The 54,570-nt window shown below is 39.9% G+C and overlaps 1 protein-coding gene across 1 annotated transcript; it reads left to right on the forward strand.

Moving 5' to 3' along the window:
* The first annotated feature begins 38,856 nt into the window (after window positions 1-38,856).
* On the forward strand, window positions 38,857-40,152 carry GCNT1 (glucosaminyl (N-acetyl) transferase 1). The gene has a single exon (XM_007939648.1). The coding sequence runs from the start codon at window positions 38,857-38,859 to the stop codon at window positions 40,150-40,152; it is 1,296 nt and encodes a 431-aa protein (XP_007937839.1).
* The last annotated feature ends 14,418 nt before the right edge of the window (window positions 40,153-54,570 follow it).

Below are 54,570 nucleotides of genomic sequence, written 5' to 3' on the forward strand. Positions count from 1 at the left end.
ATGAGTCGGGGCCGACTCGACGGCACATAACAACAACAACCTTTCTGGAATGGAAGAAGCTTTTGCTCACAGCTCCTTTTGTTTTTTCAGAGCTTTCGATCGATGCAAAGTAAAACTTAGGCACTTTTGCCTGCTACACACCTCTCCCCATCTTCCACGGTGGTTGAGATCGCCTGCGGATCCGAGCTGGGCGTTAAGGGCAGCCTGGGCGGAGGTAAGTTCTGTAGTCCCCGACGTCCTATATAGAGAGTTATAAACGTTGCCCTGCATGCTCTCTGCCTCATGATTGCTTTCTAGAAGAGAGCTATGTTTTTACAAATAGTGGAAGAGGCGAATTAGCAGATATATCGTGTTAAAAGAAAGCAGTGATGCTTTGAGCTGAGAACATGGCTATCTTAGGTGCACCGGGCCTGAATGTGGTCGGCAGGTGAGAGGGACAAGAAGGAATTTGGTGTCTTCCCTCTTCCTCCGGCTTTCTGGTTGCCTCTTAGAGCTGTTCTGAAAGGCAGGTTTGTTTTATAGAGGAGAGAAGGAAGGGCTAATGGTTATTAAAGATCAGTATAAATTACCGGCTAGGCACGAGGCAGTTCCACACAAGCCCCTTTGCATGCGGATTTGATAACAGATTTCACTTCTGGCTGAAAACTCACACTCTTTGGATATCTGCTTTTGCTTAATGTTTTCTTTTCTTTTTTTTGGCAGGGCTTCAAAATGGTAGTTTTGGAAAACTTTGAATTCTTAGAAATAACTGTGTAACTCCTGTTTTTAAAAACAATACATCATACTGTGAATTTACTTTTTTCTTAAATGTTTTATTTCTTAAATGATGAAAGAAGGTGATTTTTTTTTTTTTTTTCCCATTTCATGGTGAGGGTTGGAAGTTGTCTGCTGACTTTTGCACTTCAACCTGGTCTTGTAAAAACTCATTAAAATTCATTGCTGTGGAGCTGAGAATGGCTTATAGTGATCATATAATAAGATAGAGTGCAGCTGCCCCTTAGGGTTTCCATGGCTATAAATCTTTCCAGGAGAAGATTGCCACATTTTTCTCCTGTGCGATGCCTGGTGGACTTTTTGATTAGCAGCTAGACCCTTAACTGCTGCTCTACCAGGAAGGAACACTTTAGTGTCAGCTCTACCTTTGTACCGAATTTCACCCATCCTTCATTAATGATAAGGAGTTCTGCTGACATCATGGTAAAGCATTGGCTGCTAACCAAAAGGTCAGGAGTTGGAACTCCTGAAAGCAGTTGGAAAGATGAGGCAGTCTGCTTCTGTAAAGATTGACAACCTTGGAATTCCTATTGAGGGTCGCTATAAGTCAGAATTGACTCAGTGGCAATGGGTTATTGGTTTCATTAATGATAGGACTATTTTTGACTCACCAGTTGCTTCTTTTCCATTTAGTCTCTTAATAACAACTAATAATGGTTTCCTCTAGAACTGGGATCAACCACTTAAAGGCACCAAATAGATAATCGACATGAGCTATGTGGGTCTTGGTTGGGCCCAGGTGATCTGCAGAGGGCTTGCTAACTCTCCTTCGGTATTGGCCACTCCTGCCCAATGTGGCCAGTTGGTGTAGTTTGTCATCCTCCCCCCATGCCAAGAGTAACTGAAAAATCCTTGTTTCTTCAAAATAATGTAAAACTTGTTTTTAAGTATTGGCTATATTTTCTTTTTAAGAAGCACAAAGCATCTTATCAAATTTGATTCACATCCTAAGTTTGCCAAGCTCTAACTTTGAAACTACTATAAATGATTACATTCTCAGGTGAGTGGAAATTTCTGATCTATGAAGCAGATACTGTACATTTATATTGAATGAGGTGATCAGAAACACATTAATACTATTGGAAATGATCTCTTCTGATTCTCAGATTTTCTTTTTTATGAAGTGTATAGTATTTCTGCTGCAGTGAGTAAAATAGTTTTCTGTGGGCCAGCCAAGGAATCTTGTCACTGTTTTTAATATTTCTTTTAATGAAAAATATACTCCTGGTTCTAGCTCAGGATGCCAGATCCCTAACTCTGCTTTGAGAACAGAATTCCTGGATGACTGCTCATATCACTCAGGTGTGTTTCTGTTGGGATAAGTTCAAAGAAACAGTAGTAAAATGAAAACCAATCTAAAGTCTAGTTTCTTAACCTTGGTTGGTAGTTTTGACATTTGGGTCCAGGTAATTCTTTGTTGTGGGAGACTGTGCTGTGCATTTTAGGAGAGTTAGCAGCATTTGTGTCACTGGGTGGTACAGACAGTTAAGTGCTCAGCTGCTCACTGAAAGCTTGGAGGTTGGAGTCTACCAGAGGTTTCTTGGAAGAAAGGCCTGGCAATCTACTTCTGAAAAATCAGCCATTGAAAACCATGTGGAGCCCAGTTCTACTCTGACACACACGGGCTTGCCGGGAGTCTGAATCGACTCTGTGACTAGAGAGGCTATTTGTAAAGGTTAGATATCTGACATTTTAAAACATTTTTATGATAAAGATTACTAAACAGGTGCTGTTTGTAAACACCCAATGTGTCCTGCCAGGTTTTGTTTCCAAAGACATTTCAAATGTTCAATGTATTTGTTAAATCTCATAAAGTTTAAAATGTTGTAAACTAAAAAGAAATTCTACAGTAATTTTCATTTCTCCTTTTAGTATATTCAATGCCTTTCTTTAAAGTAATGGAGTTATCATCAACCATGTTTGTTGACTGGGGTGGGGAAATCAGCACAATCTCTAGATAATAGTACCCCAAATAAAAAATTCTAAAATTTTAATAAAGACTTAGGTTGATTAAATCATGTTCAGAATAGAATATCATTTTAGGAAAAACTAAAAACTTTTTAGCTAAAAGTAACTACAACCTACTGCCATTGAGTTGATTCTGACTACAGCGACCTTATAGAACTACCCCATAGGGTTTCTAAGGCTATAAATCTTTACAGACAGAAGCAGACTACCCCATCTTTCTTCCACAGAGTAGCTGGTGGGTTCTAACTGCTGACCTTTTAGTTAACAGCCGTATGCTTTAACCTCTTTCCCACCACAGCTCCTTAGCAGTAACTAAGGCTGCCATGTATTTCTGTAGTCTGAAAATATCTGAATTTTATGAACATGAGCTCTGTATGATAAATGGTGTCATTCACATCACAAGGAAAAAAATGTTCTGGGAACTTGGCCCTTGTTTTACTCCTAAAATGAGCTCGGGGAGATTGAAAACACAACTCAGGTTACAAGAGATGCATCCTTACTTAGGGATTGGATATCCATTGGCCCCTTCCAGAATTTAAACTGATCTGTAAAAGTTAGGACTGGCTACATAATTTATGGGACACCTTGTTAAAGAATTAAGAATTTCAAGATGGTTTCAAACACCAGAACTTTAAGCCCAGTGTGAAGGAGCTGGGTAACTGCACAGGTCACATGTCCATGAAACTGGCCCCGGTCAGCCTCTTTGTCCTTAGCCAAAAATAGGGTTGCAGTCACAAATGCAAACTCAAAAATGGAAATACTTCTGCCACTAAGCACCCAGAGATGCTGATCTATTGATTACATTTCTATTTCTAGTCTAGAGTCTGCATATATTTGGCAATCAATGTGATAAAATTACTAGGAAATGCTTTCATGATTAATTTTTCTTTGGCTAAGGGGTTATCAGATTGGCAGGGCCCTGGGTTCCTTGAGCAACAATTCACTCAGACCTACATTGAACCACTGTTTAGTGAACCTTTTATATGCTGAGTGTTAGTCCCTGGGGATGTAGCTATGAGCAAGTTGGAGGGTCACTACCTTTATGAGGCCTCCAGGCTAGTGGCTAGTTCTTGGATGGCACAAATCGTTAAATGCTTGGCTTTAACTGAAAGGTTGTTGGTTCAAATCCACCAAGAGACACCTTGGAAAGAAGGCCTGGTGATCTGCTTCTGAAAAGTCACAGCCATTGAAAACCCATTACGTAATTCTACTCTGAAACACATGGGTTTGCCATGAGTTGGAATTGAATTGATGGCTTTTTTTTTTTTTTCAAAGGTTAGTGGCTAAGTTTTGTGTATTTCACTGCACATAAGTTATATTTCAGTCAAATGTATTTAAATAAAAAAAAGGTTGTTGTTATGTGCCATCGAGTTGGACCCGACTCATAGTGACCCTTCCTTGGGTTTCCGAGGCAGTATCACTGTGGAAGTAGATTGCCCCATCTTCCTTCTGAGGAGTGGCTGGTGGGTTTGAACCGCCAGCCTTCTGGTTAGCAGTCAAGTGCCTTAGCCACTGTGCTACCAGAACTCCCCCAAAAAAGGTTAGTGGCTAGCAAACGAGGTGCCCATATGGTGCAGTGGTTAAGTGCTTGGCTGTGAACGGAAAGATCAGCCAGCTGTTCAGACTCACCAGCTGCTCTACGGGGGAAAGATGTGGCAGTCTGCTTCTGTAAAGATTTCCAGCTTTGGAAACCCTACTGGGCAGTTCTACTCTGTCCTGTAGTGTTGCTATGCATTGGAATCAACTAAAGAGCAACAGATTGAGGTTACTTTTGTTAAAAATTAGTAAGAAAATAATGATTTTTTGGGGGTATGGTCAATGAGAGGGGAGGTATCAAGGATGATTCAAAAGTTTCTGGTATAAATAGCTGAGTGGGATGGGATGGTGAAAGCAGTTTGGTTCTCTAGAACACTGGAGGAGTTGCAGGTTGGAAGGAGGTGGGGGAGGGATGATAATTCCATTTTGGACATGTTTTCTTTGTGACACATCCAAGAGGAGATGAGGCATAGACAATGGAAGCACATGAAAGAGATCAGTAGAAGTACATGTGTGGGAACTGTTGAATATAAATAATGATGGGGAGTTAAAAGGATCATCTAACAAGAGATACAGAATGAAAGGAAAGGGGTGGCCCTGAAGGGTTTGATCACTGTGTTTGGTAGAGGAGGAGAAGCTGGCTACAGCTCTGAGAAACTAAATAGACATGAAGGATAGGGATGAAATGTAGGGTCAAGTGGTTTTCTTTTTTTTTTCCTGTTCTTTTAATTTGTATTTCTTTTTATTTGTGTTCCTGTTTTATTTCTGTTTTCAAATTGATTGAGAGAGACTTGAACTTGTTCTAATGCTGCTGGAAAGTTTCTAGTACAGAAGGAGACTGAAGATGTGGGAGAGAGAAATAAATGCTAGGACCAGGTTTCAGAGAAGGTGAGGGCATAGATTCCATAACTCAGGTGGAGGAGTTGATTTTTAGAAGGAAGGATGGAGGAAGTGAGAGGATGGATAGAGATGCCTTACATTTGTTGTTGTTAAGTGCCATTGAGTTGTTTCCAACTCATAGCGACCCTACGCACAGCAGAACAAAACACTGCCTGGTCTTGTGACAGACTTACAATTCTTGCTATACCTGAGTCCATCATTGCAGACACTGTGTCAGTCCATCTCAATGAGGGCCTTCCCTTTTCATTGACTCTCCACTTTACCAAGTATGATATCCTTCTCCAGGGAATGGTTCCTCCTGACAACATGACCAAAGTACGTGAGATGAAGTCTGGCCATTTCTTGCTTCGAAGGAGCATTCTGGCTGCACTTCTTCCAGGACAGATCTGTTAGTCCTTTTAGCAGTCCATGGTACTCTTAGCATTCTTCTCCAACACCACAACTCAAAAGCATCAACTCTTCTTTGGTCTTCCTTATTCATCATCTAGCTCTCACATGCATAAAAGGCAATTGAAAATACCATGGCTTGGATTAGGTGCACATTAATCTTCAAGGAGACATCTTTGCTCTTCATCAGTTGAAAGAGTTAGATTTGGGGACTAATAATTTTGAGGGCTTCTTTTTTCTCTGAAGAAAGCAAAGCTATGTATTGAATTTGGTGTGTTTGCATGAGAATTCAGATATTTCCTCAACAAATAGTATCTTTTAGTGCCAAGCTTTGTGGTAGGCACCTTGGAAAGTATTATGACTGATATTGATTACAACTAAGCTTTCAAACCCACCAGCCACTCCTCGGAAGGAAGATGGGGCAATCTACTTCCGAAGTGATACTGCCTCGGAAACCCAAGGAGGGGTCGCTATGAGTCGGGTCTGACTCGACGGCACATAACAACAACAACAACATACACCTGAAATGTTAGACAGTGTTTCACTACTATTCATAAGGTTTTCAGTGGTTAATTTTTTCAGGAGTGGATAGCCCTGTCTTTTCTTCCTAGTCTATCTCAGTCTTGAAGCTCTGCTGAAATCTGTCAACCGTAGGTGACTCTGCTGGTATTTGAAATACTGGTGGCATAGCTTCCAGCCTCACAACCACATACAAGCCACCAAAAGAGACAGACAGACTAGTAGTAGACAATGAATATGGAAGATGGAAGAAGAATTGTTGCCTTTGAATTGTGGTGTTAGTGAAGAATTGAGAAGACGATGGACTGCCAGAAAAACAAACATGTTTGTCTTGGAAGAGGTGCAGCTGTAATGCTCCTTGGAAGTGAGACTGGCCAGACTTCATCTCACTTCCTTTGGTCATCTTATCAGAAAGGACCAGTCCTTGGAGAAGGATATCATGCTTGGTAAAGTAGAAGGTCAGTGAAAGAGGGAAAAACCCTCAATGAAATGGTTTGACACAGTGGCTGCAATGATGGGTTCAAGCATAGCAAGGATTGTGAAGATGGTCTAAGACCAGGCAATGTTTTCTCTGTTGTACATGGTATTGCTGTGAGTCGGAGCTGACTCAATGGCACCTAACAACAAGAACTACCTTTTCTATAGATTGCTTCCCACCTTTGACCTGGACTAAAGGCAGTAATGCTCAGCTGAGGGCATACCCTTCTAATGGACATCAAAACCATGAGGTAGCGGAGGGGAAGGGCCTTTTCAAGCTTTCTCTTCACCATGTAGATACGTATCCAGAGTGACTGTGGCAGTTCAGTTTGTGTGTCATCTTGGCTGGGCCTGGTTGAATGGCTGGGCAGCTGGATGTAGTACTCCTCATGATGAGACTGGTAATCAACTCCATGGTGGAATCTACTGTGAGTAGCTGAGTAGCTGCCGTAGGGAATGTGGTCTGCTTCCTGTATATAACCAGAAGCCTTTGGGAATGGTCTCTAGCATATGGCATGCTTGGACCCTGCATGTAGCTGTGTCATTGTTCAGCAGCCTGACATGCTCTGCTGACCTTGGGACTTACAATGAACTTGAATTAATGGCCTTCTGTGTGGTTTGGTAACATCGGGACTGTCCCTTTTTACTTGTCAATCTCTCAGCTTCAGCAGCCAGCAGCTGTCTTAAGTGAAGAAACGCCTCTTGCTCCAGTGGACCGGGAGCAGGAGGCAGAGCTGGACTTCCAGGTTGAGGGGCTTTCACCCAGCCCCTGGAGCCTGGTCCTTTGAACTTGGACTTAAAGACTCCAAACTGTAAGAGAATAAACTCCTGTTTGTTAAGGCCATCCCATTTGTGGTATATTCCTGTCAGAGCGGCACGAAGTAACCCAATTAGTGACGGTTCTCAATGTTGGCTGTACATTAGGAACACCCCATAGAGCTTTTACACTTAGGCCAAACACCACACTAATCCTATCGAATCTTTTTGGGTATTGGTATTTTTTGAAAGCCTCTCAGTGGTTCCAATATGCAGCCAAAGTGGTGAGCCACCTAGTTCGGTGTGACTGAGTCCTGTTAAAGCCGCTCTGGCATTTGGGCTCCAGCTCCTTTAACCAGAGCTTACCGTATCTGTCAATTGTATAAGACAGAAAATGAGGTTGAGATCATTGTGAGCCCAAATACATTGATACCCAAAGCAGAATGGGAACGACAGTCATTTGAGGTATTGAAGGAAAGTTAAGCACTTCCACTTAAAATTTTATAAACACTTAAGGGAGAAATTAAACTGTGTTAACTCCTTCAGTCTTGTGTCCCGTTTGGTGGGTGTGGTTTGCTAAGGTGGAGAGGGTGGTTTTTCGTCCAGGCGGGGCCTTGCTCATCTATGGGCTATAGGATATCATTGCCTTGTTTGATTTTAAAGGCTTGAGGGATCAAAGCATCTCTCAACCAGTATATCTGAACTTATTCCTGAGTGGGTTACAGGTGTACTAAGATTCTCTGTTGGCCAGAAGATGTTTGATTAAAACTTACCAAAAATGATGAAACATATTTAATACATTGCTTTCATTGCAAATATATTTGTAGTGGGCAAAGCATTTTTTTTCTATGAAAAATTAAGCAAATAAGGTTTTACTTCTTCATTTCCCCATCTTTGTATTTCATAATTGCACTAAATTGGGTAAGGTGGATAGATCCTATTTTATTACTAACTGCATGATAAGGATTTTCTTTGCCTCGAAATGGATTCAGTCTTCACCTTTCTACATCTCTATCTTCATTGCTAGCCACTCCAAGCTGTACTATAACTCATCCCTGGCTTCTGGGGACCAGATTCTCTCATCCATGGCCATGTAGGGCCAGATCACAGCACAGAAGGTAAAAGGCCCCTGTCATTCATATCAACTGCCTATATAGCCCTTCTCTGAATTAGCAACCCTGAGTTAAGTCAGACTTCTCAAGTTTGGACTCAGTCCTTTTAACTACCTGGCCAGCCCTTGCTGACTCTCAGTGACCCCTGTAGGTTTGTTAATTCTCTACAGTGGCTCACAGAATTCAGAGACTACCTATTCCTATAGCTACTCATTTATTATTACTGAATGAGAACCTTCCATTGTCCTCAAGAACCCACCGCTCTCCCCTGGATTGGCGAGAATATCTGCTCTGGGGAGGTATGTCCCTGAGGACTTGTAGCCAATTTATTTACTTCATAGCATAATCATGATTAGAGCCTCATTGCATAGCCAGGATTAATCGAATCATTGACTATGCATAATTGAGTCATGCCCAGCTCCCTTCCTGAGGTTAGCCGACCAGGTAGTCTGTGGAACTCCCACTCAACTTGCACACATTTAAGTATTGCCTGGCTGCTCTAGAGGAGCTCTAGTTGTGCAGTGGTTAAGGAATTTGACTGCTAACCAAAAAGGTCAGCGGTTTGAACCTGCCAGGTGCTTTGTGGAAGAAAGATGAGGCAGGCTTCTTCCATAAAGATGTATAGCCTTGGAAATCCTGTGGGAGTCGCTGTGAGTCAGAATTAACCGATGACAGTGAGTTTGGTTTGGTTGCTTTAGAAGACAAAGACAGTTCAATTGCTGAGGAGCTCCAAGTGTTGTCTTTCTGGAAAAGAGCCCTGGTAGCACAGTGGTTAAGTGTCCTTGCAACACTGAGGGAGAAAAGACCTGATGTTCAGCTCTGGTAAAAAGATTACCTGGGAAACCCAGTGGGGCAGTTCTGCCCTGTCGTACAGGTTCACTGTATCAGAATTGACTTGAGAGTGCACAACAACACATCTTTCAGGAACCAAAGACAAAAACAAAGTGAAGTTCTTTCTCTTTGCATCCCCATAATGTAAATGATTTATTAGTACAGTAATACATACCTGTAATTTTTAAACAAAGAGACATATTCAAGTCACCTAAAGCTTTTATTTTTAGGATTTGTACTAAAAATCATTTGCAACTTTATCAATAAAAACTTTGGAGTAAGTGACCCAATATATGTATATTTATTTATAAATAAGACAATGTGAGTACTTGCCTTCCTTGAAAACTTTAATCTAAAATGGCCTGCCTTATGATATACATTCAGTGAAAAATAAAATTGGAACTAGAGTAAAAATAAGTGCTAAAACTCTGAAAAGCCATGAATATAATGTGTGTGTGTGTATTTTGTATCTTATTTCTCTTAAAATACATACAGTAAGCTTCCTTCAAGCATGCCACCTTGAATTTAGGAGCTTCCGGAAATCTTGGGCTCAGTGTCCCTGCTCCCAAGCGAGTAAAGGCTGTAATTCATCTAAGCATAGGTGAGATAATGGTTTCTCCTTCTTTCAGCCATAAGCCATCTCAGTGCTTTTGTCCTCAAAACCAGGTTGGGTTATTTTTTTTGTACACAAGTAGAGATTGGTGAGGGCTACATTTCTGCCCCTTTAACAGCTGTACTAGCAGGTGAAGATAAAGCAAGTCTTAGGGCATATCAGACCTTTATAGGGGCACTGACTGTGCCTTCCCTGAAAGACTAACTTAAGCCACATGTTATCAACATTCTAGCAGCAGGATTCAGCGGACCATGTAGTTGGAATCAGATGAGCAAAAATTTTCTGGAATCAGCAGGTGGACACAGGAATGAGCCTGGGCACCATCTGGAAGGGCCAGGCTACATGATGTGCCAGGTTTATTTGTACAGTACATGTGAGCACAGAAGTACTTCTGAAATATCCTATAGACATTCACAAAGATGGTACACCCTAGATCTCATGATTGTTAACCCGTTTCTCATGTGTGTTATTCTGACCAACAACGTCATCAAATTTACTGAAGAAAATATATTTCATCGTTTACGCTGATTAACAAAGCTTCTAGTTTGCAATTAAAATGACCAAAGCACTTATAGCCAGCTGATTCTGGAGTGTGGCTATTCCCAGAATGGAGTGTGTTCCAATTAGGTTCATTAATCTCCTCTATTCCCCAGGATAGGAGCTCTGGTGGTATAGTGCCTAAGGCATTTGACTGCTAACCAGAAGGCTGGTGGTTCAAACCCACTAGTCACTCTTTGGAAAGAAGGTTGGGGAATCTGCTTCCAAGGTGATACCGCCTCGGAAACCCAAGGAGGGGTCTCTATGAGTCAGACCCAACTCGACAGTAGTCAGTATCCCCCAGGATACAGTTGAAAACCAATCCATTTATTTCTTAGAGGCTATGCAGAAATATTTTAAAAGTAAATTATAGACAACTTAACAATGTAATGTTGATTACCTTTTATCAGAGAAGTTAATGAGTTACCAAAAAATATGACACTTGAATATAAAAAAAAAAAAAGTACAATACATGTAAATGACTGCCTTTTAAAGTGCATACCTTGTTTGATATACACAGACATTTCTGACAATTGTGAGGATTGTTGTATGCTAAATTGGACCAATTAAGAAATGACCAGTGTGAATATAAAAAAGAAATTGGACTAGATTTCTTGTTTGACTCATGGAGATATTTGTTTTTTGGGGTTGGGAGGTTACAGAATTTGATCTGTATTCTAAGGGAGAATGAAAAAAGAAGCAATTCTTGATTGACATTGTCATTGTCCTCAAAGCAGTGCCAGGTTTCCTATCTAAGATTCTATGGGTGGCCCTGCCCCAACCCCCCAAGAAAAAAATCCTCCCCTATCCCAAGACCTACCAACAATACCCAGAACTGGTGATTCTAGTAGGTCTAGATGATCTCTAAAGTTCCTTTCAGATCTACAGGGGATTATTATTATTGTTCCAAAAATCATTTTTAGCTATATTGAACAAGCCTATAATTTCCCTAAGAAGGCTCAGCAAATAACCATTGTGTGAATTCCTTACAGAGCAGGGAGTGTGCGTTATTTATGTTTCTGTTTCTCTCAAGAACCTAGGAAGCTACTTTATATAATACATGCTTGGTGTGGAATTAAATTGAGTGTATTCCAGTATTTGTCCATAAACTTAAAATATGGCTTCTCATTTTTGTGCTCTGAAAAAGTTACCTTTAGATGTGAATCAAAGATTTTAACAAGAACTTTATAAATGATAGTAGGAATGGGATTGCTAGTGTTTTATTAAGGGTTTAATATGTGTCAAATTAGGTCCCTGGGTGGTCCAATGGGTTTGTGCTTGACAACTAACCTAAAGGTTGGCAGTTCAAACTCAGCCAAGGCTGGCACTATGCATCCATAAAGATTGTGGTTAAGAAAACCTTAGGGAACAGTTTCACTCTGTAACACACAGGGTCACCATAAGTCAGAATGGACTCAATGATTTTTCATTTGTTTGTTTTTTGATGTGACAAATACAGGAAGCATTTTGCAGGTTGGCTCACTTATTCTTTCTAAAATTATAAGGTATACAGAGGAGTCCCAGGGTAGCATAAATGGTTGAGCACTTGTGGTCACTGGTCCAGAGCACCCAGTCATACTGAGAAGACAGGCCTGGCTGTCTGCTTCTGAAATATCACAGCCTCGAAAACCCTATGGAACAGTTCTTTTCTGCACATGTGGAATCATCGTGAGTTGGAATCAACTCAGGAACCAACAGCAACAAATGTGCATGATCGTTATGCCAATTAAACTGTTTAAAATTACTTTTTTTTTTTTTTTTAAACGAATGAAAGAAGCTAATGCTCAGAAAGGTTAAAAACCAAAACCAAATTCACTGCCATCAAGTTGATTCAACTCATAGTGACCCCTCCTTGGGTTTCCGAGAAGGTATCTCTACAGAAATAGATTGCCCAATCTTCCTTCCAAGGAGTGGCTGGTGGGTTTGAACCGCCAACCTTCTGGTTAGCAGTCAAATGCCTTAGGCACTACACCCCCAGAGCTCCCCTTCAGAGAGGTTAAGGGCTACTAAGTCTGAGTTGCCGATTGGTAGTGCAGGTTTCCAGGTTTCTGGCCTAGTCTGGCTGGCTGGCTCCAGAAACTAAAAACAACGTTGCCACAGTTTTCTGTTTTCTCACATGTAAATAAACTCAAGAGAGAATGGCCAATAGTAGAGAAATAAAAACTAAAACTAAAACTTCAGTGCTGTTTCATTTTACAGTTGCAATATTGACAAAAATAATATAGTGTATGAGTGTGTATTTTGTAACCATCATTATACAGTAAATACAAAAAAAAAAATGGTATTACTCATGGCAGTATAAATAAGTCCCTTTGGAAGGCAATCAAAAACCATAAATTAGGCTTTGGCCCAAGAATTCCACTTGTGGGAATTCCAAGGAAATCCTTTGAAAGGCAAAAGAAAACAAAGGTACATGTATACAAAGATATTCATAGCTCATGTTTATAGCAATATAATTTGGAAATACCCTGAGGTACAACCAAGATGCACAAATGAATTTTGGCAAAGAATGAGGAACAGTGAAGATATTTAGAGGTCGAATAAGTGGGGAGGGAGAGGAGTAGATTAGAACACTGAACCTTAGCTACAGTTATATCTGAGTAGAAATGTGAGTCTGTAGTGTTCATGGACAACCACGAGGGAACATGGGAAGTGAACCTGGATGATGTGTCAATGGCTTTTTGTCTTTGGGTATTATCTTTACTGTAACCCATTATTGTCAAGTTGATTCCTACTCGTAGCAACCCTCGAGGACAAAGTAGAACTGCCCTATGGGTTTTTAGGGTTGTGGTCTTTATGGAAGCATGCTGCCATATTTCTTCCACGGAGTGACTAGCGAGTTGGACTATTAGGTTTGAACCACTGACCTTTTTGTTAGCAGCTAAACGTTTAACCATTGCACCACCAGGGCTCCTTATTTTCACTGTAATGCTTTGCAGATACATTTACTGTAGTTTATATTGAAGGATTGGGGCCATTTTATCTCAGTTTGCAGTTTTTAAAAATTACTGAAAAGTCAAAAGAAAATCTGAACGTTATTTAAGTATATGATTAAATGAACTCTGCTTCCCCAAAATGTTTGGAGTGTGTATTTCTCAATTGTTTTTTTTCCTGTGCACAATTAAAATATATTCGGAAGCTTGTTTTTAATGCGCTTATCTGTTAAGTGAAAATAAAAGTAATTTAATTGCTTTAAGAATTAAATATGAAAATGTATGTAAAGTACTTGGCAAACTTACTTGCTAACTATTAACAGTTTCCTCAATTCTGAGATACTTTGGTTGGAAAAGCACCGTCAATTTTATATTAACTTTTGAGGACATAAGAAACACACAGAAATGAAAGCGTATGTGTCAGTGTATCAAATGTGTATGAATTTTAAAAGATGCAAATGTGAAGGTGTGAAAATGGCGTGATGGGGGCATCTCACCTCCTCAAAGTCCACAAGAGGGAAAGATAATCACGATCAGCAGTACAAAGGTGATTCCTGTGAAGTGAAGGGCAGACATACGTCTTCTTTCCAAACTTTTTACCAATTCTGACACCAGCCATCCCTCCCATGGCACTCTCTACTCCTCTGCTGGGTTTGATAGTTCATTGCAGTGGTCACACAGAATTCACAGACCATACTTACAGTTAGGAGGTTTATTAGGGAAGTAACAGGTTACAATTAAGTATCAGGCATGATTCAGGATATAGTTCTTCCATCAGGACAGCTTCTTGGTTATTGCCTGCAGGCAGGCCTCTTTCTAGCCCTTGGTTTCTTGGCTTCTGCCCTGCTCAGGTAAGTGTTCCAAAGGTCTTTAGCTCTGTCTGTAAGTGCCCAGAGCATTTCACAGTGCTAGCAAGCCTTCTGTCCAAAGGTGCTGATCTGTCTTGCTCCATGAGTCTGAGAGGCTCTGCGAAGGACCCTGAGGCATCTCACTTTGCCAGCAAGGTTCTTGTGTGAAGGTGCTTGGCTTTCTCACCATGAGATGGGAAGCCCTTTGCGCCATCTCCCGCAGCTCTATTGGTTCTCTATTGCTGCTTCTCACCTTCTTGTGCTGTCTTTGGTATCACAGCTCTCGGTTAATGGGTTTAGGAGGTTCTCAGCACAGAGATCCTGGGTCCAAAGGACATGCTCAGGTCCCTGTTCTTTTTCCTTGTTAGGTCCCTCCTGTGCTCTGGGATTGGGTCTCTTTAAAACCTGGCAGGGTGGCAAAAGAGACCAATCCCCTCAGTAGTATTCTATAAACCTTATTTGCTTGATCCCACTCCCACAGGGCTCCATGTACCTTATTTGCATTATTAGCAAACTGCCCAACCCCCTTGGTGGGCCACAAGTACCTTCTTTGCATAGCCCCTCCCAATCATTTGGTGGGCAGCTAGAAAGGCCATATAAAAGAAATCCATCACACCACAGAGGGGAAAATAATATTCTCAGAATTGTGTAAATACAGTATGTTGTAAGTTGACTTGTTCCCCAAAAGTGTTTCCCAAAAGGATATGTTGAAGTCCTAACTCCTGTACCTGTGAATATGACTTTGTTTGGGAAAATTGGAGATGCTGTCAGTTAAGTTGACATCTCTTAATTTATGGTGGGTACTAATCCTAATCCCTTTTGAGTGGCAGTTTATAAAAGAGGACAGTCAAGAAAAGAGAACCACACTCAGAGGGAAGACAGCATGTGAGGGTCCATCTACAAGCCAAGGAAATAGGGAAGGATCTTCCCCTAAAGCCAACAGGGAGAGAAAAAGCATAACCCTGCTGATACCCTGATTCAGACTTCTTGCCTCCAGAAGTGTGAGAAAATAAATTCTATTCTTTAAAGCCACCCACTTTGTAGTATTTGTTATGGCAGCCCAGAAGGACTAAGACACAGTATTAATATTTTGCCTTTTGTAGGGTTTCCCTGTCATCCTTCATTTTCATGACACATGGCCCAGTCAGACACCAGCCTCCCTCCACTCCCTCCATCACTCATCTTCTGAGGAGCACCAGACCACTTTAACATTTAGGAGTTGGGGATCCCTAATCAAAGCCAGCCTCTCCTTTGCACAGGTGTGGAGGCCAAAGTCCAGAAAGATTAAGGTCAGTCTCAAAGACAGAGAGTACCACCCAGGGTGAGGCCAGTTGGTTCATGTTTCTTTGTGGTTTACTCTTCCTGTAAGACCCAGCACTGAGTGCTTTGAATTCATGTTACACTCCCTGACACACTATAATTTGGAACATTTAAGTACTGTACTGTATTTTCCTTATCTAGAGAAGACTATGAACTACAAGACACATTTAACAAAAACATCCAGGATGTTGCCCTCTGTTTCTAGGGGGAAGGAGGTGGATGTTGAAATATTTGGACTTACCAACTAAGTAAGTCTGTGCTATGCCCAGGGAGCAGTGTGAGTAAAGAGGTTGGTGTGTAGAGGAGCAGAGGCCAAGACGAGACCCAGACCATTAGGAACTCCTCAAGGCACATGTATATCATATATGTCAAGTTCACATTGACAGAATTATGTGGGATTAAGTACTAAAATGAGAGATGATGATAATAACTCCTGTTCATTGAACATTTACTGTGTACCAACCACTATGCTAAGTGCTTTATAGATTATTTAAGCATCATTCAACCCAACGAGAAGGATGTTAAGATCTCCATTTTGTACATGAAGAGGTTGAGGCTCAGAAAGGTTAAGTAACTTGCTAAGTCACACGTCAGAATGTGGCATGTTGTTGTTCTTAGTTGCCATCAAATGGTGTCCAGCTCATGGTGACCCCACGTACAAGAGAACGAAATATTGCCCAATCCTGCATCATTTTCATGATTGTTGGTGTGGTGGAGTCCAGTGTTACAGCTGTTGTGTAGTGTCCTCCAACCTAAGGGACTCGTCTTCTAGCACTGTAGTGGAGAATGTTCTGTTGTAATCCAATAGGATTTTCATGGATTAGTTTTCAGAAGTAGATTGTCAGGCCTTTCTTCCTAATCTGTCTTAGTCTGAAAGCTCTACCGAAACCAGTCCATCATTGTTGACCCAGCTGGCATTTGAAATGCCAGCAGCATAGCCTCCAGCATCACAGCAATGTATAAACCAAAGCAAACCAAGCCCATTGCCATTGCGTCAATTCTGACTCATAGTGACCCTACTGGAAGAATAGAACTGCCCTGTAACAGCACTTTCAAGGTTGTAAATCTTTACAGAAGCAGAATGTCATATCTTTCTCCTGAGGGGTGGCCAGTAGGTTCAAACCACTGACCTTTCAGTTAGCTATCACAATACAGTAAACTGACATATGGGTGGTGGAGGACGTGGCATTGTTAATATTTACACTCAATTCTGTTCAACTTCATATTTTTTGTTTTGGTTTGTGGCCTCCAGTCTTAAATGTTGCTGAGTTTCAAAGAAAGGAGAAGAATCATTGTATTTCCAGAAAGTGACCATGGGGAAGTTACCTGGATTTTGATCAGGTTTAAGGAAACCAGGTGAAGAGGGGACTTCTCATTCTTGCTAATGATTACCTTTATACTGAGTAGTTTGGAATGAGGATGTTTCTACTTGTCAAAACCTAAATGCCCAGAGAAACACCAAAAATCAGTGCAATGGAATATATTTCTTGTGAATAGGTAAGATTCAAACCAGGTAATGTTAGCTGTAACATATAGGGAAGGTGCTCCAAGAGGGGGATAGTGAAAATGGGGTATATATGTCATTGCCATGTTAATTTTTCAGAATATGTGCAGAGTTCCAGGGTCTGTTGATTGTAAAAAACAGAGTCACTAAGGACATGCCATGCATTTTCCAGTCCTATCCTGGAGTTCCTGCTTCTTGAGACTGGCTGCATATAGATTATTCTCTAAAAGAGCCCAATGCTTGAGGCAAAACAATCTCAGCTATGCTGTTTACTAGGCTGTTGTTAGATTTCACACCTACACCTACACACACACACACACACACATACTACCTACTGACGTCAAGTCCATTATGACTCATAGCAACCCCCATTGGGTTTCCAACGTGGTAAATCTTTATGGAAGTAGAATGCCCCATCTTCCTTCTGCAGAGAGGCTGGTTGGTTTAAACCACCAGTTTTCTTTAGTTAGCAGTCAAATGCATTAGATACTGCATCACCAGAGCTCCATATATGTGTGTGTGTGTGTACATTGAATAATTTATACAGCTTGTTCCATGACATCATTTACTGTCCCCTGCAATGTGTCAGCACTCTCCCCACTTCCACTCTGCATACCCTGTTCCCATGCCTCCAGTTTCTCTGCTCCTCCTTGCCTTCTCATCTTTGCTTTGGGGCAAATGTTACCCTTTTGGTTTCACATAGCTGATTGTTCTTAGGCACTTATTTCTTGGTGTTATTGTTTATTTTATAGGCCAATCTATTATTTGGCTGACAGGTGCCCAAGAGTAGCTTCAGTTCCAGGTTGAAAAGATGTGTCTTAGGGTGATATAGTCTTAAGGGTTCCTCCAGTCTCTTATTAGTCCAGTGAATTTGGTCTCTTTTTTTTTTTTTTTTTTTTTTTTTGTGAATTTGAGTTTTGTTCCACATTTTTCTCTCCTTCTAACTACAACCTTCTCTTATTTTTCTTATACTCTTCCAATAAATTTAGGAAGCCAAAAATTCAGATGCATGTGGTATGACCCAGACCTTGGGGCTAACTGTAAATGAGAGAATTTAGTCATTTAGAAATAGAACTTCTGGGAGCTTGGAAGAGTTTAGGAGGCTAGAGTGCTTGAAATTGAGATTGCTTGGAACACCCAGAACCTGGGGCCTGTGTGACATGCAGAGTGGTTTGTGATTGCATCTAGCTTGATGGCTTTCGAGCATAAACCAAGGCCACCATAAGATGTCTCTGCTAAAGAATTGTTCTTGGTATGTTTTGTTTTGGCCTAAGCAACAATTAACCTGAGGCCTAGTTTTCTCATCTTTAAAATTAACACTGGCAAACTGAACTTTTAAGTATCTTTCAAATCTAAAATTTTGATTCCATAACACTGAGGTATACAGTTCAATCCTATAAACTACCTAGTTTGAAGTAAAGAAAAAGAAGTTCATTACTCTTCATTCTGGAATGTGAAAGTGGACAATAACGTCTTTTATACTCTTTTGGCCTGCAGTGGTAATGAGTTTCAAAATTCCTTAGAAAAATACTACCCGTTTGTTGTTGTTGTTGTTGTTGTTGGCTCAGATAGGTTTCTGTTGTCAGAGCCTCTCACGGTCAGTTTCTGAAATGAACTCTGCTTACTGCCTCAGAGGACAGGTTTTTCCCTTTTAAAAGTCAGACTAGCCATTACTCATACTTTAAGGAAACTGTGGGGACACGCTGTAGCCGTGTAGGCAGTAGGAAATATACTGGCCTTTGAGCAGGCATCAGACAGATGATCTTTGTTCTCTACCTCCAAATTTTAACTCTTAAACTTTTTTTTTTTTCCTTTTCAGACAGTTTGGGGTCAAACCTATATACACACTTATAGTGTATTTCCTTCAATGTCTATCTTCTTGAATTCAAGGTCTTTTCTAAGTAACATCTTTGTCTCTTCTCACCTTATCTGTAAGTGTCTGATCAAATTGTAAGCCAGCAGCATCTTTTATTATTATCATTATTAATCATAACAGTGAGATTAAAAAAACAACTCTCAAAGTTAAAACTGTGTCATTGATGGAATCAGGAAAATTATTTGCTTTTCCTAACTACCAATAAAAAATCTCTATTCTGCTAGTTAAGTACAGTAATAGGCATTCCTTTGGCTTTCAAGGGAATGTATGAAACATACAGGAGTAAATCTAGATATATTTTGCCAAAGGGGCAGGGAGGCCGCACCTTCTGACCTCCTCTAACCCCCCAAGAGGAAGATAGAATCACCATCAGCAGCCCAAAGCCTATTCCTGTGAGGCCAGACATGCTGCCTCCCTCCAGCCCTTTCACCAACCCTGACACCAACCATTCCTTGTGCAACACCTACTACCTCTCTGCTGGGTTCAGTGATTTGCTACAGTGGCCACACAGAACTCAGATTATGGGGTTTATTAGGGAAGCAACAGGCTACAGTTCAAGTTCAGGAACACACTCAGTCTCTAATCCTGCTGTCTCTCAGCCAACAGTCTCTCTCAGTCTGTCTCCCAGGAATGCATGTCTCTAGGTGTCTCTCTTTCAGCAATGTGTGTCTCTCAGGAGTGCGTTTCTCTCAGCAGCACATCTTTCTCTGTCAGCAGCTGGAGAGACTCCATCTGCCTCTAGAAGGGCTCCTTTTTGAGCCTGGCAGAATGACCAAACGAACCAATCCTAACATCAGAATTCTATAACCCTGAAAGAGAGCAAACTTCCCAGACAATTACTTGGTGCTACGTGCAACAGAAATACCCCAGGTAGATAAAATTTAATAATCAGTAGCTACTCAGTTGCTCATGGCAAATTCCACCACAGAGTTTACAAAGACTTATGGCTAGATAAGCCACACCATATATTTTTAGCTCTCAATTTTAAATTTAAAAAGAAATTGGGTAAAGGATATTGAGAATGCACTGGTACTAACAGTGGAGTCCTGTTTGAACTGAGCAGCTCTGTCCCTACCTATCCTTGTTTCCACTTTTGCCTTGGTCCTGAACTGGGGTCAGAGTCTTTGAGCCCTGTTGCTTCAGCCATTGCCCTACTCTGATGGCCAATAGATACTGGCAACTTGACCTGGAAAAGAGTTGCCCCTAGGAATGAGAGACCCTTGGCAAGATCTTATTTGGCCCTGCTGTTGCCTTCATCTTGTCCTCTGCCCTCCTTTTCATTTTTGACTCCATTAATGTATGTCTTCAGGTTCTTGGGGAAAAGACTAACTCAGGCCAGTTAATTGGGTCTGCTTTCATCCTTTCAAGCTAACATTGGGTGTTTAAAAAGACCCAGATGAAGAGGACTAACCTTAAGACTCAAATATTCAGTGTGTGTGTGGAGGGTTGGGGGCAAGGAAAGGAAGATGTTCTGAGAACAGAACAAATCAAGTCTAGTCTATAGTCCCTCTGTACTTACTGTTTGCCCTGTATTTGCAAAGGAAATTTCCAGACTAGTGTCCTGGTTTTTTTTTTCTCAGTTTCTTTCTTTTTGGGGGAAGGTTTGAATGTTTCCATAATTACTAGGCAAACCTCATTTTATAGATGACTAGCCATCCCAGGGTGGGGAGCAGAGCTGGCCCTGGAATGTGGCAACTCCTGCTGCTTCTGCACAGAATGTTTCTGTAGGCTCTCAGGGTGCATCTCAGATGGGCTGTGTTCTGGTTACCTCTGTGCTGCTCTAACAGAAAATACCACAAATAGGATGGTTTTAACAAACAGGAGTTTATTCTTACAATTTGGAGACTTTAAGTTCAAGTTCAAAGTGCCAGGCTCTAGGGGCTGGGTGAAAGCCCCTCAGCCTTGGGCTTCAGCTCTGTCTCCTGTTCCCACCCACTGAAGCTGGAGTGGCCTGCTGCTGATTTCTGAGACTGACAAGCCCAAGGTTGACAAGTGAAAAGGCACAGTCCCGCTGTTACCAAACCACACGCAGGCCATTAGTTCAAGTCCATTCAAAGTCCCAAGGTTGGCAGAGCATGGCAGGCTGCTGAACAACAACACAGCTCCATGCAGGGTTCAAGCGTGCCATAAGCTAGGGACCAACTCCCAAAGTTGCTGCTTATATACCAGAAGCAGACTTCAGCTCTAAAACAGCTACTCAGATGCTTGTGGTAGCTCCCACCATGGAGCTGATTGCCAGTATCATCATGGGGAATAACTACCACCAGCTGTCCAACCAGGCTCAGCCAAGTTGACACACAACTTTAATTACCACAGGCTCTTTATTATGAATGATCATTGTCATCGTCTATCTGTCTGTGTGTCTGAAAGTAAGCCCTGTTTATCCTTACTCCTTTGATTTCTTTACCAAAATTTTAGCCTTCTTTCATAGACATGCTTCATAATCTGTTCGTTTTTGTGGTTCACCATATTGGGAAACGGATGTAGTGCCATTATTTGAGTGGGGCAGGAGGTTTTTAAGGTTAGGGAACGTGAGTGGCAAATAGCTACTGTATCTTACTCACCTTCTGATTTATACAACTTTTTTATAGCTTTTTATTGTCTATTCTTCCTTCCAGACAGACTTCCTTTACTTTCAGCTTATACTTCCTAAGCAATAAAAAGTGGGGATTGCTTTTCTCTCCTATCTTCTAGTATCTGAATCCTACCCATCTTTCAAGATTCAGGTCGGTTGTATTTGAGGCAGCCTTCTTGGATCCCTGCAAATGGAACATTCTCTTGTTTGGTTTCTTAGCTCCTTTCTTTTCTTCCTTATAGCTTTCTACTTTGTGGAGTAAAATTAGGGTGTGTTTCATCTTTCCTGTAAATCTGTAGACAGAGAGAGTAGGTTTCAATTCCTCTTGCAGGCTTCTGGCTGTTTGTACCTCTGGTTCTGCCTCAGGGGAGAGAGGATGAGAAGTGAAGAGAGGAATGAGGACTGTTTCCAGCACTGGAGGAAGTGCAGGGGTTGATTATTTACATGATATTTTGTTCAAAGTAATATAATGAGTAAAGAAACAAAAATCCCATTAATTTACGAATGGAGAACCAATTTTTTTTTTTTTCCTGTAGGTGACTACACTGAAGAATTGAATTTTATTTAATTTTATCTAACTTAAAATTAGGAACAGGACATTTTATTGATTATATTTGTTATGTATTTTAATTTTTATATGATTATAAAATTCAGAAGGAAGATTTGGCAATCTACTTCCATGAAGATACCGCCTTGGAAACCCAAGGAGAGGTCACTATGAATTGAATCAACTGGACAGCAGCATAAAATATGCAAACATAGAACAAAAATCTTCGCTTCCGGACTAGTAAGCAACATCATGATAAATAGAGAAAAGATGGAAGTTACCAAGGATTTCATTGTACTTGGATACACAATCAATGCCCATGGAAGCAGCAGTCAGGAAATCAAATGACTGTATTGCATTGGCAAATCTGCTGCCAAAGACCTCTGTGAAGTGTGAAGAAGCAAAGATGTCACTTTGAGGACTAAGATGTGCCTCATCCAAGCCAGGGTATTTTCAGTCATCTCATAGAAACGTGAAAGCTGGACAAAGAATAAGGAAGATTAAATAATTGATGCATTTGAATTATAGCATTGGCAAAGAATATTGAATGTACCATGAACTGCCAGAAAAACTAATAAGTCTGTCTTGGAAGAAGTACGACAGTTGGAAGAAGAACAGCAGGAATGCTCCTTAGAAGTGAGAACGGTGAGACTTTGTCTCTTGTACCATGGTCATGTTATCAGGAGGGACCAGTCCTTGGAGAAAGATATCATGTTTGGTAAAGTGGAGGGTCAGCGAGGAAGGAGAGCCTCAACAAGATAGATTGGCACAGTGACTGCAACAAGGGGCTCAAACATAACAGAGATTGTGAGGATGGCTCAGGACCAGGCAGTGTTCTGTTCTGATGTTTGTGGAGTCACTAAGTCTCAAAACCAACTTGACACCTAACAACAATATTAGATTAAACATACAGTGGAGTTGTTAAAAAGAAGATGGAAATGGAAGAATGAAAATCCTAATACTTTGTTTATTAAGGCTTTAGGTTAGTGATTTATATCATTTATCTTTAAAAACCAATTAACCATCTTTACACATTTTAATTTTATCCATCCCTTTAAGACTTTGAAAAGTTTAGTCTTTATTGTGATCAAAGTTATAAATGTACGGTGCTTAAAGAGACAGAGTTCTGCTAGAGTGTCAAGAGGCTGTGAAAGGTCTGCAGTTTTTCCCCTATTAGAAAAGCTAACCAGCCTGCTGTAGTTTTCATTGATGGTGGTAGAAGAAACAAGAAAGCCTTCTGGTCCAGAGATGAAAGACAGCTTGTTACCTATAGTGACAGCAGTAGGCAGGGTATCAGTACTTTTTATGTTCATTTCTAGAGTCAGATTCCCACAGGACAATGTGAAGAGGGCCAGATGATGCACATGTGGTGTGTTACAAACAGGAAAGGAACCTTAAGCTTAGGGAACCAGGATCTTTTATAGTGGGTAGTAAGCCTGCATGCCTTTTGCTCTAGGAAACATTGTTTATTACATGGACAGTAATTACACTTGTCCTTTGGTAGGGAGAAATACTATTTCTTTCTTTCAAGGTTGCTTGCTATACAAGCATCATTGGAAAAAAAAGGTACGTAACCACAGGGGAGTTAGTGTCTTACTTGTAAGATGTATAGGAGTGCGATGGATACATGGAGAATTGTCTCCCAACGGAATTGTAGTTATGAAAAACAGCATTCTTCTTGATAGCCCCCAGAATTTCCTACTCCTTTGAGCAACATTGTCCAATAGAAATACAGTGTGAGCCACATGTGTAATTTTCTAGTAGCTGCATTTTAAAAAGGAAAGTTGAAATTTATTTAATATATTTAACCTATTATATCATATATAATATGATATAATAATATATATAATATGATATATATATATATATATATACACACACATACACATTAGGGTTTTCTTGGCTGTAATCTATATCCAATATTTTATTGTTTTAATATGTAAGCTACATAAAAAGTTTTTAATGATATTAAGATGCTACATGTGGAGCTCTGGTAGCATAGTGGCTAAAGCACTTGACTGCTCACCAGAAGGCTGGCAGTTCAAACCCACCAGCCATTCCTCAGAAGGAAGGTTGGGCAATCCTACTTCCGTAGTGATACTGCCTCGGAAACCCAAGGAGGGGTCGCTATGACTTGGGGCCGACTCGATGGCACATAACAGCAACAACAACAACATGTGCCTGGTACATGTATTACAGTAGTATTTTATATACCACAGCCATTAAAGTAAAATATAGGTCTACTGCTTTGTTATGCTGCTGTAAAGAAAAATAGCACAAATGAGTTGTTTTAAAGAACAGTTATTTTCTCACATTTATGAAAAAGTCCAAATCAAGGCTTGGGCCATGTTGAGTCCTTCTGTAATCTTCTGTCCCTGCCTCTGATGGCCTGGTGTTCCTTTGCTTATAGACCAGTCTTCACATGGCATCTGTCTTCTCTGTGTGTCTCTTTGTTTTTTGTTTTAAGCCATCTCTCAGAAGTGATTGAATGTAGGACCCACCCTACTCAGGTATTGCCTCATTAACACAACAGAAGAAAACCCCTGTTTCCAAACAGGGTCGTGTTTTCAGATATGAGGATGAGGGTGTCCACATTTCTTTTTGCAAGATACTATTTAATTTATAACATTTACTAAAACAGTGAAGTTTACTTTCCATTGTTTCAGTTCTTATTATTTAATTTTAATTAATTAAAAAGAAAACTTTTAGTTCCTCAGACTAGCCACGTTTCAAGTGTTCAGTAGCCACAAGTGACTAGTTGCTACCCTATTAACATAGTCCTACTCCAGTTGCCATCCGGTCAATCCTGACTAATGGTGCCGTTTGTGTGGAGTAGAACTGCTCCGTGGGGTTTTCAGGGCTGTGACCTTTTAGGAGCAGATTGCCAGGCTTTTCTTCTGAGGCACTGCTGAGTGGGTTTGAACTGCCACCCTTTTGTTAGTAGTCAGGTGCCTAACCAGTTTTACTATGCAGGGACTCCTGCGATAGCCCTAGAAGAAACAATTTTTAACTTTTTTTGTTTTTTAAACTGACTTCTTTGGGTATGTGCTTATCTCTAAATAACATGCTTATATGCTTCAGAGCTCTGGTGGCATAGTGCGTAAGGCATTTGACTGCTTACCAGAAGGTTAGTGGTTCAAACCTACCAGCCACTTCCACAGATGGAAGATGGGACAATCTACTTCCATAAAGATTCGCCAGCTTGTAAACACAGTGGGGGTTGCTGTGAGTCAGAATCAACTTGATAGCTTTGAGTTTAGTTTTGGTTCATGTTAAGTTTAGTTTTGGTTCATAGATGGTAGGTTTGGTTCAAACCTACCATCTGCTCCATAGGAGAAAGATAAGGCAGTCTGCTTCTGTAAAGAGTCACTATGAGTCAGAATCGACTTGATGGCAGTGGGTTTGGTTTTGGTTAACTGTGTCTAGATTTTTCCATTTTAGATTCTTTTGATTATGAAAGATGAAGGTTTGATTCTCTTTTATTCTATGTTCTCCATCATGTGAACTCACTTCTCACCCCTACCATCCATCTTCCCATTCAATAGTTATCACAATTTTTGGTTTTATGGTCCTTTACAGTCTTAAAAACTATTGTGGATCACAAAGAGCTTCATGTTAGCTATATTCATTGGTATTTATCCTACTAGAAATTAAAACTGAGAAAAATATTTAACAGGTACTATTATGTATTTTAGGAGCTCTGGTAGCATAGTGCCTAAGGCACTTGACTGCTAACCAGAAGGCTGGCGGTTCAAACCCACCAGCCACTCCTCGGAAGGAAGATGGGGCAGTCTACTTCCGTAGTGATACTGCCTCGGAAACCCAAGGAGGGGTCGCTATGAGTTGGGTCTGACTCGATGGCACATAACAACAACAACAACATTATGTATTTTAAAGGAGCAATGATTAACCCTTTACATATTAACATGAGTAACATTTTTTTTTAATTGAAAAAATGTCATAAAATTAGTGAGAATAATAGTTTTTTTTTTGGCTAATCTGATGTTTGGCTTAGTAGAAGACAGGTGGATTCTTATACTTGCTTCTGCATTTATTCTCTTGAGCAATCACACCTAATATAACCTGTGGAAAACTGTATCCTACACCTGTAAGAAATGGGAGTGAAAAAGGCAAATACTCCCCTAGTATTATTATGGAAATAATTTTGAGAATCTGTGTATTGTAGCAAAATTTTGCCAAACCACAGTCCTATGTTTAATATTATAATTATGTATACATGATATTCCTAAACTGAGCTAAGTAGCATATCATGATAATTTTGTTTTATTGTACTTTTTTGTTTTTCTTGGAGTTGATGTCTTATTTTTATATTTGTTTTGTTTACTGTGTACATTTTACTTATTCACCTTTAAACTCTACTGTACTTATCTAAATCTCTTCTCAGTACACTCATTCACAGTAAGAATTTTCTGTCTTCTTAAAAATCTTGTGGGGTTTTCTGATTTGCTTCTAGACCAACTGTATATCCTGGGATCTCCTGTCACCATAATTCTGAGGATTCCCTTTGCCTTTTATGTGTTGGGTACATGTAAACATGTTATATTTGCTAGTTCCTCTGTCATCTTTTTCTTGCTAGACAATGCTGTGCAAACTTGGGAGCCCGATTGTATAGGTTTAAATCCTAGCTCACCTGCTTCCTAATTCTGTTATTTAACCTCTTTATGCTTCCATTTCCTTATCTTAATAATAAAGCCTTCGGTGTAGTAGGTTATCATGAACTTTAAACAAGTTAATATAGATAAAGCACTTAGAACAGTTACTGTTACAGTTGTAATCATTACTTTTATAGTTAGTTATTGGTGTCCTTCTTGTTTTGGTGGCATACTTCCTGCAGTAGTCTCCTTAGAAAGGTGTGTGTGCCTTTGCATGGTTGTTCAGAATTCTAGATTGAAAATAGTTGTCCCTCAGAATTTTGAAGGCCTAGGCCCATTTTATTCTAGCTTTCATTATTGCTTTAAAGAAGTCCACTGCTGTTTTTAATTCTTTATCCTTTAAGTATTATTAGTATCACTTTTCTGGATGCTTGTAGGAGTTTCTCTTTTTCCCAGTAGTCTGAAATTTCACAGAGTATTTCTTTGGTTCAACCAAAGCAAACCCATTGCTGTTGAATCAATTCTGACACATAGCGACCCTATAGGACAGAGTAGAACTGCCCCATAGGATTTGCAAGACTGTAAATCTCTACAGGAGCAGACTGCCACATCTCCAGGCTTTTGATTAGCAGTCGAATACTTAACCACTGCACCACCAGAGCTCCTATTTCTTTCGTTAGGATTGTTTGATTTATTGTGATGGGTACCAATAGAGCTCTTTCAGACTAATAAAACCAATGTCCACATTTTCATTAATTTTTTTCTTTGGTGAATTCCTTCTCTTCATTTTCTTCTTTCTGTCTTTGTGGAACAATTGATATTTGGATATCTCCTATACAAATCCTCTAATTTACTTATTTTTCTCTCCAGTTTTTATTGTTTTGTCTGTCTTCTCTAATTTATTGGAGTTTTACTCAGCTTCTACCATTCTATTGAGTACTTTATTTCAGCTTTTATATCTGATTTTGAAGAATTCTTTTTTGTCTTCTGTTCCTTTTCCATAGTGTCTAGTTCTTGTTTCATTGCTGCAATAGCTTCTGTTACCTGTCAGCAAATAATAATACTACTTTTTTTCTTTCTTTTTGAAATTTTTATCTTTTTTCTTGATCTTTATTTCTTCCATGTGGTAGAATATTCATTGAGTGCACATTCCTTCCAGTGTGCATAACCCTTTGCAATTTGGCTTTGGTTTTCCTCCCATCCAGTGGTGGAACATCTGTGTCTGCTTGAATCTAGGCTGGCCTCTTGACTATCTTTGACTAATAGAATGTGGCAGAAATAATGTATGTGTTCTGGAGACCTTACAGTCTGTGCCTTTGCTCTCTTAGAGAACTACAATGCAGTGAATGACTTATATGGCCCTTCCAGCTGTGATCTTTGTGACTCTTACCAGATGACTAGGTGAAACTATGCAATTGTGAGGTGCTTATGGCCCAGCAGTGGACAATCTACTTCCGTAGTGATACCAGCTTGGAAACCCCAGGAGGGGTTGCTATGAGTCAAATCCAACTTGATGAAAGTGAGTTTTTTTTTTTTTTTGGTTATAGCCCACCAAGGGAATTGGATAATTTGCTAATAATATAAATAAGATACATGGCATCCTTATGGGGGTGGGACTATGCAAATAAGGTCTGCCAGGGCAGAGGCAAAGGGGCCATATGGCCGAGAGGCCAAGGCCAGGGAGAAGTATGCCTATAGCTTGGCTTAGAAGAAGCTTTTCTGATTGAAGAACTATATCCTGAGTCATTTCTGATCCTGAATTATAACCTGTTACTTCCCTAATAAACCCATAACTATGACTATTGTCTTTGAATTCTGTGCAGCCATTGCAACACATTATTGAACGTAGGAGAGTAGAGAATGCTGTGGAAGGGATGATTGGTGTCAAAATTGGCAAGGAAGTTGGAGGGTGGTGGCATGTCTGACCTCCACTTCTTAGGAATCAGCCTTGTGCTGTGACTCATCTACCCTCTTGTGAAGTTGGAGGAGGTCCGACTTTACCCCCATGTCCTTTCTGCAAATACTGTCCTGAGAGTGCTGTATAAGGAAACTAGTCTAGCATACCAGAGGATGAAAGGTGCCCCAGCTGATAGCCAACACCAACTTCTAGTGTGTGAGCCATCTTGGACCTTCCAACCTAGCTAATCCTCTAGTTTAATGTAGCTGCCTAAGTGAGCCCAGGTGAAATTATCAGAGGAACAAACTTCAAAGTAGGCAAAAATAGCAAACTTTTCATTGTTTTAAGCTGTTAAGTATATTGGTTCCTTATATGTTGTTTGTTATTGTTATGTGCCTTTGAGTTGCCCCTACTCATAGCACCCCTTCCTTGGGTTTCCGAGGCAGTATCTCTACGGAAGTAGATTGCCCCATCTTCCTTATATAGAAATAGTTAATGGATACCCTCCTAAAGTGTTTTTTTTTTTCTTCTTTGTTTTGGTTTCTTTTGTGTCATAGGCTTTTTCTCATATGTCTGCTAATTCCTGCTATCTGAAGCAAAATGCTGGAGGGTATAAGCTTGCTTGCCAATATTCTGGAAACTGAGTAGGGAAAGTTGCACTTAATCCCTCTGTTTTCAGGTTGGTACTACTACCCTCAATGGTGTTTGTGCCTTTCAGATCAGATACCCTTTGGTTTACATTCTCCCAAGTCTTCTGAGGTTGGGAAGGATATTTGCTTCGTTAAGAAGAATGAGGGAAGCGATCTAGGAGTCTTAACTAAATCAAAAACCAAACCCATTGCCATCAAGTTGATTCCAACTCATAATGACCCTACAGAACCGAGTTGAACTGCGTCATTAGGTTTCCAAGACTGTAATCTTTACAAAAAGAGACTGTCACAGCTTTTTCCTATGAAATAACTGGTAGGTTTGAACTGCCACCAGGGCTCTTAACTAACTGCTTCTTAAATAGCTTTTCAACTGTTCCTTAGTTTTCCACTCCACTTTACCACCAGTTCCAGAGGAACTCTGAGGCCAACACCTGAGCCGTTTGGGAGGTGGGTTGGTGGTGGTAGGGGCCGTGCTGTCAAATGGGTTGCCCCTCAGCTTTCCTACTGCTAGCTTTAGGTTTTGCTTCTGAGTTCTTTAGGTGAGCCCAAGTGAAACCATCTGAGGAACTACCTTCAAAATAGTGAGAAATAACAAATCATTGTTTTAAAACATTAAGTACAGTTAGTGCCCAATTTATAACATATTTGAGTTATGACAAACCACACTTAATGACAGTCTGTGTGTGTATCTAGAACATTACATCTTTGTGGGAAGAATTAGTGGGAAAATGCTTGTAGGGGATATGGAGAAAATTGCTGAGTTATATGAATATACTCCAAGTGTTTGATCAGGATAAAATGATGGAAGAGATCAGTGGGGAAATCATCCATAAGACAAGAACACTGAAATTACAACTAGATATCACTGATGTAGAACAGCTCATGGATCATGGAAGAAGGGGGATTCACAGATTAGGAGTTAATGAATTTTGAAGAGGAAAGAAATGGTGAAAATGAGAAACATAATGAGGAAGAGGAAGGAGAGAAGTTGTCAAAAAATTTTACAGTCAGAGGATTAGCTGGGGTTTTTCTAAACTAAAGCAGAGGCTTCAGTTACTTGAAAACATGGACCCAAATGCTGATCACTTTGGTAAAGTTGATATGCAAATTAGGGAAGCAGTGAAATGTTACTGTAAAATATATGAAGAAAAAGGGACTATACTAATCACTGTCACTGATTTTCTGACTATAAACTCCATCCTCATTCTCGGGGATACTCCAGGAGATCCAGAACCTTCCACAAGTAGAATTACTGCAGCTGACACTCTGCCAGCGTCATCCAACTCTTCATCATCAGAGTAAATTTTTGCGATTTGCATATTTTTTTATGTATGTATGTTGGATTTCTAAAGATACTGATAATAAAAGGCAATAACAATACGTTTTGGTTACCTAGTGCCACTCTGACAGGAATATACCACAAATGGGATGGCTTTAACAAATGGGAGTTTATTCTCTTATAGTTTGAGGGCTTTTAGTCCAAGTTCAAAGTGCCAGGCTCTAGGGGCTGGGTGAAAGTCCCTCAACTTTGGGCTTCAGCTCTGCCTCCTGCTCCTGGCCCACTGAAACTGGAGGCTTTACTTCACTCAGGCAGCTGCTGGCTGCTGAGGCTGACAAACCCAAGGTCAACAAGTACAAAGGTACAGTCCCAGTGTTACCAGACAACACAGCAGGACGTTGATTCAAATCCATTGAAAGTCCCAAGATCACCAGAGCATGGCAGGCTGCTGAACAACAACTTGACTACACACAGGATTCAAGTGTGCCATAAGTTAGAGACCATTCCCAAAGTTTCTGCTTATATGTGGGAAACAGACCACATTCTTAAAACAGGTACTCAGCTGCTTGTGGTAGATCCCACCGTGGTGTTAATTGCCAGTCTTATTATGGGAAATAACTACCACCAGCTGCCTAGCCACTCAACCAGGCCCAGCCAAGTTGCCACACAACCTTAACTACTACACAATAAAACCTTTTTTTTTTTTTTTTAAATGTATATTGATTATGTCAGAACCAATTTATGATGGAGTCATCAGAATGGAATGCTGTCATAAGTCAGGGACTACCTGTATTTTGGTATTGTTTTAAGCCATTAAGTATTTATCACTCACCCCCTCTAGCTTTCAAAATTTTGATGTTGTGATTTCTTCACTTATATACTTTGTGTTTGAAGGGTTTTGGCTTCTTACAAATCACTTATTGTCATTCCATCTTTAACCAGAGTATACTCTTGAATCTACTCTCTAAGTAAGATAGTCCCTGCAAGTATTAAGAACTGGAAACCTAACTCTTCCTTAGGATTCAAAATGGAGAGAGGATAGATGTTAAGTTTTTAGCAGAGGAACATGGACTTCACTTGAGAGATTTTATTCATTTAACAAACATTACTGAGTGATCCTCTATGCCAGATCCTGTGCCTAGCTCTAGGATGTGAGGGTCTAAAGAAGTGACACATGGTCCTGGCCCTCCTGTTTCTCTGTCTTACCATTTGATTGTAGTTGTGGTGTCTTATTTCACATGAAAACATCCCCTTTCCAAAGGAGGCGTGAAAAACATGGTCCACTGCTAGTCATGGAAGGTCCTGTATTACTTTATGTTTCATTGACTGGAGCCCAAGAAAACTGTGGGGTGAATTCAGGAAAATAGGACGACAAAAGCTGCTGGTAAGGGGAAGGAGACAAGCGTGCCCCCCCCCCCCCGAGGCAGGAAAGGGAAAGGAACACTGGGGTTGACAAAGCTGCAGGATCCAGGTAGGATCCAGATAAGGGGAGGGTGGAGAGATTTCGAACAGCTAAGGGAGATGAACTTGTCTGTCAGTTTGTCTTATTGTGTGGCTTGTGCGTGGCTCTGAGGCTTGAGGCTGTGCCACCAGTGTTTAAAACACCAGCTGGGTTGCACATGGTCACAGGTTTCAACGAGCTTACAGACTGAGACAGAGAAGGAAGAAGGAAGAGGTCATCCACTTCTCAAAGAATTGACCAGGGAAAACCTTATGAATAGCAGAGAAACACTGTCTGATACATTACTGGGCAACTTTATGAATAGCCGGAAACATTGACCGATATAGTGCAGGAAGACGAGCCCCTTAGGTCAGAAGGCTCTCAAAATACAACTGGGAAAGAGCTGCCTCATCAGAGTAGAACCAACCTTAATGATATGGATAAAGTAAAGCTTTCGGGACGTCCATTTGCTGACATGGCACGACTCAAATTGAGGAGAAACAGATGCAAACATCCATTAATAATCAGAATATGGAATGTACGCTATCCTGGAGGAAGTGCAGCCAGAATGCTCCTTGGAAGCTAGAATGGCCAGACATCATTTCACCTACTTTGGTCATGTTATCAGAAGGAACCATTCCCTGGGAAGGATGTCATGCTTGGTAAGGTAGAGAGTAGATGAAAGAGCAGAACTAGATGGATTGACACGGTGGCTGAGGCAATGGGCTCAAGTATAGCAGGGATTGTGGAGCTGGCGTGGGATCAGGGTTTTGTTCTGTTGTGCATAGGGTTGCTATGAGTCAGAGATGACTTGATGGCACCTAACAGCAGCAGCAGCCTAAACCATGGAGCTTTTTTCTTTTTTCTTTTTTTTTTTTGTAATTATGGAGAGACCCTCAGGAACTCTTCTTGACCAATTTGAAAGGGCAGGCAGGATTAGGTCTTCAACAGGAGATCTCCTAGGCTAAGAAGCTCACAGCAGTGAGTCATGAATAACAGCCAGGTGTCAGAGAAGTTTTTTAAGCAGAGTAAGCCTGTGGGTGGGGCAGAGAGCAGGCACTCCCGAGAAGGTGTGGCCATGAGGCCCATACAACACTTCACTTTTTCTCTCTGATCCTTACCATTTTGAGCAGTTAAAGTCAAGAGTACTTCATAGTAGAAAAAATTAGAAAAATAAGCGTTTACCAAAAACAAACAAACAAGTGATGAAGTAATTAAAAATAACCCCCGACCTTAATAGAATATGGTGATGGGATTTCACTTTCATGATTACATTACAAAATATTGAGACATCTGTCTTGCTAGCAGACCACTGCTAACTTCTCAGCTTGAATGTTCTGATGAAGCAAGCTGTCAAGTTAGAGAGGCCCATGCTGGAAGGAACTGAGGATGGTCTCTGACCAATAGCGATCTGGGAATTAAGACACTCATTCCAAAAACTCTCAAGGAATTGAACTCTAATAACAACCATGTGAACTTGGAGGCAGAGCCTACTCAGCCAAGTCTTCAGAGGATACCCCAACATGGGTGCATATCTTGATTTGTAGCCTTACCAGGATTGTTGTCCTGAAGCAGAGGACCCTGTAAGCCATGTCTAAACAACTGGCTCACAGAAACTGTGAGATAATAAGTGTGTGTGTGTGTGTGTGTGTGTGTGTGTTTAATCACCTATATAAGACCAAACAGTCATCAATTATTTTAAGATAAAATGGAGGATGTAGGGGAGCAAGGAAACTGAAATAATAGAAACAGACCAAGCAGAACAGAAATAATGAGACTGTTCACACATTGTGAAGAGTGTAACCAAGGTCACTGAAGAACTTGTGCAGAAATTGTTTAATGGGAATATAAACTGCTGTATAAATCTTCATCAAAAACACAATGAAATAGTATTTTAAAGTAAATAAACCCCTATTAGCAGTTATATGATACTGGGTAATGTACACAACTCCTTTGGACTTGACTTCCAAACTTTTAGTTAGCGGCCAAGCATGTTAATCATTTGTACCACCCAGGAACTCCTGAGTTCATTAATTTCACTGTTCTGTAATGGGGACCTTCTCTTCCATTATGCCTGTTAGCTCCAGCCTGGAAAACCTCTGCAGCGCCTCTGTTGTATCTTGAGTGTTTGCCAAGGTTGGGATAGAGATCCAGCTGCTTCGTAAATGGCTGCCAATCAATCTTCTCATTTTTGTTTAAAGCACTCTATCCCCTCAACCTCCCTTTATATCTCTCTGTACCCCATTCCTGAGCCTTTTGAGGATTTTGCAGTGTAACTAGAGTTGGTTCTTTCATACTGTCAGCCTAGGCTTCTTGGGTCTGCTTCATCAGTCACCCCTCATCCATCTGCTTTTCAGATTTTACTTGTTGCCTCCTCTTTCATTCTCCCTGAGGTCATTTTGTTTATCATCCCACTCTATTAAGTACTCCGCTGCACCCTAAACTTTATCTGTTGTGGTAATTCAGTTATGTTGAAAACACTTCTAGTGACTGATACTGTTACCCCAGAGAAATTCTATTAACTATTCCTTTTCTCCCCTTCCTGAACTAGCTCCTCTCTCCTTATTACTGGCAGTTATAAAGGATTAGAGTTTATTTTTAGCATTTATAGAATTTAGTATTCTTTGCTACTTGATTTAAGGTTGTTAGGCAGAACGAGCAGTTTGTGATCGGCTGCTACCGTAAATACTGATGGTTCAGACTCACCTAGCAGTACTGTGCAGGAAAGTCTTGACTATCTGTTGCTATAAAGGTGATGGTGGTGGTTGTTAGGTGCCATCTAGTCAGCTCCGACTCATAGCGACCCCATGTACAACTGAATGAAAAACTGCCCGGTCCTGTGCCAGCCTCACAATCCTTGCTATACCTGAGCCCATCATTGCAGCCACTGTGCCAGTCCATCTTGTTGAGGGCCTTCTCCTTTTTCGTTGACCCTCCACTTCACCAAGCATGATACCCTTCTCCAGGGAATGGTCCATTGTGACAACATGACCAAGGTAGGTGAGACAAAGTCTGGCCATTCTCACTTCCAAGGAACATTCTGGCTGCACTTCTTCCAGGTCAGATTTGTTAGTTCTTCTGGCAGTCCATGGTAATAACGATTATAGCCAAGAAAACCCTATGAAGTAGTTCTACTTTGTAAAACAAAGTCATGAGTTATTGATAAGTCAGAATGAACTCCATGGCAACAGTGGCTGGCCTGCTTTATTTTAATTTTCAGAAACCACCTATTGAAAATTATTGTTTTCGGGAATTTGATTTTACCTTATTTCTTCACATGGTCAAATTATTTTCTTCTACCATTTCTTGTATTGTGTTTCTAGTCAAAGATATTCATAGTGGTATCCACAAAGAAATCTCTTGAGGAAAGGCATCAGTGTTCCAGTGGAGAACCTTCTTCATGATAGTTGCCAGGTCTTATAAACCCCGAATGAGCAAGTCTTAGTCTGTTTTTAAAACCAAAAAGTCAAGTCAATTCTGAATCATAGTGACTCTATAAAATGGAACTGCCTCTGTAGAGTTTCCAAGACTGTAATCTTTATGGAAGCAGACCGCCACATCTTTCTCCCACAGAGCAGCTGTTGGGTTCAAACTGCTGACCTTTTGGTTAGCACATGAATGCTTAACCACTGCACCACCAGGACCCTTTTAGTCTGAGTTTAGGACTTGTGTTTTTATTGCTTTCTTGGAATTGAAGAGCGTTTATTATGGAGAGTGGTTCTTATTCTGTTTTTGGCCTCACGATTCCCACCCACTTTTGTGCAAGAACCTGCTTCCTTTGTGAAATCAGAAGGTGAAGGAAGATTGGGCCTCCCAGTGCTAACCCCTTCTACTCTGCCACATTTTGCTCCTTGTTTTTCCAGTATTTATAAGTTCTGTGTCACCTGTGAATAGAGATTATTTTGTTTTCTCCTTTTCAGTCTGGGTGCATTTATTTCTTTTTCTCACCTAATTACTCTTATTGCAACTTGGAATGAAGTGTTGAATAGAAATGGTGAGAGGGGACATCCTTGCTTTGTTCCTCATCTTACGGGGAAGGCATCCTGTCTTTCACCATAAAGTATGATGTTAGCTGATGTTTTTCTGTAGATGCCATTTATCAGTTTGAGAAAATTCTATTCCTGGTAATTTGAGTGTTTTTATTGTGAAAGGGTATTGAATTTTGTCTAATTAATCATCATAGTGTATAATCCTTTCTATGTGCTGCTCATTCAGTCTGTAGAATTTGTTGAGGAATTTTGCATCTATATATTTGTAAGGACTTGACGGCACATAACAACAACAACAACAACAACAATATTTGTAAGAGATATTGGTCTGTAGTTTTCTAGTGATGTCTTCGGTTTTGGTATCAGGGCAATACTGGCCTCATAGAATTCTAATTTTTGGAAGAGCTAATTAAAGATCAGTGTTAATTATTTCAATGTTTGGTAAAATTAACACGTGAAGCAAATGTAGGCCTGGACTTGGTTACTCATGCGAAGTAGATCTCTTCAGATTATCTATTTTTTCTTGAGTCAGTGTCCATAGTTTGTGTCTTTCTAGGAATTTTTCTACTTTATTTAGAGTACCTAACTTATTGGAATAGACTTTTTCATAGTATTCCCTATAATCATTTTTTTATTTCCATAAGATTGGTAGGCCCCTTTTTGATTTCTGATTTTAGGAATTCTGAGCCTTTTTTTTTTTCCCTTGATCAGTTTAGCTAAAAGTTTGTCAATTTTGTTGATCTCCTCAAAGAACTCACTTTTGGTTTCACTGGCTTTTCTTTATGTCATTGTTTTTCTCTTCTCTATTTCAGTTGGTTTGGTTCAAATTGCTTAATTTTTTTAGTGTGTTGTTTTATTCGCTTAGATTCGTCAGTGCTGTGGACTGGATTTCTCTTGAGCGGTGTCTCACAATGTTTGTTTTCTAATAGAGAGTGTGAGGGATTGTTAGAATGGTTGGGCAGCACTGAGGATTGTCTTCAACATGATAGTGAGCGCTGGAGATCTTCAGAGTCAGAAATAGGGTATGTCAGATTTCCTCATCATATTGGACCATTCTTTGGCATATACTTTTGGAAAATGCTGCTAGAGTTTTCTTTCAAAAAACCCAAATAATGTGCATTTCAGGATGTTTTCAAACTTTTATCAATATACATATACAGTATCTGAAAAATAAGACTGGAAAGGAGGAGATTTTTAAAAAGAGGAAAAAAAAGAATCAGGCATAATTTTGAGAAATAAGTAAGTATATACAATTAGTTCACCAATATACTTTCTGAATGTGTGTCAACTTACAGAAGCATGTACACTTCCATCACACATTTCCATTTTCATTTCACAGATATTTAAAAAAGCCTCATGGGACTCATGATTGCTGGATGCCTAGTACATTTAAGAAACTTGATCACATGAGATATGCTCTGATTGGCCATAGGACCTTACCTGGAGTCAAGACTAAATGAGCCAGACTTTGCTTAATTCTAACAGGTAAAAAGTTTTTAAATACTTGTCTTGACATTATTATATGCTAGTAATGTTCAATTATTTATTACTACTTATATTATTAATATTCATAACATTAATGAAACATTAAAAAGTTCTAGTGTTTATTGTGGTGCTAAAAACTAGCTTAAAATCTCTAAAAATTTGATATGGAGACAATTGACTTCCTTTGTAGAACTAGCACTTACTGTAGAACCAGTTGCTAAATTACAAAATTGATTTTTTAAAATAATACAATATTTAAACATTTCTGATTAGCAGTCAAATAAATGCCTTAGGCACTACGCCACTAGAGCTCCTAAACATTAGAAGTTGATTGGGTTTTGGGAATTTGCATATAGACAAAAGATGTGTCACAAATCACAATTTGTGTATAGTTTTTTTTTGCAAGGCTCAATTATAATATAACCAATGTAGGGCATGCAAAACTAGCAGTGTCTTGTGGGTTGTGTATGTTTTACCTTTCTGTAGTGCCTGGCATGGAACTGAATTCAGTGTGTGGTAAATTCAACCAAGTCCCAAGTCTGGCCAGGTTTCAGTTGAACCTTTTAATCTCGTTTGAAAATTCATTTTATCTGCATCTTCTCAGAAGAGTCTAGGAGTCACAGCTATTTGTGAATTTCTTTCAAAGTGTATTCCTAATCCTAAATCAACCAAGAGTAGAATGAATAGGATGTCTTCCAATCTTCAGGACTGGTGGAGCCAGATAATGGACATTAATGGTTCCATGGGACCTATGATTGCTGGATGCCTCATGCATTTAAGAAACTTGATCACAAGATGTTTTCAAATTAGTAATGACTTCAGAACAAGGGACGCTAATTCTTAGAATTGGTGTAGCATCAGAAATCTACTAACTGGACAGTTCAATAATTGTGGTGTGGGTCTTCAAATGTTACTTGGCTGCTAGCCAAAAGGTCAATGATTTGAACCCATAATCTGCTCTGTGGGAGGAAAATGTGGCAGTCTGCTTCTGTAAAGATTACAGACTTGCAAACTCTATGGGGCAGTTCTACTCTGTCCTACAGGGTCACTATGAGTCAGCATGCACTAGTTGACATGGAGATTTTGGTACATGCTTAACAGGTTAAATTTTTATCCTAGCATATTTTAATGCATCGTTATGGCTACCATTTGTTGTTGTTGTTGATACAAACATAAAAGCTGGAGACTGCGGGTTTCCTATAATGCTACCCCTTTTCTCCTATTGACCTACTTTGTTTTGAACATCAAACCTTACAGAATTTGTTCTTATAGCAAGGAGAACAGCTGGGCTGTGAGAAGATGTAGTGAAAGATTTTTGTTTTCACATATTTCATTTCTGTTTTTCTTTCAGTGTGCTCATCCATTTCAGGTTGTCTTTGTACCTCTGATAAATGCAAACTGACAACTCCCAAGGAAGAGGGAAAATCAATGGTGTCCAAAGCCTAGAAGACTGCCCCTTAAATAGCAAAGGCCCTGGCTATTGTTTGAAATGCTGAGGAAGTTGCTGCGGAGAAGACTTTTTTGTTATCCCATGAAATACTGCTTCTTGGTTCTCATTGTTTCCGTAGTCACCTTCTCTGTTTTAAGAATTCATCAGAAGTCTGAATTTGTAAGCATTGATCATTTGCAACTGACAGACGAGAATCCTAGTAGTAATATTAATTGTACCAAAGTGTTACAGGGTGATGTAGATGAAATCCAAAAAGTAAAGCTTGAAATGCTGACAGTGAAATTTAAAAAGCGCCCTCAGTGGACAACCTATGACTATATAAACATGACTGGTGATTGTACATCTTTCATCAAAAAGCGCAAATACATTGTGGAACCCCTTAGCAAAGAAGAGGCAGAGTTTCCGCTCGCATATTCTATAGTGGTTCACCACAAAATTGAAATGCTCGACAGGCTCCTGAGGGCCATCTACATGCCTCAGAATTTCTATTGCATTCATGTGGACAAAAAGTCCGACAGTTCCTTTTTAGGTGCTGTAATGGGCATTGCATCCTGTTTCAGTAACGTCTTTGTAGCCAGCCGGCTGGAGAATGTGGTGTATGCTTCATGGAGCCGCGTCCAGGCAGACCTCAATTGCATGAAGGACCTCTACAGAATGAGTGCAGACTGGAAGTACTTGATAAATCTTTGTGGCATGGATTTTCCTATTAAAACCAACCTGGAAATCGTCAGGAAGCTCAAGTCGTTAATGGGTGAAAACAACCTTGAATCTGAGAAAATGTCAGCCAGTAAAGAGGAAAGGTGGAAAAAGCGTTATGAAGTCATCAACGGGAAGCTGACAAACACAGGAGCAGACAAAATGCGTCCTCCTCTCGAAACACCCATTTTTTCAGGCAGTGCCTATTTTGTGGTCAGTAGGAACTATGTGGGATATGTGCTAGGAAATGAAAAAATTCACAAGTTTATGGAATGGGCGAAAGACACATACAGCCCTGATGAATATCTCTGGGCCACCATTCAAAGGATCCCTGAAGTCCCTGGTGCACTGCCCTCAAGCCACAAATATGACATGTCTGACATGCATTCGATTGCAAGGTTTGTCAAATGGCACTATTTTGAAGGCGATGTTTCCAAGGGCGCCCCTTACCCACCCTGCGACGGCATCCACGTGCGCTCTGTGTGTGTTTTTGGGGCAGGGGACTTGAACTGGATGTTACACAAACACCACTTGTTTGCCAATAAGTTTGACACAAATGTTGACCTCTTTGCCATCCAGTGTTTGGATGAGCATCTGAGGCGTAAAGCTCTGGAGCCCCTAAAACACTTACCATGGTAGGCAATTTTAGAAATTAGGATGCACAGAACGGACCCTGTGTGACTTCTCTGCATTGGAAGAGCTGTGTGGGGAGCTTCTGGGAGCAGGGATTCTGCCAAGGCTTTATGTCAGAGAATCTCCCCATTTCCAAGAGGAAAGCTTGATAGAAAGGTTATAGCATTAAACCTCCACCTAGAGTTAAAATGAGGGTGAGATCAGGAGCCAAGACTTAGAGGGAGGGAAGTATATAGTTTTAATCTTCTTCAGAACTCTTTTTAGGCTTCAGGTTTGTGAAAGAGGGAATAGCAATGAGGCCACAGGAAGCCACAAATGTGGGGAGAGGTGATGGGAGAAGTGAGTGCAAAACTTAGCCTACTAAAAGATTAGCTCAGGGACTTAAAAAAAATATCAGAAATGCTTGAAAAGAAAAGAAAAGAATCACCTGTGCCAAAATTATTTTGATATGATAATTTTCTTGATTTGAATAAATTTGTAGCAATAACCAATCATAACAATATGATTTATCTTGTATGTTGTATTTGTTGAAATAGAAGTTTGATTTGACTCTCAATGATCCTTGTGAATAATTTACTTTCTTTTGTGACACTGTGCTATATAGTATGTCTGTATGTCACCTCAGGGAACTTAAAAGCATGCTTGATTTAACATGACTATTTCTGACTAATTCTTGCTTGTAACAATGTCCCCCCCCCCTTTTTTTTTAAAGATAAATAATTGTTGGTTTAGTAGGAGCCCTGGTGTTATAGTGGGTAAGTGCTCAGCTGCTAACCAAAAGGTTGGCAGTTCAAACCCACCAGGTGCTCCGTGGGAGAAGGATGTAGCAATCAGCTTCCATAAAGATTTACAGCCTTGGAAACCTTATGGGGCAGTTCCCTGTCCTATAGGGTCACTATAAGTTGGAATTAACTTGATGGCAGTAGGGGTTTGGGGTTCTGGTTTAATTGATCCTATAAATCATCTTAGGTTATTAGAAAAGTAAGATATCTTTTTATTATATTTTCTATGAAGAGTTAAGAAAAATTCTGCATACATTTATTTCCCTGCTCTTCTCCCTAGGCTACATAAACCCGGCTATCAAACTAGAGAAAAACTTAACTTGAATAGGGCCCTATATTACTCTCTCTGTACTTTAATGTGACTTGATTGCCAGCTACTAGTATAAAGAAGACAAAAAGGTGAAACAGGCTTGGGAGGAAGCATTGTCATATTTAACCAACATCTGAGGACCATGATTTTTAAAACAAGTCCTGGTGGTGCAGTGGTTAAGCTCTTGACTGCTAACTGAAAGGTTGGTGGCTGAAACCTACTAGTTGCTCTGCAAGAAAAAGATGTGGCAGTCTGCTTCTATAAAGATCACAGCCCTAGAAACCCGGTGAAGCAGTTCTACTCTGTCTTATTGGATCGTTATTCTTCAGAATTAACTTGGCAGCAGTGAGTTGTTGGTTCTTTTATTTATTTGTTTATTTTATTCAGAGACGACTTGATAGTACCTCACATCAATGGACTGAATGATCTTTAAGGTTCCTCCTGGCTAAAATGTTTCATCCTATATGAGGCCATGGATGGAAATGAATAATAAATCATAAGGACAGACAGAGGAATAAGAAAACCAAAGGGCCTGAGTACAGATTTAAACTGTTCAAAGCAGTCTGTTAATACCTCCTTTGCAAGTTCATTATGCAATTGATGGTTCCTGTGATCTGTATAAAAAAAGGCAACAGTTTTTCAATTAAAAATTACTGAAATTGCCCTAAGTTTTAATAATTAGATACCTTGTTCAACTAAGGGCAAACTGAAAATGAGAGCTGTCAGACATTGCCACATAAACCATAACATTCCCACATTAGAGGACTGCATGCTACAGGAAGGGGTCATAGTTTAGCAGAATAGAAATCTGACTGCTGTATGCCCCTGGTGTGTTGGTTATTTGATTTGCCCTGGAATTCTGTAGATTCATTACAAGAGAACAAACAGATAGAATGAAAAGAATCCTTTTACTGCCAGATGGCCACTTGAAACTTTGACTGCTAACCAGAAGACTGGCAGTTCAAACCCACCAGTCACTCCTTAGAAGGAAAGTTGGGCAATCTACTTCCATAGGGATGTTGTTGTTACGTGCCGTGGAATCAGACCTGACTCATAGCGACTCCTCCTTGGGTTTCTGAGGTGGTAGCACTACGAAAGTAGATTGCCCAGCCTTCCTTCCGAGGAATGGCTGGTGGGTTTGAACTGCCAGCCTTCTAGTTAGCAGTTAAGTGCCTTAGGCACTACACTTCCAGAGCTTCTCCATAGGGATACTGCTTCGGAGACCCCAGGAGGGGTCGCTATGAGTCAGATCCAACTCGATGGCAGTGAGTTTTGTTTTTTTTTTTTTTTTTAGCGATCAAGGGTGCAAGGTTAACTCTCCCTCTCTCTTCTTCCCTCTGTCTATCAATTTATCATTTACCTCCAGTGTGGATGCTCAGTGCATACAAAGAAAAAGGTGCATTTCTTGGTTGTGAAGCATTTACAGTGTAAATAGAAGAAATAGACACACATAAACTCATGCTAATACAATATGATAAGTGCAATATAGAAATATGTTCAGAGCAATATGGGAGCATTAGTTGTTGTTGTTGTTATTTGCCGTCGAGTCGGCCCTGACTCATAGCGACCCCTCCTTGGGTTTCCGAGGCAGTATCACTACGGAAGTAGGATTGCCCAACCTTCCTTCTGAGCAGTGGCTGGTGGGTTTGAACCGTCAGCCTTCTGGTTAGCAGTCAAGTGCCTTAGGCATTATGCTACCAGCATTAGAGGATTATCTAATCCAGACGGGAGTCAGAGGGCAGGAAAGGGGCAATTAAATAATAGATAAGACTATCAGGGAATGATACCTAAATTGATTCTTTAAAGTTAAATAAAATTAGCCAGGCAAATAAAGGAGATAGAAAGGGATAGATATTCCATTCAGAAGACAGAGCTTGAACATAGGCATAGAGGCAAGAAACAGCATGATGACTACCAAGTGAACCATAAGCAGTTCCATGTTGCTGAATCATAAAGTATGGGGCAGGAGGTAGGAAAGATAGACTGAAGAGGTCAATATGGGCTGAACTAAAAAGATGCATTTATGTCATGCTAAGTAGCCTAGACTGTGGGTGTTTTGTCAAGTCAATTCCAACTTACAGTGACCCCATGTGTCAGACTAAAACTGCCCTATAGGGTTTTCTAAGCTATAATCTTTATGGGAACAGATCATCACATCTTTCTCCTGTGGAGCTGTTGGATAGATTTGAACTGCTAACATTTTGGTTAGCAGCTGAGAGCTGTTCTACCACCCAGACTCCTAGACTAGTAGTTCGCAAAGTGTGGTCTGGAATAGCAGTATCAGTATTACCTGAAAACCTTTTTTTTTTTTTTAAATTTTATTGTGCCTTGGGTGCAAATTTATAGAGCAAAATTTGTTTTACATTCAACAGTTCATGCACATTTGATTTCATGCCTCAGTTAACATCCCCGACCATAACAAACTCTCTCCCCCTCCCTGTGCCCTTCTTAACTATGCACTCCTGTCTGCGCAGCTTTCCCTTTATGTGAATGCTGTCCCTGTGGTGTCCCATGGCCGACTGCTCTAAGGGGTATAGCTCTGTAGAGTAGGTGGGTGCATCACCCTGGGATAGGTATTCTGCATCTAGGTCTTTCTACTGTTGGTCTGAGAGTGAATCCATGGAAGTGAGTCCAATTCTAGGCCCAAAGGATAACCAAAGGCCATAGTTTTGGAGATTCTACTACACTCTGTCCAACCAGTAATTCTGGTCATTTTTGTGCTTTTGGGTTTGTTCCACATTTTTCTTCCCACTCTATCTGGGATCTCCAGGTTTGATCCCTTTCTGAGTGGTTGGCATTGGTAGTCGGGCACCATCTAGTTCTTCTGGTCTAGGGGTCCATCATATCCTTGAACTAGTTGTTGGTTTTTTTAAAATTATTTTTTTAAAACCAGTAATTGGCACTGTCTCTAGAAATGAAGATTGTTCATTTGATCCCTGTATGGCCAACCTTCCAAGATCAAGGTTTCCTAATGTTACTTGTGCCACCATTGGAAAAGAACTGGCCTCTGCTGTTACTGCTTCATGTTATCTGCACAGTTCCTTAGCCAATTGGTTGTAATGTTTCCTCATGTATCATAACTTTCTGTGAAGAGGGAAAGAATGGCACTTTTATTCCACATGGCATACTTGAAGACCTGGGAATTGTAAAGGGAATTTAAGGTTTGGGACTGTGGTACAGTGAATTACTTAATATGGCCCTTCTACCTATAATCTTTGTTAATTCCCACTAAATGACTGGTATGGTTATGCAACTGAGGTGCTTGTGGCCCACCAAAGGAATTGGACAGCTTGCTAATAATATAAATAAAGTGCATGGCACTATTGTGGGGTAGGACCATGTGCATATGGTATATGGAAACCTAATGAAAAGATTGATGAGTTTTGGCATCTTACTAGGCTTAAAATGAGACATTCCAGAGGTGCACAGAGGGGACATGATTACCACAAGAGACACGGGCAGAGTACATCCTTTGGGCCCAGGGTCCCTGTGCTGGCACCTTCCTAGACCGAGGAGACAGAGAGGGAGAGCTGTAAGACTAGAGAGATGGTGAGAATCAGCAGCAGAGGAATGGAAGCAGCAAAGGCAGCAGAACCAGGAGATTGGCGGGAGATAAGTGAGAAAGCTGAGTGCCTTTGGGCAGGAGACTTGCTGGTGGAATGGGTTGCCTCTGGGCGCTTGTCAGTGGAGCTAGGCTTGTTGACCCATAACCTACAGAGCTAGAGCTCAGTGCCTTCAGGCTGGGGTTTATTGGCAGAGTGAGGCACTGCCAGGCATTTATTAGCAGAGCTAAAAGAGCTTAAAAGAGTTGTCCAAGCAGGGCATAGGCTGGGCCTGCCCAAGGAGCCCCTCAGGAAGCCAAAGATCAGAGAGGGATCTGCTTGTGGCACAGCTATCCTGATTGAAGGACTGTGTCCTGAGTCTGTCCTGATCCTGAATTGTAACCTGTTACTTTCCTAATAAAACCCATAACTGTGAGTATGGTATGTGAGTTCTGTGTGACCATTCCAATGAATTATCAAAACCAACAGCGGAGTAGACAGTGCTGTGGGAGGGATGGTTGGTGTCAGAATTGGTAAAAAGGTTGGAGAGAAGAAGTTTGCTTGACTTCAACCTCATAGGAATCAGCCCAAGGCTGTCGACTTCCCACTTATGAGGCTAAATAAGGAGGTCTGATGCTGCTGCCATGACCCTTTTACAGAACAGATTGCTTGGATATTGATAATACAGCATACTCTCTCCATTTTCACCAAAAGACAGATGACTTGTTGCTATCATGCTGTGTTATATCTCAAAGTCAATGAAAATTTTTCTTTTAATTTTGTTCTTTTGATAAACTGATACTTTTCAGCCAGAGATCTAACAGAAAATGTGACGTGTCAACATTTAGATAGTTGCCATTGAGTCAACTTAACGTGCAACAGAATGAAACAGTGCCCAGTCCTTCAATTGTTAGCATGTTGAAGTCCATCATTGGTGGTTATGTCAGTTCATCTCACCAAGAGTCCCCTTTGCCCTCACTGGCCCTCAGCTTCACCTCACATGATGTTCTCTTCCAGCAATTGATCTCTCCTGGTGACTTGTCAAAGAGAGTGAGTCTGACAGTGTTCTGTTATAATCCATAAAGTTTTTATTAACAAATTTTTGAAAGTAGATCACCAGGCATTTCTTCCTAGTCTCTGTTGGTCTAGAAGTTCCACTGAAACCTATCTACCATGAGTGACTCTGCTGGTGTTTGAAATATCAGTGGCATAGCTTCCAGCATCAGAGCAACACACGAGCCACCATGGTAGTGATAGACAGGACGTGGTTAACATTTATCATTAGACTTCTAACAAAATCAAAGCCATATACTTTATTTTTAAAGCATAGCAAACTTTAAACAGTACATGAGAAATTTGTGATATTAGTCTCAGGCATTCATCTGAGAAAACATTTTTTATTCCAAAAGTTGGAAAACAATTTTATTGAGTTTTGTTACGTCGAACACACTGAATAAAAATTTCATGCCATTTTTTCAAACCTTGATCATTATATGTAGGTATGTAAGTCAGTGGATTGCTGTATTTTTGCATTTTAGTGTGGTAGCCAACGTTGGGCCAAGAGGAACACACATTTTTATTTGAAAATTCAGACCAAGTCCCTTACTAAAACTGAATTCACTTTCTTTTCTGTAGCTATGATACCTCGTCTTTCTAGTATGGCACTTGTTGAAATGTGTCTGAATACTACCTTCCAGGTAATGCCAGTTCCAGGTGTTATTGAGAGATTTGTTCATTGGAATTAAAAGTATTTTATTTTTAAACTTCAGAATAACTTAATAAAATTCATACTTCTGGGAAAAGCAGTTTGAAGAATCAGTTTCAGAAGAAAGCTGATGATGCACTCAGGAAAAGGAAAACAAATTATATACAAGTTAATTACCTTACATCATAATGTCAGTGATTAAACACTTTTTTTTTAACTGTCATTTAAATTATTTTATAGGAAATTGTGAGAAGTTGTGCAAATAAAATTAGAAATCCTTAAACATTCTGCAAAACTCTGATGAAATGATGGTAGCTGATGAAGTACTGTATCAAGGTTAACATATTACTTATTAAAGACAAAGTTTACCCAGACTCTTCCCAGACCACAGTAAATAGCTGCCAGTCTTAAAAATGTAGAGCATTATCATCTCCAAATATGTATTTGTGTCATTCATTCAAGTACAATTCACTTAAGTGAAATACCATCAGATCATTTATTTTGTGCAGTCATTTTAGGGGAGGTAGCCATGTTTGGGGGAGCTCTGGTAGCATAGTGCCTAAGGCACATGACTGCTAACCAGAAGGCTGGCGGTTCAAACCCACCAGCCACTTCTTGGAAGGAAGATGGGGCAATCTACTTCCGTAGTGATACTGCCTCAGAAACCCAAGGAAGTCACTATGAGTTGGATCTGACTTGACAGCACATAACAACAACAACAAAAAAAAACAACAGCCATGTTTGGGTTCACTTATCTGCAGTCAATTGAAATGTACTTTCTCAGTTCCTTAAAAAAAAAAAAAAATTCCTGATGTTAAATATAACATGAATCCAACGTTATTACATGGCAAAGTTAGTTTTATGAACATGGACATTAATAAATGCAGTTGCAACCAGTTGTTGTTATGTTACCCACCAATTATTGGGTTCATTGCCCAGTGTGACTAAAACCTATAAAGACAGAGGTGAAAAGTAGAAGGCATGTCTTTATTGAGATCATGCACGAGCTGAGATGGAGAGTGAACTTTCTTAGATTCTGTTTCATACATACAATTTCATATGATTACAGGTTAAGCATGTACAATAAAGGATACAAAGATGATAGTTCTTAGCATGTCTCATAATGTTAAATCTCCACCCAGCGGAGCGATTTTTAGTATGCTAATGTTGCCTTTCACCTAGATTCATGTTATTCTTCAGCTTTCTGTAGGTCACTAACTTGAGGTTGATGTTTTCTGGTCCCTTTCGGGCCTCAGTAGGTTTCCTGACCACCTGATGTCTCTAAAGGTTATCTTTTCCTCTGGGGAATATTGTGCATCAATTAGGTGCCTTTGAGTGCCATTGAGTCAGTTGTAACACCTTGCAACCCTCTGTACAATGAAAAAAACATTGCCTAGGGAGCTCTGGTAGCATAGTGGCTAAAAGCACTTGACTGCTAACCAGAAGGCTGGCGGTTCAAACCCACCAGCCACTCCTCGGAAGGAAGGTTGGGCAATCCTACTTCCGTAGTGATACTGCCTCGGAAACCCAAGGAGGGGTCGCTATGAGTCGGGGCCGACTCGACGGCACATAACAACAACAACAACAACAGTCTTGTGCCATCCTCAATCATTGCCAGGTTTGAGCCCAGTGTTGCAGCCACTGTATCAATCCATCTCATTGAGGATCTTCCTCTTTTTCACCAACCCTCTACTTTGCCAAGCATAATGTCTTTCTGAGGGACTGGTCCCTTCTAATAACATGTCCAAAGTCTGTAAAACAAAATACGGTCATCCTGGCTTCCAAGGAGTATTCTGGCTGTACTTCTTCCAAGACAGATCACCATTAAAATCAGACATTCAGAAACCAGTGCCTTGTCTCCACAAATTATTCCTTCTTCCTTTGCTAAAAATGTTAAATTTAAATATTTAATTTTTAATAGTTTTACTAATTTAATTTAGTAGTTGATGTGATACTTTATGTAACCAACAAGGCCACTTGTTGGTAATTAAAATCAGAAGATTAATTCTCAAGGCAGAAATGTCTGAAAGGAAAAGGGTATGGTAAAGTTAGAAAATTAAACACAGATTATATAAAAGGACCAAAGCAGGTGACTTGAGAGGAATGTAATTTAAAGTTTATTATAAAGTTGCCATGAATCAACTGAACTGCAAAAAACAGTTGCATTCTAGGGCAATACTAGCTTTATCTTGCCTCTACTGAAGGAGAAGAGTAGTTCAGTGCCCACAGACTTAACAGTTGCTTGCTGTTGTTTTGTATGTGGTGGGCACAGCTGAGGGGAAGGGAAAGAGACAAGTTTAATGAATTAACCCTATGGGCACACATCCTCTGCCCTACTACAGAGTACATGTTCCAAAGGTCATTTCACCTGATTGGTTAAACCCCCTGGGTAATCTTTAGCCCCATTTTAAATGAAACTGACTGTAGAATGAGTCAGAATTTGTTGACCACAGTCTTTAAAGTTCAAGAGCTTTATATAACCTTTATACCTTATGAATCTATTCATAAAAGGTTTAATTTTTAATGTGCACTTTTGTAGGAACAAATTGATTTAACGTAAGTGTACATCTTCTGAATACGAGAACAGGAACAGCAAATGGAAATTTTGAATGAAGGAGGTTTAATAACATTTAATGATTTATGCTAATTTTTTAAAATAACTTTATTTTGGGATTCACATACCACCTAATTCACCCACTTAAAGTGTACAGTGGTTGTTTTTTAATACAACCATCACCACAATCAATTTTAGAACATTTTCATCACCCCAAAATGAAAACCTGTATCTTTTCTTTCATTTTTTTTAATGCTTTTTATTATGTTTGGGGTGGATTTTTTTTTCCATTTAAACAAATATTTATTTTTTTAATACTTACTATGGGAGGCACTGTTGTAGAAACTGAGAGTATAGCCATGAGAACACAAAATTCCCTGCCCTCATGAAGCTTATATGCTAGAGCTGCATTCATTCCAAGCAAGTGCCATGGCATGATTTGGCTGACATTTTACAAAGCAGTTTTGTTTTACATTCAACAGTTCATACATGTTTTGTGACACTGATGACATTCCCCATATTGTAACAGCTCACCTCCCACTGCCTCCCTATAGTTACTACTTCCCTGTGTCCTTCTTTCCTATGCATTCCTGCCCCCTGGGCTATCTCCTGCACAAATACTGCCCTTCTGTTCTCCGTGACTGATCCTTATAAGGAGTGTAACATCTTTACATCTACCTGATGTAAATGTTCACCTTATATGCCTGTCTGTTTGGCTGGAAGCCATGGAAGTGAATTCATTTCAGACCTGAAGGGTAACTAGGGGTCATAGTCTTGGGGGTCTCACCAGGGTATATCAGACCAGTAAACCAGGTCTTTTTTGTAATTTTGAGTTTTTTCCACATTGTTCTCCTATTCTATCCAGGATCTCCTGCACTGACCCCTTTTTGAATGGTTGACAATGGTAGCTGGGCACCATCTAGTTCTTCTGGTCTCATGGTCATATAGGATGAGGTTCACATGGTCCACTAGTCTCTTGGACTAATTATTTCCATACGTCTTTGGGTTTCTTCATTCTTCTTTTGCTCTGGATGAGGAAAGATCCATTGTTGCATCTAGATACCTGCTTGTAAGCTTTTAAGACCTCAGTCGCTACTCACCAAAGTAAGATGTAGAACAGTGTTTTGTGTAGTATGTTATGCCAGTTGAACTTGATGTCCCCTGTTGTTGTCCACAGGTCCAACAACTCCATCAGGGTGGTTGACCATGCCTAAGAAGTTATCATAACTTTGTTCCCTGTTAGTTCTAGTTATATGGACATTCTTACAGCACAAACACATATGTAGAAATATAATCTGTCAACCTTATATATGGTCATGGGTATATTCCTTTTTGCCTAGATGTAACTGATCATTCGGCCTGTCTATCCATCTGTTTACCCATAGATTAATGTTTGTTATCTATATAAAAGTATTTATCTTTGTCATCTGTATCTCTTGTGCACCTCTCTGTGTCTTCCTTTTCCTTAGTGTTATGGTGTTGGTCACTTGCTTTTGCTATATTGCCTTTCCCTTCACTCAAATCAGTACTTGTCTCTACCTATCTAGCAGTGTTCCCTCCTGTCCCTCTTTCTCTGTGTTCTTACCTAAGCATTCCTGCCTCCCTACCTTTCTCCCTGTGTAAATGATGCCCTTCTGATCTCTAATGATTGATTGTTCTAAGGAGTGCATCACTCTGGTATAGTTGTTCCACTTGTAGGCTGAAAACCTGTGTCTTTTTAATACTCACTCCCCAGATCCCCTCAACCCTTATGCTAATGAATTTTTAAAATATATATATATAACAATTCAAAGAAGGTAAAATAAGAGAAATATGAATGACTCATAAAAATTAAAATTTAATAAAAATAGTACAAATTAAAATAATTTTTATATACATACCAAATTAGAAAAGTTTTTTTTTTTCTTTACAATTCATCCTCAATACTATGTTGAGAAAGTCATACTTCAGGGAGGATTATTCAAATCTACTAGAAAAAATTTGACCTGCATGAAGAGCCTTTAAAAACATTCAAAGTCTTTGATCAATAAGTCTCCTTCTTAGAAAATATCTTAAGGGAATAATGAGAATATCTAGCCTAAGATTTAAATCCATCAGATTATCATATCTTTATTAATACTGAGATGTAAAAAGTCTATTGATAGCAGAATTGTGTACTTTTTTTCACATTTGTTTGATGGGATACTATGGAATATGATTTTTTTATATAGTATGTTATTAAACATATTTTCCATATTAGCCATGGAAAATAAAAATAAGTGAAATAAAGTAGAAGACTACATATAATGTGATCTTAATTATGTTTTAAAAAATAATATCAAACAAAAGAGCATTCAGAATTTGTCTAAAATCACATCTTGATATTGTGAGAGCAATTCCTTCCAGCTTCATAAAACTGCTGCTTGCCAAATATTTATTTGGAGTATTTTCCACATATGGTTTGCCTTAGGGAGCCTTATTCTTCCCACTCCCAACCTTTATTTTCAGAACAGAGGGCACCTTGCTTTCTCTCCACTCTTCTTTTACTCATAGAAATGTTTTTAAAATTAAGCTTTGGTGCTTAGCAGAGGACATCCCAGAACTTATAACTCTAAGTAAGCCTATTAGATGTCCTAACTCTAGACCGTCTGTGGAGAGAACGTTTTACAGCACTAGGCAGAGGGATGATTTAACCAATCCTATAGGCCACTGTCAAAATGCTTAATTTGGCAGCCATTTTGTCTTTGCTTTGGCTCCTTAGAATCAATACATGGAACTTCATTTTCTGATATGAGATTCATATTTATTTAATTGTTTCTTAGGTGCGAATGGGCTGGGTTCTTTGAGCTACTTGCCAATACAAAGCAGATGTTCCCTTTCATTAGGAGGACTTGAAAATACTCATTCTCTCCAGTAGCATCCCAGAGAACATCCTGCACTGGGAATAACTTGGAAGAGCAATGTTGGTGCAGTAGGAGGATCTTGTTTAACTAAAGAGTTTGTGCATTTTATTTGAAGGCTTGATTACTAAGGAACAGAAACCTATGCTTTAAAAAAAAAAAAAGTTTACCTAAGACACAGAAATTTAGGCTTTCTTAAATAAAAATTAAAGAAGCCATTAAAAAATTATTTATGCAGTTCATGGATACCACTAATCACTGGCTTTAACTTAACTAGAAATTTATAATTTACTTTGTCATTAGACTCAGTAAACATGACCCAGTTAGAATTTGCTCATTTATCTTGATTCAAAGGAGAAGTGATTGAGGAGTGTTAAAAAGAATCAAAATTCAACAAAATTTGGAAAGAGACCTTGGATAAGCAAAGCACTATTGAAGAAGAAGAACAAAGTAGGAGGTCTCACACTCCCCGATCTCAAAACCTACTATTCAGTCACAGTAGTCCAAGCAGCCTGGTATTGGTATAATAACAGACACATAGACCAGTGGAACAGAATTGAGAACCCAGAAATAGATCCATCAATCTAAGGTCAGCTGATTTTTGACAAAGGGCTGAAATCCATTACATGGATTGTTAAAGAAATGGTCTCTTTAACAAATGGTGCTGGCAAAACTGGATATCCATTTGCAGAAAAATGAAACAAGATCCGTACCTCACACCATACACAAAAACTGACTCCAGATGGATCAAAGTCTTAAATGTGAAACCTAAAACTATAAAGTTCCTCAAGGAAAAACTAGGGGCAAATTTAGGGCCCCTAATTTATAGCATAAAATAGGCTGTCAAGCATAACCCAAAATGCACAAACAGCAGAAGATAAACTAGGTGAATGGGACCTTCTAAAATTAAATTTTTATGTGTTTCAAAAGACTTCTTCAGGTTCAAGCCCAACAGCCAGTGGAAGAAAGATGAGGCAACCCATGATGGCAGTGAGTTTGATTTTGTTGGGAATGTTAACATGATTGATTGACTCCTGCTCGCCCCTTTTTACTGAAATCAACTGTTATCAGATCACAAGATGGCCTCTAGGCTTTCATCTAGCTATATATTTTAAAACTCAAACTAAGCAAGTCTGGTCTTGAACAGGAAAGATTTGCAACTTTGGGTGAGCTGGCAGGATAAATTTTCGTCAGGAATTTCATTGAGTATTTGGAGCTCTGGTGGTGCAGTGCTTAAGGCTGCTAACCAGGTTGGTGGTTCAAACCCACCAGCCACCCCACAGAAGGAAGATGGGGCAATCTACTTATGTAAAGATTTACCACCTTGTAAAACCAATGGGGGTTGCTATGAGTAGGAATTGACTCAATGGCAGTGTTTTGTTTTTTTTTTTTTAAATTTGGTTTCATGAGTAAGAAAACCCCAAAATCAAAGCAAGATATCTGCTATCACTTTCTCCCTTTGACAGGAGGAAGCTTTTCTTACCCCTCCACCCTAAAAATGAATGCCCCTTCTAATAAGATTCTTAAAGCTCCTTGAGTAAAAGTGACAATCACTTAACATTTGTTGACCATTCACTGCCTAGCGGGCCCTGTTCTAAGCACTCTTGTAGATTATCACCTGTTAGCCCTCAATAACTTTGGGAGTGTGAAGAACTGTCAAAAGAAAAAAAACATCTGATCAATAAGTCAATTAGAGTTAAAAGGTTCATTGGATGGGAAAAAAACCTGTTTTGGGGAACAGGGAGCAACCCTCTGAAGAGATTTTGATTAGTTTATATATAGTCCAAACTGTTAGGAGGTTTCCCAAAAGGAATGTTTTAAGTGATTGACGATTTAATTGACAGGAGGCTACTTGGATTGATTTAGGTGTTTGTGTCTGCATTCTAGGCTAGCTATGGCTTATCTAATTGTTTAAACTTTTCCCAGAACTGTCTGTATCTCAAGTTTTTAGTTCTGTGAAGGAGCTCTGGTAGTGTAGTGCCTAAGGCATTTGACTGCTAGCCAGAAGGCTGGTGGTTCAAACCCACCAGCCACTCCTCGGAAGGAAGGTTGGGCAATCTACTTCCATAGTGATACTGCCTCGGAAGCCCAAGGAGGGGTCACCATGAGTTGGATCCGACTCGACAGCAGTGGGTCTGGAAGGAGTAAGAATTAAAGTTAAGTTTAAGTGCGTGAGGTGTCCATTTTCTTTAACTCCACTATTGACCCAATTTACAAAGGGGTCAAAGAAAGGCATCTATAACAAAAGCCAGCTCTTACTTTAAATGTTCTTCTGGGACCTTCTTCTCCCATTCTACCAGTTCTACTGCCTCTTCTATTCAGCTCCTTCCCCAGACCCTGCCCTGAGTTGAGTGTAGCACTTTTGTTTTGTCAACAAGCAGATTATGTCGAGAAATGAAAGGGATGGAAACAAAAACATCATTCCATTGAGTATTAATGAAGTCACCCCAAAAGTATGATTAGAGTCAGAGCAGAGACAGAGCAGAAGTGTGACTAGCACCAAGGGCAAGGCCTTTAACAGTCTTGAAGGTGGGAGGAAAATAGGGGAGTCTAGAAGCCACCATGGGAGCTCTGGTGGTGTAGTGCCTAAGGCACTTGACTGCTAACCAGAAGGCTGGCGGTTCAAACCCACCAGCCACTCCCTGGAAGGAA

The sequence above is a fragment of the Orycteropus afer genome, unplaced genomic scaffold (genome assembly GCF_000298275.1).
Source record: "Orycteropus afer afer isolate SDZICR_OR568_19922 unplaced genomic scaffold, OryAfe1.0 scaffold00005, whole genome shotgun sequence".
Classification (NCBI taxonomy): domain Eukaryota; kingdom Metazoa; phylum Chordata; class Mammalia; order Tubulidentata; family Orycteropodidae; genus Orycteropus; species Orycteropus afer.

Bases quoted from the DNA above. Each gene is read 5' to 3' on its own strand.
- GCNT1 (XM_007939648.1), top strand. From the start codon at position 38,857: ATGCTGAGGAAGTTGCTGCGGAGAAGACTTTTTTGTTATCCCATGAAA.